General features: G+C 46.8%; 2 protein-coding genes across 2 annotated transcripts in view; one reads left to right on the plus strand and one right to left on the minus strand.

Annotated features, from left to right (window-relative positions):
* The first annotated feature begins 6871 nt into the window (after positions 1 to 6871).
* On the plus strand, positions 6872 to 59812 carry LOC115079650 (gamma-secretase subunit Aph-1b-like). Its single transcript, XM_029583372.1, has 7 exons — positions 6872 to 9846; positions 24371 to 24541; positions 26034 to 26107; positions 27778 to 27900; positions 30545 to 30672; positions 58907 to 59030; positions 59425 to 59812. Exons 1-7 carry the CDS (start codon positions 9734 to 9736, stop codon positions 59460 to 59462), a joined length of 771 nt encoding a protein of 256 aa, XP_029439232.1. The 5' UTR covers positions 6872 to 9733; the 3' UTR covers positions 59463 to 59812.
* Positions 59813 to 63513: 3701 nt separating this feature from the next.
* The window catches only part of LOC115079657 (proline-rich receptor-like protein kinase PERK8), a 110683-nt gene continuing 102107 nt past the window's right edge, over positions 63514 to 72089 (minus strand). The window contains exons 9-12 of the mRNA XM_029583384.1: positions 69312 to 69377; positions 68794 to 68829; positions 66275 to 66368; positions 63514 to 64432 (exon numbers count right to left, since the gene is read on the minus strand). Coding sequence (XP_029439244.1) covers positions 64366 to 64432; positions 66275 to 66368; positions 68794 to 68829; positions 69312 to 69377 — 263 coding nt within the window. The 3' untranslated portion in view covers positions 63514 to 64365. The remainder of the gene's footprint in view (positions 64433 to 66274; positions 66369 to 68793; positions 68830 to 69311; positions 69378 to 72089) is intronic.

Below are 72089 nucleotides of genomic sequence, written 5' to 3' on the forward strand. Positions count from 1 at the left end.
ACGCAAGCATACAGGTACTCTTTCTAATCTGCACGTATGGGGAGATACGCACGCATACAGGTACTCTTTCTAATCTGCACGTGTGGGGAGATACGCACGTATACAGGTACTCTTTCTAATCTGCACGTGTGGGGAGATACGCACGCATACAGGTACTCTTTCTAATCTGCACGTGTGGGGAGATACGCACGCATACAGGTACTCTTTCTAATCTGCACGTGTGGGGAGATACGCATGTATACAGGTACTCTTTCTAATCTGCACGTGTGGGGAGATACGCACGTATGCAGGTACTCTTTCTAATCTGCACGTATGGGGAGATACGCACCCATACAGGTACTCTTGCTAATCTGCACGTGTGGGGAGATACGCACGCATTCAGGTACTCTTTCTAATCTGCACGTGTGGGGAGATACGCACCCATACAGGTACTCTTGCTAATCTGCACGTGTGGGGAGATACGCACGCATACAGGTACTCTTTCTAATCTGCACGTGTGGGGAGATACGCATGTATACAGGTACTCTTGCTAATCTGCACGTGTGGGGAGATACACATGTATACAGGTACTCTTTCTAATCTGCGCAATGGGCTTCAGGCATTTCAAAACCAGCACTCTAAATTAATATAATTTACCTGCTCATCAATTCTTATTATTCAAATATCCTGTCATAAGCTTATTAAGTGCTGCGACATGTAAATGATATTATTTTAGAGTGCTGGTTTTGAAATGCCTGAAGCCCATTGCATGGCAAGAGACACCAGAAAAACATATGCACTTTATCACACATTTTTGACCCCCTGTTCATTTGTATTCATTGTTAAAAAAAAGATTTTTTCCATTGTTATTAAAAAGTTCATTCCACCTCTTTTTTAAATTGTATTTACAATGTTGAGGTGAGTTGTGACATATGATTTCAGTAAATACTATGTTCTCTGTGGTCCAAGAGTTAGCTGGGTGCCATCTAAGGATGAGGCGCCACCTGCTGCCTCGGATAGGCCTGGGAGGTTCTCCTGCGAATGGGATGAGGGGGTGGAAGATAACGCCTCCTCTTCTGCCCTGCCCTTGGAGGAGGAGGTCAGACCTGGAGTGCCAGTGATCTCGGCTCTGCTCTACCACATCCTTGGCCCTATCTCTCAGGAGATCCTCTCCAGGGCACAGCAGGTCTGTCTTGCCCTTCTGAGCACAGATCTGAGGCTCACAGCCAGGCCCCTACCCCACAGCAGACATTCTTGATGCTGTTTGGAAAACACTGTAGGTTGGATGGGCAGCAGGTTTTCTGCACTCCAACCTTTGTCCGCCAGTAACTGGAGGACATCCCGCTGCTTTGAGGAAGCTGCTAGGCCACCATTTGCACAGGACGGCCCCCATATATTGGCCCATGAAGAGCTGGTAGGATACTATGTGGGAAATGGGCGTAGCACCCTGAGAAACCTTTCTGCCAAAACTATCCTGAGCTTTCGACTCCCTCCCCAGTGGCACCGTGGAGTGCGCTCTAGATCTCTTGGCTGTTTTGAGAGCAGATTTGATAACCATGTACTGGTGTGCTAGCCGTCACTTGTCAAGCCCAGAAACCTTTTGGATGAAATAGATCAGGTCTGCTTTCCTATTCATGGGAGCCACACACTCACCTGTACCTCCGCAACCTTGTGTGCAAACCGTGCAATTGCCCAGAGTAGTACAACCTGGGGAGGTGGCAGGCTGGCGGGCCGGAGGCGGAGGAGATGAGCTCATATCCTCTTCTGGTGGCCGAAGAATCAGAGGGAAGGGCAGCATGGGGGGGCGGCGGTGGAGACTCTGTAGGCAGCACAGAAGCTAGCGCCGGCCCTGCTCCTGAGTGATCTGCCATGATCTCCTTAGAGGGCTTCTCAGACTGCAACGTAAACGGAATGGCTTGGAAACCGCTTAAATCATGGGATTATGTGGTATAAACCATAGAGATGGACTTTTGTCTAATCAACGGTATATAAAAACTGTTTAAATAAATAAATATAAATTTTTAAAATAAATGCATTTTCCTCACCAGTCCTGCAAAGGAGAGGTCCTCAGGTGCGTCTTCCTTCTTTTATTTATTTATTTATTTTCAATTAATAATTTTATTGGACACAGCAACAACACATGTACACACCTGAATGGTTTACATAGCTTATGTCTTACTTATCTTCCATGTTGGCATAGCTTACAATTTAACCATTCATATGTATGCTAAAGAATAAACTAACATTTTTCCTTTAATTAAGTGCCCCACTTCTGCCACCATTGGTTAGCACAAAAGCAAAATACACAAAAAAAATCCCCCCCTCCCCTCCCCCGTACTTGCCATCTTTCCCTGGCACAAGAATCGCTTTGAGAGTAGCACCAGAAAAATAGAGAATAAAAATAATTTTTCGACCCACCAAAGGTTCGCTTTCAGGCCAGGAGCAAGCAGCTTATTTTCCTGTCTTGGGTGGGGTCTTCAACCGGGACCACTGTGTGAGTGGATTCCAAATCTTTCCAAATTTCCTTAGGGTATCCCGCTTATAGTGCGCCCTCCCCAGCTGTGAAGACACCTGCTCTTCAGATGAAAGATATCAGCTTTCCTCCAACCAGGGGTCAATTCACCTCCAGCAGCAACCACTGCATTATAAGGGAATCCTGGTCAGCCATAGGGTACTCCAGAGAAAGAATATCGGATAATATCTGTCAGTCGCAAAGCTACGTTTATAATTCTTTACCATAGTTACTTCTTGGTACTTCCACCACATATGAAAGAACAGCCCTCATTTTCTCCAACATTTGTTATCTATCTTTGAATAAAATCCAGTAACCTCTCTGGTGTGAGATACTAGCGGTATAAGATTTTATATTATTGTGGATGAGAGCTTTTCCCTATCTATAAAAAACTAGATTCCCAAGTAGATTCTCCACCTGATATCCCCACTCTTTTCCAGGATATCAGCTGATTGGGTTTTTCTAGGAGATCTGCATTTATTATCACACAGAGTTTGTATGTGGGACATGCCATCTGGTCTGCTTTTCCACAGAAACCCTCAAACAAAGTTTTGCCTTTCAGCAAATCACTCATAACCTTTTTTTGTTTTATAAAGCGAGCTAACTGTAGGTATGAAAAAATATCATCAGGTAACGGAAATGTCTCCTGCAATTATCCCCTTTCTAGCCAACATAGTGAGCGCCAAGCCCCTCCATCTCAGAAGGGGCTTTGAGTAAGTTCCAGGTGAAAAGTCCATTTTATAATGGAAAGAAAATTGGAAACAATAAGACCTGCCTTCTAGAAAGAGACTTTTCCATTTATCCCAGAACTCCAAGGTAAAAGAAGGAATTGGTGGCAATAGGTCTAAAGACTGCCTAGCCTTCCCAGGTATCCAGACCAACTTTGTTCTGTCTGATGGAGGAGTGATCCATAGACATCTATTTTTCAGAGACATCTGTCGAGTCATAGCAATACCTCCACCAATTTTGAAAGTTCAGCTCATCCTGGTCTGCTCATGAGGACTATCTCAGTACTCTGTCTACAGCCAATGGGTCTGGGACTGGAGAAGCTGTTTTGGCTGGGACCCTGAGGAACTTCGGTGTCTCGGGGAAACTTCCTCTCCTGAGGCATTGGAGTTCAACAACGGGTCAGCAGCTATCGACCCAGATGCCCCTCTGGGTGTCAATGTCAGATCAGGCACCAGCACCAATGTTGATACAAATGCATTGCTGGCAAGTACCCAAAGGGAGCAGCAACTTGAGGATCAACGGTGCTGGCCTCAGTGCCTTTGATGCCCTGATACTGAGGCCCTGCAACACCTTCTTCAAAAAATGTTGGATCTTTTTATTCAATTCCCCCTTAAAGATCACTGATGCCAACATTGACTTACGAGACAGAAGGCATTACCAATGTATCCTCTTTGGAATTGAAAGGTGGATCAGTGTTGGACACCAGGACTGGTGGAGACTGTAGCAAGTTCCTTGCATGTCCTGAGGATGAGCTCTCTTCACCGCGGTACTACTTGGGGGTTCTCAGCGGATGCCGAACCGTCCCTGCTCCCAGCATCACACATCAATGGAGATCAGTGCCAATGCTTCTTCAGTTTCCCTAATGCTTGGCATGACATCTCCTTAATGCCAGAGTGGAAGAGACTGAACCTGATGCCTTCTTCAAACAGGAAGAGTTAGACAATGGCCTGTCTCTGGGTTTCCTATGGGCTGATGATTTATGCCATTTGTTTGTATATGTGTGTGCTATGTCTACACTGTGTGTGTATCTGCATACACTGTCTGAGTGTGTGTGTGTGTCCTGGTATGTGTGTACCTGTGTGCACTGTATATGTATGTGTGGGTCTGTGTGCATTGTCTGTGAGTGTGTGGTTTGGTATGTATGTACCTTGTGAGAGGAGGGCCTAGGTGAGAGGTGGGCGGAGTCTAGTCCAGGCATACCCGGACTAGACTCCGCCCTCCTCTCACCTAGGCAACCCTTTGATCTACTCCTGCTTATGATGTTGGTATGAGCCTCTGTATTTAATCTTGTATATTATCTTGTATATAATTTGTTACTAATTTCTCGCTACATTACAGCATAAGAATTGTTAGTTGCATTATATTTTTCTGCTCTGTCTGGTTTTTCGTTGCAATTACTCGCATCCCTTCCCCGCTCCTGTTTTATGTACTTTATACCTGTCAGTTCTAATGTAAACCGGTATGATGTTGCACACTAATGTCATTATATAAAAGTTTCAAATAAATAAATAAATGTATGTACCTTGTGCAATTTGTATACACCTGTATGTCCTGTCTGTCTGTGTGTGTGCTGGTATGTGTGCACTGTCTGTGAATGTGTACCGGTGTGCCCTGCCTATGTATGTGCAAGCAGGTACATGTATACATGTATGCACTGTGTGTGTGCTGGTATCTGTGTACTTGTGTGCAATGTGTGTATGTGTGCACTTTTGTGTGTGTGCTTGTATGTATATATCTGTATGCACTATCTGTGTATATGCTCATATGTATGCACTTGTGTGTGTGCTAGTATGTGTGCAGCTGTGTGTGTGTGTGTGCATGTTTCTGTGTGCACTGTCTGTGTGTGTACTGGAATGTGTGTACCTGTGTGTGCTGGTATGAGTGCAGCTGTGTGTGTGTGTGCGTGTGCTGGTATGTGTTCACCTGTATTTACTTTGTGTGTGTACCTGTGTATGTTGCTGTGTGTCTACCTGTGTGCCTTGTCTATGTGTGTGTGTGTGCGCAGCTGTGTGTACTTTATGTGTGTGCTAGTATCTGTGCATCTGTGAGTGTGTTGTGTCTGTGTGTGCTGCTATTTGTGTATCTATGTGCCCTATCTATGTGTGCGCATGTGCTGGTATGTGAGGTCTAGAATGGGTAGATGTGAATCGGTTATTTACTCTTTTGGATAGTAGAAAGACTAGGGGACACTCCATGAAGTTAGCATGGGGCACATTTAAAACTAATCGTAGAAAGTTCTTTTTTACTCAACGCACAATTAAACTCTGGAATTTGTTGCCAGAGGATGTGGTTAGTGCAGTAAGTATAGCTGTGTTTAAAAAAGGATTGGATAAGTTCTTGGAGGAGAAGTCCATTACCTGCTATTAAGTTCACTTAGAGAATAGCCACTGCCATTAACAATGGTAACATGGGATAGACTTAGTTTTTGGGTACTTGCCAGGTTCTTATGGCCTGGATTGGCCACTGTTGGAAACAGGATGCTGGGCTTGATGGACCCTTGGTCTGACCCAGTATGGCATGTTCTTATGTTCTTATGTGTGCTCCTGTGTGTGTGCGCTGCTATTTGTGTAACTGTGTGCCCTATCTATATGTGCATATGTGCTGGTATGTGTGCACCTGCGTGTTCTGTGTGTGCATTGATACGTGTGCAGCTGTGTGTGTATCTGTATGCACTATGTGTGTGTGTGTGCTGGTATATGTCTACCTGTGTGTACTATGTGTGTTTGCTGGTATGTAGGCATCTGTGTGTGTTGCTATATGCGTATCTCTGTGCCCTGCCTATGTGTGGGTTTGCTGGTATATAAGCACCTGTGTGTACTGTGTGTATATGTCTATCTCTGTCTCTCTCTCCTTGTCTTTTGTTTTCCATGTGGGGCCCACAGTTATTGCTCTTTTAAGAATTGTATTTGAGGCTGGAATGTGACGTAAGAGAGTGGGAAACCCGGAAGACACTTTGAGACTGAGAGAGAGCCAGAAAAGGGATGAAAAGAGAGAGAGCGGGGACCTGGGGGGTAAGTGCGATCCAGACAGAAAGAGAGACAGGTAGACAGGAGGACCCTGGAGGAGGGTTGGGGGAGTGCTGCTTCCTGTACCTGTCACAGGTGCAGAGAGATCCTTAAAGCCCCCTCCCCAGTGGGCAGTTAGAGGTAAAGGATTCAGGGAAGGATCTCTTTAACTCCTCTATAGAGGGCTGGGGTCACGATCTCTTCTCCACATCCACAGACAGGGAACTCAGGATCACGATCCCCTCATCTCGTCTACAGAGAGTTCAGGGACACGACGCCTTCAACTCATCTACAAACGAAGGCTGAGAGACCTCACATCCTATCTACAGTCAGAGAGGGGGCTCAGGGATACAACCCCTTCACCTTGTGTACAGAGAGAGGACTCAGGGATACAACCCCTTCACCTTGTGTACAGAGAGGGGGCTCAGGGATACAACCCCTTCACCTTGTGTACAGAGAGGGGGCTCAGGGATACAACCCCTTCACCTTGTGTACAGAGAGAGGGCTCAGGGATACAAGCCCTTCACCTTGTGTACAGAGAGGGGGCTCAGGGATACAACCCCTTCACCTTGTGTACAGAGAGGGGGCTCAGGGATACAACCCCTTCACCTTGTGTACAGAGAGGGGGCTCAGGGATACAACCCCTTCACCTTGTGTACAGAGAGAGGACTCAGGGATACAACCCCTTCACCTTGTGTACAGAGAGGGGGCTCAGGGATACAACCCCTTCACCTTGTGTACAGAGAGGGGGCTCAGGGATACAACCCCTTCACCTTGTGTACAGAGAGGGGGCTCAGGGATACAACCCCTTCACCTCTCACAGTCAGAGAGGGGGCTCAGAGTCCCTGCTTATCCTGTTAACAGACTAGGGGCTCGGGAACACGCACCCCCCCCCCCCCCCCGCACACCATCTAGAAAGGGTTCAGGGACTCAATTCATCCTGTCAAAAGACAGGGGAGCTCAGGGAAACGACCCCGTCACCTCTTCCACAGACACAACCTCCCTCATCCCAAACATAGATAGGGGCCGTAGGGATACAATCCCCCTCATCCAAACATAGATAGGGGCCTTAGGGATACAATCCCCCTCATCCAAACATAGATAGGGGGCTTAGGGATACAATCCCCCTCATCCAAACATAGATAGGGGGCTTAGGGATACAATCCCCCTCATCCCAAACATAGATAGGGGGCTTAGGGATACAATCCCCCTCATCCCAAACATAGATAGAGGGCTTAGGGATACAATCCCCCTCATCCAAACATAGATAGGGGCCTTAGGGATACAATCCCCCTCATCCCAAACATAGATAGGGGCCGTAGGGATACAATCCCCCTCATCCAATCATAGATAGGGGGCTTAGGGATACAATCCCCCTCATCCCAAACATAGATAGGGGGCTTAGGGATACAATCCCCCTCATCCCAATCATAGATAGGGGGCTTAGGGATACAATCCCCCTCATCCAAACATAGATAGGGGGCTTAGGGATACAATCCCCCTCATCCCAAACATAGATAGGGGGCTTAGGGATACAATCCCCCTCATCCCAAACATAGATAGGGGCCGTAGGGATACAATCCCCCTCATCCCAATCATAGGGGATTTAGGGATACAATCCCCCTCATCCAAACATAGATAGGGAGCTTAGGGATACAATCCCCCTCATCCCAAACATAGATAGGGGGCTTAGGGTCACAGTTTCCTCACCCTGTCAATAGAGGGCTTAGGGATACAATCCCCCTCATCCCAAACATAGATAGGGGCCATAGGGATACAATCCCCCTCATCCCAAACATAGATAGGGGCCGTAGGGATACAATCCCCCTCATCCAAACATAGATAGGGGGCTTAGGGATACAATCCCCCTCATCCCAAACATAGATAGGGGCCATAGGGATACAATCCCCCTCATCCCAAACATAGATAGGGGCCGTAGGGATACAATCCCCCTCATCCAAACATAGATAGGGGGCTTAGGGATACAATCCCCCTCATCCCAAACATAGATAGGGGCCTTAGGGATACAATCCCCCTCATCCCAATCATAGATAGGGGGCTTAGGGATACAATCCCCCCGCATCCAAACATAGATAGGGGCCTTAGGGATACAATCCCCCTCATCCCAATCATAGATAGGGGCCGTAGGGATACAATCCCCCTCATCCCAAACATAGATAGGGGGCTTAGGGATACAATCCCCCTCATCCAAACATAGATAGGGGGCTTTGGGATACAATCCCCCTCATCCCAATCATAGATAGGGGGCTTAGGGATACAATCCCCCTCATCCCAATCATAGATAGGGGGCTTTGGGATACAATCCCCCTCATCCAAACATAGATAGGGGGCTTAGGGATACAACCCCCCTCATCCAAATATAGATAGGGGGCTTAGGGATACAATCCCCCTCATCCAAACATAGATAGGGGGCTTAGGGATACAATCCCCCTCATCCAAACATAGATAGGGGGCTTAGGGATACAATCCCCCTCATCCAAACATAGATAGGGGGCTTAGGGATACAATCCCCCTCATCCCAATCATAGATAGGGGGCTTAGGGATACAATCCCCCTCATCCCAAACATAGATAGGGGGCTTAGGGATACAATCCCCCTCATCCCAAACATAGATAGGGGCCATAGGGATACAATCCCCCTCATCCCAATCATAGATAGGGGGCTTTGGGATACAATCCCCCTCATCCAAACATAGATAGGGGGCTTAGGGATACAACCCCCCTCATCCCAAACATAGATAGGGGGCTTAGGGATACAATCCCCCTCATCCCAAACATAGATAGGGGACTTAGGGATACAATCCCCCTCATCCAAACATAGATAGGGGGCTTAGGGATACAATCCCCCTCATCCCAAACATAGATAGGGGGCTTAGGCTCACAACCCCCTTAAATCTTTTTACAAACAGAAGTCTTGAGGACATAACCCCCACCACTAAAGAGAAAGCGCAGGGTAGAACCATCAACTGACAGATCAAAGCTTCTCACCCCATCGATGGGACTCTGAGAGAGCTGTAGTGAGCACTGTGCAACCTCTGAGGCCTATTTTAGGAAGAGCAGAATAAGAGACAATACTGGGAACTCAGGCTTCTGTCCAAATGCTAATCCCACTTGTACACACTATACACACAGACACATCCACACACATAAGCCTAATTAAATAGAGCGTGTATGTACACAAAGTTACTGTCTCCATTCTCCGTCAGCCTGGTCTTCTTTACATCTGTTGTCAGGGACTGGGAGTGCAGCCAGGAAAGCAGTGGCATACATCACTATTTTCACTATTTTAGTGCTTTGGGTCTCTCTGGTCTGTGTCCTGGTTCACTGGGACCTTTTCTGGAATATTCTACAGTTTCAGTTCTTTGAGATCCATGTGACCTTTTCTGGACTACTCTCCAATCCCAGCTCCTGAGGAGCCTTGCTCAGGGACTTTGAGACTTCCTCTCCCTGGCTGCATTTTTTGCTGTCAAAACACTGGAAGTCTGGAGATGACACTGCCAATCTTTTTTGGATGCACTTTCATTGCTTTTGGCCCATGCCTGGGACTTTTTCTCTTCACAGTCATCAGGGATCCCCTTCGAGTCATCATTCTCATCGCAGGGTAAGTGATTTTAGCCTCCTGATGTAATCACAGGAAGAGGTTTATGTTTATTTCTGCAGAGCAGAATCTGTCATGTTCTTGTTGTTGTGCCCTGACTCATGCTGTTCACACCCAGTCCCTGACACAGAAAGGACTCCCATGTAGTGCAATGTGCTGCAGGTTAGCTCTCCCCTTAAAGGGACATGCCAGCTTTACTGGGATATGTTCAAACACAAAGCAACACCGCATGGTTTTAGAGTGACGCCCCTAGCTATAGTCCCAGTATTATCATGAACTCATTTCTGGTTTCAGATTCGCAGTTTCTTCTCTCATTTGATTTTCAAGCTGTACAATCCATAGAGCAGGGCCTCTGCTGTTGGAGGACAACCCTGGGACATACGGTAGATGTTTGGAGGTACAATCCTGCCACTGAATAGGAGTAATGATAATAAACTCCAGCACTGGCAACTTTCCCACATAACCAGGGCTCTGGCATCTGATCAGACACCTTGTTGAGAACTGCTGCCATTTTGTTGGTAAGGATACCAGCGACTTTCATCACATCGGCCTGGTGTGTGCAGGTATGAAAACCACCCCAAACCTTTCCGTGTGGTAATGAGAGGCAGCTATGTGCATCATCTCCACGGCTCAGCCTGCCAGAGGGAAGTTCTGTGAGCCCATTTTACCAGCTCATTTAGCTTTGTGAACCTGGTTAGCCAAGTCGTCAGCAGCTCTTGAAGAGAGGAGGAAGTGATGAGGAGTGGGGGGCAGCCTATCCCTCTCTGTCCTGTGCTCTCTCTGAAGAATATATCACCACTGCCATTGGATTTCAGGTAGTGAAAGAGTGTGACAAGAGGATGGCCAGAACCAGAGGGATGCTAGCATGCATACAGAGGGGTTTAACCAGGGGTGGCTCTTCCATTAGGAAGGGTGAGCTGGCTACATCTGGTGACAAAATGTTGGGGCAGTAGCAAGTGCCCCCCAAAACACCCCTACAGTGGCCACATCACCTTGCATTCAAATCTAAGATGTGGGCAGTGTGGGGTGATAATGTAATTGCAGCCTTCATTTCATTTAATAAACTCTATTAATCATTTCACACAAAAAAGGCCAAATTGAAGTACAATAAAACATAATAAGAATTTGTACATATAACAGAAAAGCACATACATATATATAATCCATCTGCTAAGCAATAGGAATATTGCATCATCATACATTGACATCTTACCTACACTGATCAATAGAATCAATAACGTCATGCAATCTGCTGCAGGAGAAAAGGCCTTAAGACCACTTCTGAGGGTTTTACTGCAGGCAGAAAGAAGCAACAGCCTCAGATGTCCTATGGGATTCCCAGGCCCATGGGCAGGAAGATGTTGGTGATGACATCCCATGGGCCAGGAGACTCTAGCGGCCTACGGGGATCCCAGGTCCTTTCCTGCAGAGGCAAGGAAAGGTGAACTGCCCATGGGGTTCCCACAGGGTGCAGGCCAGAAAAAAAGGAAGACCTGGTTGGGAGGGAGGATGAGACTATGAGGGAAGCGAAGGAGATACTGAGTGGGAGGCAAGGGAAGAGAAGGGAGGGGGTGAATGAGAGGGAAGGGAAGGGAAGGGGTGAGTGAGAAGGGATGGAAGGGAAGGGGAGGAAAGCGACTGGTGGAGAGAGAGTGAGAGGGGATGGGAGGAATGACTGAGTGAGAAGAGAAGGGAGTAAGTGAGTGAATAGGGAGAGAAGGTGAGTTAGTGAGAGGGTATGGAAGGGAAGAGAGTGAGAAGGGAGGGGTGAGTGAATGGGAAGGAAAGAGGTGGATGTTCTTGAGAGGGGAGTGTGACAGGAGGGAAGGGAAGGTGGTGTTAGTGAGGCAGAAAAGTGGGAAGATGAGCGGGAGGGGTTGTGAGGGAGGGGTTGTGAGGGAGAGGTTGTGAGGGAGAGGTGCCGGGCCAGTGGAAGGACTAGGTTGCCTCCCAGAGAACCATCGTTTTGGGGGGTGGCACAGTAGTGGGAGGACTACAATGATTGCAACTCCTCGCTCTTCCCTCCAGCGTGGGCCTGGAAGAGGATGTGGGCCCATGCAGGTGGGGAGAAGAAGGTGCAATCACTGAGGCTGGAAGGAGTAGGAGCGGCACTGGCCTGCGTGGCAATAGGAAAGTAGCAGGAGCAGCTCTGGCCCGTGGAGGAGTCCTGTTGGCTGTGTGGGCTGAAGGTGGAGGCTGCTGCTGCTGCTTGTGAATTCCAGAGAGGGAGAAGAATCTGTGTGTGTGTTAGTGTGAGTGAGTGAATAAGCCAGAGAGAGCGTGTGAGTGGGCATGTGAGAGTGAGCAAATGTGTGTCAGTATGTGTATGTGAGGGAGAGTGGATAAAGTTTGTGTGCACTAATCCAGGGGGACTTGACATCAAAAGATTCCAGGAGAGCGGGGAATTTTTAAAATCTTGAATTATTATTATTGGGTGTTATTTAATGTGTTTGTTATTTTGAAATATTTTATTGTTTTTTGGGAACTTTTCAAAAAGATTTTATGCTTAATTATTGAATATTATTGTTTGTCAGCTGTTTTGAAATACTTATTCCTTTTATTTTTTTTATTGAGTTGCCAGTTGTGGCCAGTGTGAAAAGCTCGGGGGCTCTGCTAGACTCTAACTTGAGCAAATTAAAGTAGTGGTAAGATCTGGCTTTTATAAATTGGATCCAGTCCAGGGGCTTAAATCTCTATTAATCCTGGCAGACGTCTGATTTGTAGTACAGGGCGTGGGGTTTGCCTACAGTCAATTATGGCAATTCGTTGTACATTGGCTTAACTTCTCTTAGTCTGAAAGCTCCTCAGGCCTTACACTTTGCTGCGCCCAGCTCACTTTTCTCCTGTTTCATGCAGCTTCCATTGCTTACCAGATAATATTTCAGTTGTATCAATGGTATGCAAGTTATTGCTGCTTGATTCTCCACCCTGCATGAATTCTAAGCTTGTGATCTTGTAGAAGAGGCCTTTGGTATTTGTCCTCTGTTCACAAGGCAAGGTTTGCTGAACCACGTGAATGGGCTTTTTTTTTTATTTGTGGCTGCTCCCACTTTGTGGAATTCTCTTCTGCAAGAGCTATGTTTCCTAGCTTGTACTCATACATTTTGTGTGTTACCTAATATTCTGTTATTTATGCAGGCTTTTCAGTAAATCCTTGCTTGTTATCCTTTCTTCATAACTGAGCTGCTTATCATACCCTTAGGAAATATTTGCCACAGATTCTCCGCATTGACTCTGAAAAGGACCCCTTTATTAACAAAGTTCATTTTCTTCTCTCGGTTAATAGAGTGAGTTCTCAGCAGGTCTCAATCTGTTCAGTTTCCTAATATTGCAAATTTGACCGACCTTTCTTGAAAAGTCAGGTGCCGAGATTATTGAATGCTCTTCATTGCTGGTTTCTTTTATTTTTGAATTGGATTTAAGTGAAGTGATGACAAGATCTTTCAAGAATATTTTCTCTTTGTTTCATGGGCAGATGATTCATATTTTTCCGGATTTCTCATGTGCTTCCTAGGAGATGTTCTTGCTCTTAGATAGTGGAAGGATTCTTTTCTGTCTTTCCTTCCTGAGTAACTCAAGCTTTCATCAGTTCCAGGAGTGCTGTATTCTCTCTCCTCCTGCAGGTCTAGTCTTTTGACCCATATTGATGAACCACTGCCTGTGAAATCACATTAGGCCTGTTTCTTTGGTTTATTTAATTTTCTTACTTCGCCTATTTTTTCTGCCTCTGCTTTGATATAGTTACTTTTGGAGATTTATGATTCATGATGTGTTTACTTGTTTGGTTTTTGTATTTTCTTTTTTTTCTAGAATTGTATAATCATTGACCATTTTACTAGTATTGTGTAAGTAAATCCAACAGAACATTAAATGGGAAAAGTAAAGTAGTGAAGTATGATATAAACTTGCAGTTTTCTTATTTTAAATCAAGCAATGCAAAAATAGCACTGGGTATGGCCTGTTAGCCAGGGCAACCATCATATTCATATGGCTAATTAAAAAATAAAAATAAAAATAAGGAACACCAATAGAGAAAGGTTGGGGGGGGGGGGGGGGAATCAGTGAAGTACATCAATTTTAGGAATTTGTCTTTATTCCTGAATACTCAAATGGAGGGGGGGGGGGAACAGATGCACCCAAATGTCACCAATTTGTAAAGGGTGCACCCTGTTACAATCACAAAATTATGTGGAAATAAAACAATCAAGAAAATAAAGACATCCCACTTGATGGTGGAGCTGGTGAGATGATAAACCAAATAGATGAGCACTGTAGTGTGTGGAAGGTCTCTCTCTCCTGGGGAGCTTCCCCAAATTGTTTACTTGGTACTAATCAGAAAGCGGGCCTGGTTTCAGTGTCTTACAGAAAGACCATGGTCCATCAGCTTCTCTTTCCTTGCCCTGTCCATGAGGGTGTAGCTGCCAGCTAGGGTTTATGCTTAACTTTGACTGAAAGGCTGAAACAGTTAAGATGAGATACTGAATTTGTGACAAAAGGCAAGGAAATAAACCTTCTCCCTCCTCTGCTAAGATACTCTCTGTGAAAAGTTTAGATTACTTAATCCAATGTGATTCAGCGATGTGCTCCGTGTTCAGGTTCTCTGTTCAAATCCATAGGGTCCCTCACCTGTAACTTTCTGTGTGCACTGGTAAATCAATCTCTTGAGTCAGGCCTGTTTCTGGACAATTCAAAACAAACTTCAATTCTCCCAATAACAAAAAACAAAACGAAAGATCCTCTAGATCCCAACAATCTTAGACCTATTGCATCGCTTCCATCTTTAGTTAAACTCATAGAATCAATAGCATTTTCTCAACTCTCAGACTTTCTTTCTGAACATGACATTCTTCACCCAGGTCAACACAGTTTCCGTAAAGGTCATTCAACAGAGACGTTACTGCTTTCTTCCTTTGATACACCATTACTTCACCAGTTATCCCTGACGACCAAGCTCAATCCAGATGCTCTGAACTTGCACAATTCTTCAAAAACAAAATCCTCAAGCTAATAGCACCTCTGACTATGTGTAATACAGAACCGCCCCCTCTCTACTCCCCCCCCCTTCTGCCAGAAAGCAAACCTAGAATCCTTCGAACTCACTTCCTCACTCGAAATTGAATCGATTCTCAAAAAGATGAAACCTTCCACTCATCCGATAGACGCCATTCCATCTAAATTACTACTCACCATCCCAAACATCATTGTGAAGCCCTTAGCAGAGATCATCAACCGCTCGCTAACACAAGGACTTGTACCAGACACGCTGAAACTAGCCACTCTCAAACCTCTCCTCAAGAAACCCAACCTGAACCCTGCAGACCTGGCCAATTTCCGCCCCATCGCTAACCTACCGTTTGTCACCAAACTCATGGAGAGAATAGTTAACAAACAGTTGTCGGAATTCCTAGAAGACCACAAGATTCTCACAACAGCCCAATTCGGATTCTGCAAATCCCTCAGCACGGAATCCCTCTTAATCTCATTGACGGACAGAGTCCTCTCCAGCTTGGAGAAAAAGACCCCCTACCTCCTGGCACTTCTCGATATATCTGCAGCTTTCGACACTGTAAAGCATTCTATCCTCATCAATCGGCTCTCAGACATAGGCAGGATCAGCCCTTGAATGGTTCAGATCATTCCTTAACAATAGGACATACAAGGTCAGAATAAGCAACAAGGAATCACACCCGGTCAAGTCCACTCTTGGAGTCCCACAAGGATCCTCCCTCTCCCCAACCCTGTTTAACATTTATCTTCTCCCACAATGTCATCTGCTCTCAAGTCTAAAGATCACACACTTCATATACGCCGACGACATCCAGATCCTGTTGCCTATCTCCAACACCATCAATTTCTGGAACAACTGTCTACAGTCCATAAATTCCCTCCTCACTAGCCTTAACTTAGTTCTCAATACTGCAAAAACGGAACTTATGCTGATCACCCTGGATGACAACTGTCAGGCTGCCAACAATCTAATTACACCACTAATGATCTCCCCCACTCACGTAAGAGACCTTGGTGTTACTATCGACAATAGGCTGAATCTCAAAAAATTTGTCACAAACACTACGAAAGAATGTTTTCACAAGCTACACATACAGAAAAAGCTAAAACCTCTCCTCCACTTTCAGGACTTTAGAACAGTCCTCCAAACTATTCTATTTTCAAAAATTGACTATTGCAACTCTCTGCTAATTGGCCTCCCAGCTATCACCACCAAACCATTACAAATGCTGCAGAACTCGGCTGCCAGGATCCTAACCAACTCTAGTAGAGGAGAACACATCACACCTATTCTAAAGAACCTACACTGCTCCCTATTAAATTTAGAATCATATTCAAAGTACTAACCATAACCCACAAGACCATTCATTCCCAAACTTCGCTAAATCTAAGTGACCCACTTCGTCCCCACACATCATCGAGACCAATCAGATCCAGCTACTTAGGCACCTTATATGCACCTCCAGCCAAGTTATGGCTCAAGAAATGTGCATTCTCGACCGCCAGCCCCTCTCACTGGAATGCCCTTCCCACAGACCTGTGGCTAGAAACTTGTAGTCGGACGTTCAAAAAGAAGCTCAAAACTTGGCTTTTCACAAAAGCTGTCACTTAAAGGTCTATCCCTCAGGGTCAGATTCACGCATTTCATAACCCAATATGCGAGATGTCCGACGCCGTAACCATTTAATCTTATGTTAATCTCATTATTTCCCCGCAAGCTGTATGTTATAATGCATTCATGCTTTTCAAGTCTGCTGTAAATCCAAGTTTGTTGAATGTTTATGTTTATTTATATTTTGTACATTTATACTTGTATTTATAATAATTTAATTTTATTTTAAGTCGTTCGCTGCTTTATCTATAAGTTCATACAAAGTTAGCCCTGTTATCTGTACCCTCTTGTTTGATGTAATTTCCAACTGTGGTTCTATGTAAACCGACACGATATGTACTAGTACAGGAACATCGGTATATAAAAGCCTTAAATAAATAAATAAATAAATAAATAAATAAATAAATAAATATGACAAGGTTTTGATTCTAATACAGATTTCATTATAGTTTTCTTAGACATTTCTGTGGCCTTTGACACTCTAGATCATCAGATTCTTGTATCAGGTTTACACTCCATAGGCATTTCTGCGACAGTGTTAAATTGGTTCTCATCTTATCTATCAGACCACATGCAACAAATCAATATTGGTAGTCATTCATCTGATCGATACATGATGTCTTCTGATGTTCCACAAGGATCTTCTCTTTCCCCTATTCTTTTTAACATTTACCTGCTCCCTCTCTGTCATATTCTTTCCTCCTTAAACATTCACTTCAAAATAAATGCGGACGACATTCAGTTTTTGGTTCCCTACAGTACATCATAGTCCTCCACCTTATCTTTGGTTACATTATACATAAATACGATTAATGCCTGGCAATCGCATAACCGTTTACAATTAAACCCCTCCAAAAAGGAAATTGTTCATCTAACATGGATTTCTAATCCTACAACTGGTCCTCCATCTCATCTTTCAATAAATGGTTTATCCGTCCCTATTCTAAATCAAGCATCCAACCTGGGAATATTGATAAACTCTGATTTGTCAATGACACAACTCATCTCTGCTGTAACAAAAAAATCATTTTACAAATTACATGTTAAGGCGACTTCGTCCCCTGTTATTTTATCAAGATTTTTGTACAGTCCTTCAATCTCTCGTGTTTTCAGGACTTGATTATTGTAACGCACTCTATCTGGGTTTACCTGATTCTGCTATTCATTCTCTGCTGCCCGTATACTATCTGGTACCTCTTTAAGCCTTTCACTGGCTTCCCATAAAATTTAGAATTCAGTATAAAAATTTGACCATAATTCACTCACTTACATACAATCCATCCTCAGCTTGGTTATGCTCCATTTTATGAATTTATAAACCGACACATTTAGGATCTTTACCTAAAAACTTGCCGGATATTCCTTCAGTCCGTCTTGCAAGGCTGGACATTACAGGAAAAAGAACCTTCTTTGTTCCTGGCCCATCCATCTGGAATTCTCTGCCAAATTTTCTTTGTCAAATTTCAAATTCACAACAATTCAAGAAATTGTTAAAAATATACTTATACAGTACTACATAGCCAGCAGAAGAAGAAGACAAAGGAGTAGGGATGTGAATTGGGCTTCGGACAATTGAAAATATCGTCGATATTTTCAAAATCGTCAGAAATCGGGGGCTCCCCCAAAACGATAGGAAAACCCCACGATATTGTTCGTGGAGGTTCTCTTATCGTTTTTGGGGAGGGCGGGAAAAACGGCACACAAAAATAACCCCTAAACCCACCCCAACCCTTGAAAACTAATCCCTTAGCTTCCCCCACCCTCCCGACCCCCCAAAAAACTTTTTACAGGTACCTGGTGGTCCAGTGGGGGTCCCGGGAGCGATCTCCCTCTCCCGGGCCATCGGCATCGGCTGCCACTAATCAAAATGGCGCTGATGGCCCTTTGCCCTTACCATGTGACAGGGGCTGGCCAATGGCACGGATACCCTGTCACATGGTAAGGGCAAAGGGCCATCAGCGCCATTTTGATTAGTGGCAGCCGATGCCGATGGCCCGGGAGAGGGAGATCGCTCCCGGGACCCCCACTGGACCACCAGGTACCTGTAAAAAGTTTTTTGGGGGGTCAGGAGGGTGGGGGAAGCTAAGGGATTAGTTTTCAAGGGTTGGGGTGGGTTTAGGGGTTATTTTTGTGTGCCGTTTTTCCCGCCCTCCCCAAAAACGATAAGAGAACCTCCACGAACAATATCGTGGGGTTTTCCTATCGTTTTGGGGGAGCCCCCGATTTCTGACGATTTTGAAAATATCGACGATATTTTCAATTGTCCGAAGCCCAATTCACATCCCTACTCCTTTGTCTTCTTCTTCTGCTGGCTATGTAGTACTGTTCCCTGAGCAGACTAAACAGTGCAGCCCTTTTCCGAACCTGTAAACAGCGTGACTGCTGGATGCTGGTTCTTGCAGAACATTTGTCATTCAAAGGAGAGCACACGGGGGTTTTTGATGTATTTTTATATTCCTTCACCTTGGCTGCGGCGGCTTGAAGTCTCTGCAGGGTTGAAAACCCCTTTTTGACAGGTCCAAAAGACATCAATTATATCTAGAAGCAGCTCGGTCCACATTGTAAGGTTCCAACACATAATAAGCTCATGGGGGCAGGAATCTAGATTATAGTAGCTTGCTATATTATTCAATACTGCAGGCTGTGTGGTCTACCAGGTTCAAATGAAAAAAAACAAAACACCACTTCTCTCCCTCCAGTGTCCAAAACTGCAAGCACATTCTGCACATGCTGACCAACCCCAGTACCCTGGGCGAGAGCAAAGCCTTAGGGTTGGTCTAAAAAGTGCCAACGTTTCCCCTAGATTCTTGGAATCTAAGTTGTAAGGGAATGGAGAAACTCTTGCAATTGTAACTGTGATTCAGTTTACCTAGGGTTTTCTGAGGGCCAAGCCCAAACCCAATGGACGCTACAATCGGCCTAATAGTATATGGGTTTCCTCATTGGTACAATGTAATATGCATGTTGATCTAAGTGACCATTTTATCTCAGAAGACTGTATGGCAATGTCCGTTTTCATGTAAAATCTGTTAGTATAAATGCATAGAGGTGCATTTTCAGCTGCTGTGTGGCTTGGCTAGTTAGTCTGATAAACTAATTAGCAGGGTATATTCAGCAGAGTGGCTGTGCCACTGAATATACCCAACTATTTTAAAATTAGCTGGAGAGGTGTATCCAGCTCACTTTAGGACAGGTCAGTGGCATGAACAGTTAGATGAATAAGCTATCCAGCTGTGCTCCTCCCCGAAACGCCTCCTGCCTGCTCTCAGAATGCCCTGACATTTGTTATCCATCTAAATGGGGTTTGAATATGGACCTCATCATTTTCCATATTGTGTGCATTGGGGGAGGAGCAGTTTGTAGGAGTTTGGCAGGGTCCCCAGCTTTTCACTCCACTGAAAGGGACAGAGTCCAAGGGGGAACAACTCCTTGGCCCACTCAGTGATTTGACCTGCATTGCGTAACATCCGCAGGAATGGTGGACCCTTCCTACTGCAGTGTGCTTGGCGCAGCCTAGTGAGCAAGCCTACTAGGCTCACATCGGCCCTGCGGAGGAGCCCTGTGGTGGGACCAGCTGGAGCTTTGCCTATACCACCTGCCTTCCCCGCAGGTTGAGCCCTTGGGTTCTGGCATCTGGCAATCCAGAGACGAGAGTCCAAGGCAGCAGAGTCCAGAGGTCAGGCCAGGCAGCAGATAGCGAAGACTGGGACAGGCAGAAGGCTCAGCTAAATCAGGTCCAGCAGCAATCATGGAAGGTCAGGGTCAAAGCCAGAGTCAGAATCCAAAAGGTCAATCCGAGGGGAACAGGAAGGACGAAGGAACAAGACAAGGCACAAACAAGGCAGGAAGCAACGCACGCGGGGACTCAAGGCACACTCAGAGACCTGCTTGCTGGTTACAAAGGAGTTCCTTGTATAATGTGCAGGATGTAATGTCAGCGCCACTAGAAGACCCGGCTAGGGGAGCTATAAAGGGGGTCCAGAGTTACAGGAAGTTCTATCCCAGGCTCAAGGAACAGCATGCTGGTGGAGACCATGATGGAGTCGCTTCGAACCAGAGGTGAGGGGTGTGGGGGAGTGGTGGTCAGGAGAAGGACCAGCTCATCCCTCACCTCAGCCAACAGATTGCCATGAGCTTCCCCTGCCCAGGAGCCTTCGAAACTGCCCTGTAAACTGTTCCTGTTAACATTTCTGTGTGACATTGCAAGTAAGTGTGTACTCTCCAGTTTCTAAAATAGCATTTATGCATGTATATGCTACTTATCTGCCTATATGCTAAATTTACACATTGTAAACCCTTATATTTTTAGTTTTGATGACTGCTTGTCATTATTTATTAATTGCAGATTTTTTTATTGTGATGCTCTGTTATTTAATAATATTAATTTGATTATTAGTTGTATTATATAATTTTGTTTTGAGCTATTCTATATTTTTTATTGATTGATTTATTTTGCATAGGATTTTTTTTTTTTATTGAGTTCTGCTATTTTATCCATTGCCTGTCCCTTGCTTTGTACATTAACTTTAATGATAAGGCAGGCAATAAAACTTTAAAATTAAATTAAAAATAATAAACAAACCAAAAGGAGTCATTCTAATGGCAACAAAACATTATAGTAAGAAAATAAATATAAAGGGACTTTGTGGCTATAGCAAAGGGAAGTTAGGGAAACTCAGCAATTAAAAATGGGGGAGAGACGCTGGCAAAGCCTAGGGGGGCATACTATGAAGTTAGTAAGTAGCACATTTAAAACAAATTGGAGAAAATTATTTTTCACTCAATCTAAAATTAATCTCTAGAATTCATTGTCAGAGGATATGGTTACAGTGCTTAGTATAGCTGGGTTTAAAAAAAGTTTGGATAAGTTCCTGAAGGAGAAGTCCATAAACTGCTGTTAATAAGGAATAGCCACTGCTATTAATTGCATCAGTAGAATGGGATCTTCTTAGTGTTTGGGCACTTGCCAGGTTCTTGTGGCCTGGATTGGCCTCTGTTGGAAACAGGATGCTGGGCTTGATGGACCCTCGGTCTGACCCAGTATGGCATTTTCTTATGTTCTTAAAGCTCAGACCAGAAGAATGTCAGGACTCAAGAAGCAAAAAGAAGAGAGGACCAACAATTAGATGGCCTAAGCCCCATCATCTTATAGGCAGCCAGCTCTGTATTAAGGGGATGGGTCAAGCAGCTCTGGCATCTTCCAGGACCTCCATATGACCTGAAGTGAGCAGGAACAGCAAAAAGGCCTAGTGTGAAGCTTCAGGGAGTGATCCGATGGGAGAAATGTCCGGCTGTAGAACCCCTTCTCCAGCCCAACACGATGGCCTGTGGCTTCCAGGGCTTATCTCAGCCACTTATCCTAGAACAGGACTGCAAACCAGTGAAGAGTCTGTACTGTGAGGCTATGAGGTGAAGCAGCAAGTCTAGAGGAGGGGGGAGGTGAGTACAACACAGACCTCAGAAGTATAAATACAGCAAGGGCTAAAGAAGGACAGGATGAGGAATAACAAAAGGAACTATCTTGTCAGGTGAATCTGATCAATATTTATGACTGAGTGATCACAGAGTTGGATCAAGGCAGAGCGCTAGATGTAGTGTTCTTGGATTTTAGCAAGGCCTTTGACCCGATTCTACACAGAAGAAGGGTGAGCCTGACTTCAGTGTCGGGAAAAATTGTGGAAACCATTATAAAGAATAAAATCATAAAATATTTAGATAGATAAGGTTTAATGGAACAAAGTCAGCATGGCTTTACCCAGGGCAAGTCTTGCCTCACAAATCTGCTTCACTTTTTTGAAGGAGTTAATAAACATGTGGATAAAGGTGAACCGGTAGATGTAGTGTACTTGGATTTTCTGAAAGCGTTTGACAAATTTCCTCATGAGAGGCTTCTAGGAAAAGTAAAAAGTCATGGGATAGGTGGCGATGTCCTTTCGTTGATTGCAAACTGGCTAAAAGACAGGAAACAGAGAGTAGGATTAAATGGGCAATTTTCTCAGTGGAAGGGAGTGGACAGTGGAGTGCCTCAGGGATCTGTATTGGGACCCTTACTTTTCAATATATTTATAAATGATCTGGAAAGAAATACGAGTGAGGTAATCAAATTTGCAGATGACACAAAATTGTTCAGAGTAGTTAAATCACAAGCAGATTGTGATAAATTGCAGAAGGATCTTGTGAGACTGGAAAATTGGGCATCCAAATGACAGATGAAATTTAATGTGGATAAGTACAAGGTGTTGCATATAGGGAAAAATAACCTTTGCTGTAGTTACACAATGTTGGGTTCCATATTAGGAGCTACCACCCAGGAAAGAGATCTAGGCGTCATAGTGGATAACACATTGAAATCATCGGCTCAGTGTGCTGCGGCAGTCAAAAAAGCAAGCAGAAGATTAGGAATTATTAGGAAGGGAATGGCAATGCAAATAAAACAGAGGATATCATAATGCCTCTGTATTGCTCCATGGTGAGACCTCATCTTGAATACTATGTGCAGTTCTGGTTACTGCATCTCAAAAAAGATATAATTGCGATGAAGAAGATACAGAGAAGGGCGACCAAAATGATAAAGGGGAATGGAACAGCTCCCCTATGAGGAAAGGCTGAAGAGGTTAGGGCTGTTCAGCTTGAAGAAGAGACAGCTGAGGGGGGATATGATAGAGTTCTATAAAATCATGAAAGGACTTGAACAGGTTAATGTAAATCAGTTATTTACTCTCTCAGACAATTAAAGGAGTAGGGGGCACTCCATAAAGTTAGCATGTAGCACATTTAAAACAAATCTGAAAAAATTATTTTATACTCAACGCATAATTAAGCTCTGGAATTCATTGCCAGAAGATGTGTTTGTAGCAGTTAGTGTAACTGGGTTTAAAAAAGATTTTGGTAAGTTCCAAGAAGAAAAATCCATAAACTTCTATTAATCAATAAGGAATAGTAGCTTGAAATCTAGTTAATGTTGGGTACTTGCCAGGTACTTGTGACTTGGATTGGCCACTGTTGGACACAAGACCGTTGGTCTGACCCATGTTTTATGTTCTTAAATAAATTGTGCACCTTATGTGAGTGACTGGGTCAGAACCTGGCTGAGTGGGAGGCATGAAAGAGTAATGGGAAATGGAGTTCACAATGAAGGAAAAAGTGTTGTTAGTGGTGTGACACAGGGGTCGGCCCTAGATCTGGCTCTTTTCTTTATTCTTTAAAACTATTTCTTTATTAAATTTTATGTTTTATAAGTTCACCATCTTTAAAAGCAAAAATATAAGTTAAGAGCATGTCCAAAGATGAAAGCAATCGATTGTGAATATAACGAGTCAAGAAAATAGTGAAAACGATTCTGATAGATCAAGTGCATAAGAAAAACAAGAAGGGGAAGGAAGTGAAATGCAACAAGCACAGCCTGCCCGACTTAGCTCCAGGTCTTTTCAACATCTTCGTGAGCCACACAACAGAAGGGTTGTCGTGTTGTCAATGATCCCAACGTCTGTAACACGGTCGATACCCAGGAAGGTGTGGAAAACAGGAGGCGGGATCTAGCTAAGCTTGAGGAAGGCTCTAGGGTCTGGCAGCCAGGATTTAGTGGCGACGTGAGGCAGGTTGGGGACTGGGATATATGGAGAGTCATGGAGGTTTTCCATTCCCGAGTACAAATGAAATGGGATAATGCAGAGAATTCCTCACTGAGTTGGGATATAATGCAAGTCACAGGGTAGTGAGGGTATCTGGAGTATCCCGTGGTAATAGAGGGCTGGGGTTGAGGTACATAGAGTATCTTGGGGTAATGGAGGGTGTTTTTTGTCTGATTGGTGCACCTGTTTCATGCTGGGATGGGTTTCCTGGGAGTGGACGTGCACGCAGTCATGTCCTCGTGATCTGCTGACCTTCCTGCCTGCCTCTCTGTTTCAGGGCCTTCTTTTGGCTGGTCTCTCTGCTCTTCTCATCGCTGGTTTGGTTTATTGGAATTAAAGCCAGCGACCCCAGCAACCTCCTGCTACAGAAGGGGCTTCTCATCTTTGGTCTGTTTTTCTCAGTTTTGCTGCAGGAGCTGTTTCGGTTTATCTACTACAAAGTGCTCAGGTAACTCAATGTCCCTGCTGGGCCTACCTCATGTACATCCTGCATTCCGGATACAGAATGGGGGGGGGTGGGGGGGGGATAACCGGGAAGGGGAGGGGATAGGAAATCATCTGCAAGACCATTTCCAAAGTCAAGGCTTTCCGTTTCCAAAGCGAGTCAGCTCTGGCATGGATGACGATGGCGAATCTATTTATTTATTTATTAACTTTAGATACCACCAATCTGCAGTCCTAAAGCATTTACAAATAATGCACATAATCATAATACAAAGATCCATAACACAGGTAAAACACAATTAATAAAAGTCACATAAACTACAAAATATAAAACATAATATAAAATCACGAGATCAAAACAACTAAAAGTGTTACTAAAAACAATAAACTGAAATAAAAGCTAACATATACTAACACTAGAATGTAATTTCCTTTCTGCATTAATTAACATGTGCATAGCCTCATTATAGACTGCTTTTGGGAAAGTACTAAAAAGAAACATGTAGAAGCCTGCTGGAAAAGTTGTATTTTAACCATTTTTGTAAATTTCAGCAGATAACTCTCATCTTTAAATACTCTTGGCAACATATTCCATAAAATTGCACTCTGTACATAGAAGAGGCATTCCCAGGACTTATCTAGCCTAATTTCTCTAAAAGGTGATGCACATAACAGTCCTCATGAGTCTGACCTGTGATTCTGAGTAGGCTGATAGAGCTTAAGAATTGTATTAAAAGTAGAGGAGACTGGGCCATTAATGCCTCTAAAATCCAGTAGTAAAACCGTAGATTTGATGTCCCAGGTGACCGGCAAGCTAAGTAACTCTGCAAGTGCTGGTGTAATGTGCTTGCAAACTGATTTTCCAGTGTCCAGGTGAGCTGCCGCATTCAGCATATACCGTAGTGCATGGAGTGTGTACTTTTGGCAGTCAGGGATAAAAAGAATTGCAATAGTTGAGAGAAGAAATAACATGCAATACTGTTTTTAAATTTTCATTACTAAGAGATATGAACGCCCCCTTAGATGGATGGGATCTTCTTATTAAAAATGACTGGGCAGTCACCATTTTTACTTCAATGTATTTAGTTGCTCTTCTCTACATTTTGATTCATGAGGCCCAAACTCCACCCCATTCCCCAGATATGATCTAACAAGGGCCCTTTACAGGTTACAATGCTTTCCCTCTCCTTCCCTCTCTCCCTCCCCAGGTTTTACACACTCCAGGACATGGCCGGCCTTAGTGACTGCTGTCTGCTGCCTCTTGTAATTCCTAGGTTTTCCCAGGGAGAAGAGGGCAACCTTGACCTATTCAGTCTGTCCATTTATCAAGCTTCACCCTTGTTATTGGTGTCAAGACTTTGAGTCCTGTTGGCTGGGACATTAAGGAGGAAGGATGATGAGGGAGTTTGAGGACCCTGCCCAGAACTGAAAAGTAATGTATTGCAGTTTTCTTCTCATGTAACTGATAAAGGCTTCATTGTTTCTTGTGTTCTTAGAAAGGCTAATGAAGGCCTTGCTGCTCTCAGTGACGATGGACAATCTCCCATCTCAATTCAACAGATGGCCTATGGTAAGCATTGACTCCAACCTACTCCTCCCCCTAACCCTTCCTGCTCTTAAAGACATTGGACACTGTCTAAATCTCAGATGGACTATGGTGAGCATTGACTCCAACCCTACTCTTACTCTCCCCTAACCCTTCCTACTCTCAAAGACAATAGAAAATCTTCTATCTCAATTCAACAGATGGCCTATGGTGAGCATTGACTCCTACCTACTCCTACCTACCCCCTAACCCTTCCTGCTCTCAAAGATAATGGACAATCTTCCATCTCAATTCAACAGAGGACTATAGAGATCATTGACTTCAACTCTACTCCTATCCTCCCCCTAACCCTTCTTGCTCTCAATGACGATAGACATTCTCCCATCTCATTCCAACAGATGGCCTACAGTGAGTGTGTGTGTGTGTGTGTGTGTGTGTTTTCGTATGCATGCATGCTGTGGAGTAAATTTGAAAAGACTATAGGAGCCTTTTACATGGGTAAAACTAGAGTTCACCCATCTAAGTCATCTGTATCCTAGTAAATGGATTTTTAGCCACCTGAAAGTAAGTTTGCACTTTCAAAATGCAGGGACATTTTGGTTGCCTAGAAATAAAGCCATTTTGGGGAGGTGGGTGGAATGTTTTGGAGGCATGTCTAGAAACTACAATTTTGAGTAGCCCGCCTAGCAGCAAGGTACATGGGTATGTTTCTACCTGTAGACCTTGTAAAATTTCAAAGGAGTACGACCTGAGCATTGCCTTGAAGGTCTGAACATATAATACACCTGCAGGCCTGCCAAGTCTCCTGCATTGGGCAGGAGAATCCCGCATTCAGAGGTCATCTTCCACACTACCACTGGAGCAGCCCAAACTCCCTTATCCGGTTAACTTACTTAGGTGGATTTTTTTGAATATCGAGTCCAGAATTTTTTATTTTTGGTGCAGAATTGTCCTAGGAGTTCTGTAACACCTTTGCCCTGACTCTACCCACTCTGCCCTAGCTTGTTCCCACCACCCTATCCCTCTCAATTTATCAGTGGTCTTCAATTTAAGCATATGGCATAAACTTAAAGATCTAAATATGTATGCCTTAGAGCAGAGGTGGGCAATTCCTGTCCTTGAGGGCCGCAAACCAGTTGGGTTTTCAGGATATCCTTAATGTATATGCATGAGAGAAATTTGCATGCACTCTGCTTCGGTTGTATGCAAATCGATTTGCATATACAGTCTTCATCTGCCATCATGGGTCTGTTTCTATCCCCACCATTCTCCCCCGACTCCAGCTCATTCTTATCAGCTTCTCCAGCTCACTCCTCCACTTACATCACTCTGCCCCAGATCATCTTTAGCAGCCTAATCTCTTCCAGTTCAACCCCACCACTCTCTCCCCCTCCACTTCATCTTATCCCCACTAGTCTCCACCACTCTAGCTAGTCACACCACTCTCCTCTCCAAACCACAGCTCATCCTTAGCAGCCTATCCCAACAGCTTGATCCCATTAATCTCCCAGTCCAATGAAGCTCATCCCACCACACTTCCCCTTCATCCCAGCTTGTCCCCACCCCTCAGACCCAGTTCACCAGCCTATTGCCCTGAGCTCTTCCCCATTACCTTCCTCCATCCCAGTTTGTCCCCATCGCTCGCTCCCTGCCCCCGTGTGCTAATGCATTTATTATATCTCCTCTCTCTGCAGTGGCAGGACTGGGGTTTGGAATCATGAGTGGTGCTTTCTCCATGGTGAATATCCTCTCTGAAAGCATTGGCCCAGGAAATGTGGGGATATTTGGGGATCATTCTCTCTACTTTCTGACTTCAGGTAAGGGAGAAGCATTGCCCTCATTAAAGCTTCCAATCAAAGGTTTCAAACATTCTGATGTCATCAGAGATTATGGTTCTCCCACGAATACCGGTATAATAAAGCTTTAAATAAATAAATAAATGACATATCCCCATTGTCCCTGTGGGTGTCTGGGACACAGACTTTTCTCTTTGTATTCTGGAGACAGGAAGGTCAGGACATTCGTTAGTGCTTGCTGTCCTGGCCTGTCTTGAACCTAAGGATAGTATGTGCTTCGCTAGGTGGCCAATTCAATAAGAACGTAAGAACCTAAGAAACGCCATGCTGGTTCAGACCAATGGGCCATCGAGTCCCACATCCTGTCTCCGACAGGGACCATTCTGGGTTCCCTGGAAGCATCTGGCTAATCCCAATAGAAATTCTACTTTATGTTGTGCTCTGCAAGAATTTAGAGGTGGAGAAACCAAAGTCCATCTGGATAATAATTACTAAAGGCCTGTCCTCTAGAAATGTGTCCAAACCTTTTTTAAGCTCACTTATGCTACTAGTCTTTTCCAACTTTTCTGGCTCCAAGCTCCATAGCTTAATTATCCACTGACTGGAAAAAATATTTCCTTAAATGTCTGTTAAAACTGCTAGCAATAATAAGGGTGCCCATGAGATGCCAGTGTGGAGCATGATACAGTAGATAACTGCTCTCCAGGGCACCCAGGCTATTGTGCATATTCCTAGGGGTAGGGACATTAATGGACATGTTCATAGGCATGGTCACGTTAATGGAGAAGTTCCTGGGGATGGACGTGTTATTTATTAATTATTTAAATTTGATAGTCTCCAATCCCCTACAACATCAAAGTAGATTGCAATCTAATGCAAAAGCAATCAAATAATTTCACTTGTTCCTAGGGGAAGACACATTGATGGGAATGTTCCTAGGGTCAGGCATGCTAATGATGATGTTTGTAGGGAAGGCCATGATAATGGGGATGTTCCTGGCAGTGGCCACCTTAAGGAGGAGGTTCCTGCAGGTGCTTACATTAATGTGCATGTTCCAAGTGATGGCCATGTTCCTAGGGGCAGCCATGAATGGAGAAGCTGCTAGGGGAAGACACGTTGATGGGAATGTTCCTAGGTACAGGCATGCTGAAGATGATGTTTGTAGGGAAGGCCATGATAATGGGGATGTTCCTGCCAGTGGCCACCTTAAGGAGGAGGTTCCTATCGATGGCCATGTTCCAAGGGGCAGACTTGTTAATGAGATTGTTCCTATAGCACAGAATCTCTCTGGAGAAAAATACTGATTATGTTTCCAATGTTCTCAGCACTCAAGCATTGCTATAGAGAAATGTACCTAAATAAAATAAAGAGCATTATCAGTTTAGAGGACATTTTATTTATTTACAGTGCTTATAATCCGCCTGCATTGAGTCATGCTAAGTGGACTACATACAAATCAGACATAACAAACTTTACATCAACATAAAAATCAAACTTCATTAAACTAATACAACATAGTATTAGTTCCATGTTCCATGTAAGACACACATGTTAAGTCACCCCAATGTTATATGTAAACCGAAATGATTAGCAACATTGTTGCTAGAACTTCGGTATATAAAAATGTTAAATAAATAAATAAATAAATAGTAAAATTATAAACAAACATCAAATCAATTCAGTTGGAAAAGCTTCTTTAAACAACAAGACCTTTAACCTTTTTCAAAAAATCTTGATCAGAATTGATGTTAAGGTCCTTTGGTAGATCTTGCAAATGCACTGACAGGGTACATGGTCATGGTCCTTCAGGCTTGAATAAAAGCATGGACATAGGCTCCTGCAGCTCAGACATCCAGGGCTTCAGCCTAGCAAGACTGTAGGCATTCAGAGAGAAAAGTGAATAAGTTTATGAGGATGGGGCTGATAAAGGGATGCAGTGATGTGACCTGAGGCCTAAGAGATGCAGGAAGCTGTGAAGGAGTGACGAGACACAGGGATAGGTGGTGGGGGTCATAGCTGTGAGAGCTGGGATGAGGTGAGTGTGTGACTGGGAGTCTCTGTACTGCTGAGTTCAGGAACTGGCAGCCTGCACAGTCATGGCCAGGGGTGTGCATACGGCTGAGAGGACCTGGAAAGAGGCTGTAAATGTGCATAGCTGAGCGTCTCCATGCCCCCGGCACGTGTGGGGCTAGGATTGTCTCTGCAGGAATTGATGCTGCGGACGGTGGGAAGCAGGAATGTGTGCAGGGAGAGCAGGGGGGTGCCTGTGCTCTGACAGGATAAGTACCGGGTGTACGGGGGACCAGAGAGAGGGGGAGAGGGGAGAGTAGGAAGCATCACACTGCTTGTCACCTCCTCTTCTGCTCAGTTCTCATTCCTCAAGGTCGCAGACACCCCTAGGCCTAACCAGACCCTACAACCTCCACCCCCAATCTTCCAGCTGATACCCACGACATGCAAATGCACGGCTGCGTACAGAGCCAGAATGTGAACCGCACGGAAGGCAGACATGCATGTAAATCACATGCAGCCCACACTAAACCTGACTCTGCAGCGCAAAACAATCAGTTTTCTAGAAAGTGCAGCTTCTGTTCATCCCAAGGTGGACTCAACGCATCTTTATTCTCTGTCTCGCTGTGTGAACCTCCCTCGCCCGCCTCCGCAGCCTTCATGACGATGGTGCTGACCCTGCTACACACCTTCTGGGGAATCCTCTTCTTCCACGGCTGTGAAACGCGGAGCTGGTGGGAGATTCTTGCAGTCATTGCCACTCATCTCCTCGTCTCAGGACTGGTGAGTATGAACCTTCCACTCAGCACTCTTCAGGGGTGGCACGAGTCTCCAGATCTTCTCACTCTCACTCGCTCTGCAATCCCTCACATCCTCTCACTCTCACTCGCTCTGCAATCCCTCGGATCCTCTCACTCTTCCCCACTCGCTTTGCAATCCCTCAGATCCTCTCACTCACTCTCACTCGCTCTGCAATCCCTCGGATTCTCTCACTCTTTTTCACTTACTCTGTAATCCCTGAGATCCCTTCACTCCCTCTCCCTCTCCCTGCAATTCCTCAGATCCTCTCACTCTTTCTCATGCTCTGCAATCTCTCAGATCCCCTCAATGACTCTCCCTCTCCCTGCTATCTCTCACTCACTACTCTTTCCCCTGCACTCACTCAGATCCTCTCACTCACTCTCGCTCTCCCTGCAATCCCTCAGAACCCCTCACTCATACTTCCTTCACCCTTCATTTACTTTCCCTCTCCCTGCAATGATTCAGATCCCATCACTCACTCTCTCATCTTGCAGTCCCTCAGATCCCCATTCATGCTTCCTTCACCACTCTCTCACTCTCCCTTTTCCTGCAATCCCTGCAATCCCCTCACTCACTCTCACTCACCCTGCAATCCCTCAGATTCCCTTATTTACTCTTTCTTTACCTGTCACTCAATTGCCATGCAATCTTTCAGATCCCGTCACTCGCACTTGCTTCTCCCCTCACTCACGCTCCCTCTCCCTGCAATTGCTCAGATCCCATCACTCTTGCTTCCTTCACCCTTACATAGTCTCCCTCTCCCTGAAATCCCTTGGATTCTCTCACTCACTCTCACTCACCCTGCAATCCCTCAGATTCCCTCACTCACTCTCACTCACCCTGCAATCCCTCAGATTCGCTCACTCACTCTCACTCACCCTGCAATCCCTCAGATTCCCTTATTCACTCTTTCTTTACCTGTCACTCAATTGCCATGCAATCTTTCAGATCCTGTCACTCGCACTTGCTTCTCCCCTCACTCACGCTCCCTCTCCCTGCAATTCCTCAGATCCCATCACTCACGCTCCCCTCACCCTTACTTAGTCTCCCTCTCCCTGAAATCCCTCGGATTCTCTCACTCACTCTCATTACCCTGCAACCCCTCAGATCCCCTCACCTACTATTCCTTCACCCTTCTCCTCTCACTTCCTCTCACTTCCTCTCCTTTTCCCTGCAATCCCTCAGATCCCCTCACCTACTATTCCTTCACCCTTCTCCTCTCACTTCCTCTCCTTTTCCCTGCAGTCCCTCAGATCCCCTCACTCACTCATCCCATCCACTTCTCACTCATTCTTCCTCCACCTCACTCACTCACTCTCCCTCTCCTCCATCCTTCGTGCAGCCTTTCACTGATTTTCCCTCTAACCACAACCCCTGAGATCCCAAAGCTCATTCTTCCTTGCCCCAATTCCTTTCTCTAGTCCAGCTCCACTTTCCTTCTCGATAACCCCCTCTACTCCCTCCCTCCACAGAGACAGCAGCAGGGGAAGGAAGAAGGGCAAGAGGAGACCTTTCCTGCTGGGGTGGGCAAACTAAAGTAACATTGGAACAGAGAAAGACCGAAAGGCCTATCCCAACTGCCCAATAGCATTCGTACGTGCATCTACCCAAAGCAGAGCAAATTCCCTCATGGAAGCCAACCCCCAATGCCATCCTGTCCCCTTCTCCACGCAGTTTACCCCAACCCCCAATGCCATCGTGTCCCCTTCTCCACGCAGTTTACCCCAACCCCCAATGCCATCGTGTCCCCTTCTCCACGCAGTTTACCCCAACCCCCAATGCCATCCTGTCCCCTTCTCCACGCAGTTTACCCCAACCCCCAATGCCATCCTGTCCCCTTCTCCACGCAGTTTACCCCAACCCCCAATGCCATCATGTCCCCTTCTCCACGCGGTTTACCCCAACCCCCAATGCCATCGTGTCCCCTTCTCCACGCGGTTTACCCCAACCCCCAATGCCATCCTGTCCCCTTCTCCACGCGGTTTACCCCAACCCCCAATGCCATCGTGTCCCCTTCTCCACGCGGTTTACCCCAACCCCCAATGCCATCGTGCCCCCTTCTCCACGCGGTTTACCCCAACCCCCAATGCCATCCTGTCCCCTTCTCCACGCGGTTTACCCCAACCCCCAATGCCATCGTGCCCCCTTCTCCACGCAGTTTACCCCAACCCCCAATGCCATCCTGTCCCCTTCTCCACGCAGTTTACCCCAACCCCCAATGCCATCGTGCCCCCTTCTCCACGCAGTTTACCCCAACCCCCAATGCCATCCTGTCCCCTTCTCCACGCAGTTTACCCCAACCCCCAATGCCATCCTGTCCCCTTCTCCATGCAGTTTACCCCAACCCCCAATGCCATCGAGTCCCCTTCTCCATGCAGTTTACCCCAACCGCCAATGCCATCCGTGTCCCCCTTCTCCACGCAGTTTACCCCAACCCCCAATGCCATCGTGTCCCCTTCTCCACGCAGTTTACCCCAACCCCCAATGCCATCCTGTCCCCTTCTCCACGCAGTTTACCCCAACCCCCAATGCCATCCTGTCCCCTTCTCCATGCAGTTTACCCCAACCCCCAATGCCATCGTGTCCCCTTCTCCATGCAGTTTACCCCAACCGCCAATGCCATCGTGTCCCCCTTCTCCACACAGTTTACCCCAACCCCCAATGCCATCGTGTCCCCTTCTCCATGTAGTTTACCCCTGTGCCAAGCACAATGCAGTCAAGAATTGCTGCTTTGGGCTGTAACTGCAACTCAGTGCTTATTACCCCACTGCACTCAGTACCATTCTCTTGCCACCAGGGATCCTCTGCGTTTATTCCATGCTTTAGTCTGACCCTGTCCTCAGCATCATTACCACCTCCGGGCACCCTTTGCTCCTGCCCCTGCTATCTGTCTCTCACCCCTCCTCTCTCTCTCCCCCAGCACTGTCAGAGGTGGGAGACTGCGTGCCTGCCTCCCACCGGTGCTGCAGTCTGGGGTAGGTGCAGGGGGAGCACCGACAGCCCTGCACCCTCCCAGCACTCAGGAGGGTCAGTTCACACCTTCCTTGTATGTCACCCTGTGTTTCTCGGGGCTGAAGTCAGTATCTGGGCCTGGGGTGGCAGAGAAGGAAGGTGCAGCTTGATGCGCTGCTGCTGCTGCTCTCCTCCTGCATCTGGCGGGGGGGGGGGGGGATATCGGGGGAGGGGGAGAGGGAGTTAAGCAGCCTTTCCACCGCTTTTGTCTCCTGATTTGGCTCAGTCCTCGGTCTTCCTCGGGAAGGGCTGGATTTCGTGGCCCTTCCCATGGTTTTACAATCGCAGGAAACTGGGGGCCCTGGTTCTAACCACTCTGAAGTCTCTTTCCTGTTCTTTGTACAAAAGTAACTCACATCCATTTTCTGGGATTTCTGCACCTAAGATGCATTAAATCAGCCGAGCCCTGCATGAGCTTCACTGGATTGCATCTCAGATCATCTTCTGCCTCGGCCGGGTCCCCGCACTAGTAAATGACATCAGACTTCATTCCGATCTGGGTGGCGCTGCTATTACTTATTAATCATTGATTACTTATAAACCAATTGGTTTCTATCCTCTCTCACAGGTGAGAAATCAGGAGCCTGGCAGCAGGAGCTCCTCAGCTCTGTTCTCCCTCCCTTATCATTTAATATCTTCATTTCACCTCTGATTCAAGCCCATGGTTGTCGGCCATCATTTTATGCAGATGATATTCAGATAACATTATTTCTTAAACCTCCTTCTAAATTTAAATATTCTAAATTCCTGTTTGGATTCTGTTGCTCCTTGGCTAACAAATCATCATTTGCAAGTAAACCCGGCTGAATCTGAAGCTCTGTGGTTTAACCTCACAGCTCCTTCTTCTGCACTGATTCCGGTGACGGCTGGAACTAATATCCATCGGAAGATACTGAATGTACCCTGGGGGTGGGTTTGCACTCACATCTTACTATGAACATCTCAGATTTCATCTCTTATCCAGAAAGGGTTTTTCTATCTTAGATTTCTCCCTTGCTTGTGGCCTTTTCTGGAATTACGTGATTTAAAAGCTTTGGTGCATGTTTTCATAACATACAGAGTTGACTATTATAATTCTTTACTGCCAGCAGTGCCAAATTATCAGCTTAAAAGATTACAACTGCTTCAAAACACCTCTGCTAGACCGATCTATGATCACATTACTCCTATTTTATCAGACTTACATTGGCTTCCACTCATTTATCATATTAAATACAAAATTGTGTGTCTCACTTTTCGTGCACTACATACATGTTCCCCATAATATCTCGCTAACTTGCTATCTCTTCTAGGAAAAGTAAAAAGTCATGGGATAGGTGGCGATGTCCTTTCGTGGATTGCAAACTGGCTAAAAGACAGGAAACAGAGAGTAGGATTAAATGGACAATTTTCTCAGTGGAAGGGAGTGGGCAGTGGAGTGCCTCAGGGATCTGTATTGGGACCCTTACTGTTCAATATATTTATAAATGATCTGGAAAGAAATATGACGAGTAAGATAATCAAATTTGCAGATGACACAAAATTGTTCAGAGTAGTTAAATCACAAGCAGATTGTGATAAATTGCAGGAAGACCTTGTGAGACTGGAAAATTGGGCATCCGAATGGCAGATGAAATTTAATGTGGATAAGTGCAAGGTGATGCACATAGGGAAAAATAACCCATGCTATAATTACACAATGTTGGGTTCCATATTAGGTGCTACAACCCAAGAAAGAGATCTAGGCGTCATAGTGGATAACACATTGAAATCGTCGGCTCAGTGTGCTGCGGCAGTCAAAAAAGCAAACAGAAGGTTGGGAATTATTAGGAAGGGAATGGTGAATAAAACGTAAAATGTCATAATGCCTCTGTATCGCTCCATGGTGAGACCGCACCTTGAATACTGTGTATAATTCTGGTCGCCGCATCTCAGGAAAGATATAATTGCAATGGAGAAGGTACAGAGAAGGGCAACCAAAATGATAAGGGGAATGGAACAGCTCCCCTATGAGGAAAGACTAAAGAGGTTAGTACTTTTCAGCTTGGAGAAGAGACGACTGAGGGGGGATATGATAGAGGTGTTTAAAATCATGAGAGGTCTAGAACGGGTAGATGTGAATCAGTTATTTACTCTTTCGGATAGTAGAAAGACTAGGGGGCACTCCATGAAGTTAGCATGGGGCACATTTAAAACTAATCGGAGAAAGTTCTTTTTTACTCTACGCACAATTAAACTCTGGAATTTGTTGCCGGAGGATGTGGTTAGTGCAGTTAGTATAGCTGTGTTTAAAAAAGGATTGGATAAGTTCTTGGAGGAGAAGTCCATTACCTGCTATTAAGATCACTTAGAGAATAGCCACTGCCATTAGCAATGGTTACATGGAATAGACTTAGTTTTTGGGTACTTGCCAGGTTCTTATGGCCTGGATTGGCCACTGTTGGAAACAGGATGCTGGGCTTGATGGACCCTTGGTCTGACCCAGTATGGCATTTTCTTATGTTCTTATGTTCTTACGCTATCTTCGCTTTTCCCAGAAAGGTTTGTTAGTTCTACCCTACCATGCAGCCACGCGCATGTTATAAAATCCGGGGTTGGCGCGCGCAAGGGGGCGCACACTTGTGCACCTTGCGTATGCCGAGCCCTAGGGGAGCCCCTATGGCTTTCCCGGTTCCCTCCGAGGCCACTCCGAAATCAGAGTGGCCTCGGAGGGAACTTTCGCCCCCTCCACCTTCCCTCCCTTCCCCTACCTAACCCCCCCCCCCTAACCTTTGTTCCATAAGTTGCGCCTGCCTCCGGGCAGGCATTGGTTGTGCATGCTGGCCGAGTACCGACACGCGATGCCCCGGCACAGGCTACTTTGCTGGAGGCCTCAGTCCCACTCCCACTCCCGCCCCCACCCCACCCCTTTCACAAAGCCCCGGGCCTTACGTGCGTCCCGGGGCTTGCGCATGTTGCCGGGCCTATGCAAAATAGACTCAGAGCGCGTAGGGCTTTTAATATCTGCCCCACAGTGAAGAGACCTGATCCGGTAATCATCTTTCTTTCCAGAGAGAGTAAATTTCATTTACCACCACCTCCACCCTTTATCACTCAAGCAGTTTCTCACCCAGTCCTTAGTATCCATCCCCAGGCTGCTGGGTTTATACCTGACAGCACCTAAAGCTTCCTTGTGATCTAAATAAACCACAAACAGTGCACGCCCTTCATCTAATTCTCTGGTCAAACAGAGCATCCACGGGATTTCTCTGACTCAGTCTCCCTCTGGTGAGCCTGGGCTACCTCAGATCCTAAATGCTGCCAGATTCAAGATGCTACATATCCCATCCTTTGCGAGAGTCTCCATTAATTATCCTGTCAGTGAGGTCAGAAATACTGGCCAATAATTTCCAGCCACCTTTTATAAAGAGAGACAACGTCAACCCTTCTCCAGTGCCACAGAATCACTCCAATCTCCAAACATCTATTGAACAGGACTTCCTGTGGACCTGCCAGACCCCCTCTGAGCTCCCTTGGTATCCCATCCCGCCTCTTGACTTTGATCACTTTCAGTTTCTCCGGTTCCACATCTTCCCTCCGTGAAGGACGTGGCCTGCATCCCATTACCATGCGCACCTTCTCCAATCCCTTCTTTAGTGAATGCCGGGCAGAAACATTGATTTAGCTTTCTTGCGTGTTCCCAAGGACATGTTTGGGTTGGGGGAGAAGACTCCGTGTGTAGAGGCAAAGGACACGAGCACTTTAGCACCCGTGGACTTTGTGGGCCGTTCTCAGAGAGAGAGTGCGTGGCTAGGCCTGACTGTGGGCAGATACAAAAGTGCTGGTGTACTTCAGCGCTAATGAAAATGGTGCCAAAGCATATTTAAATCCCATGAGTGCAGGTCTCCCCCACCTCTGCTATCAGCCCCTTCCAGACATCTTCCTCTTTGCTTCTCACATGTCCACCGCCATGCCTTCCCACCAAGCTTATAGCAAACCGCGCAGTCACCAGCACGAGTGAGGCTGTGCAAACAGCAGGCCCAAATCTGCTTATATTTTGTGCGAGGAGATTCACCTGCACAAGCAGCTGAGGATCTGTGTAAAGATAGGCAGGCAAAGTTACCCAGAACTCTTAGCTGCTCCGCAGGTTTTTACTATTAACCCCATCTCATCCAGCTTGCTTACCAGTCTCCTGCATGGGACAGTGTCAAAAGCCTTCTTGAGTCCGGATAGATAACGTCTGCCCCATTCCCTGATCCACCACTTAAAGAACTGAATCAAGTTTGTGCGACAGGCCCTTCCTGCTGTCTGGGCCCTGTGCTCCACGTCTTTCAAGGGCCTGCACTCTCTTTATCTTTACCACCATTTCCCAGTCTTGCACACTGTTGAAGTTAGACCTGGACCCCAGGGCTGCCTACTCCTCTCCTGCTGTGAAACAAGGACCTCACTTCAGGGCTTCCATCCAGATGTAGTTTATTAGCAGCAGTAAAGAGCTTTGTATGCAAAGGAGACGTCGTCAGACTCGGGCTAGTTCAGAATGCGGGCAAGATTTACAATACTTATATACATTTACATACCCTTACATACAGTCCACAACAACAAAGGCTGCACATTGCAAACCCCCCACCGCCTCAGGATCACGTAGTACTCAGCAGCCTGCAGGTGCACAAGCCACACGTGCTAGGCAAGTAGTCAGAGGTGGGAGGCACCTGCCCAACCACAGAATCAAAGGTCAGCCCTATTTTCAGAGAAGATCCGTGTTGTGGGACCTTTAGGCCAAGGTGGAGTTGGCGCAACCCACATGGAGGAGCCCTGCAAGTTCCCACCATGGGCAGGCGGAGCTGCCTGGAGCAGAGGCACAACTGGAGCTTCACCAATAGCAGGTTAAACCCTCAGGTGCCAGGGACGGCTGGACTTAGGAGCAGGCCTCTCTGTGGAGGTGAAGATCCGTTGCATGGAAGATTTTGTTGGGCAGCAGAGTGAAGAAGTGGAGTCTGTATGAGCAGCAGTTGGGACAGGCGGTAGGCAACGGAGACAAATTCAGGCTGTGGTCAGGGACAAGCGGAGGTCACTCAGTGTCGTGGTTCGGGCAGTGGTCTGGGCAGGCAGAGTTTGAGCAGTAATGGAAAGCAGGCAATGATCAGAGGCAGGTGGAGGTCAAGCAGCAAAAAGGTCCAATCTGAGGTCAAGCCAGGTCCAATACAAGTCAAAGCAAAATGTCCAATCCGACGAGAAAAGGAATGAAGGAGGGAGGACGAACCAGAGGAGCAAGCCGAGACACTGAACACAGACGAAGGGAAGACTGACCACAAAGACAAGAAGTCAGAAGACAAACCATACTGCCAAGGACCCAGGAACAGACACACAGTGGAAGCAGGAACCAGGAAGCAAGGAATCAGGAATGGAGAGGCAAAGCACTTCTCCAATGGAGTCGACCTATTATGGAAGCACTGGAGAGCTCTCCGTCTCAGCCCTTTATAGGGCTGGCTAGATGAAGTCATCAGGTGGCACCTCTGGAGGTTTCCTGCTGCTAACCCTTTAAATTCAGGGCAGTCATCATGTGCACACCCTAAAGGACAGGGGCACGCCTTGAGGATCCGGTGGCATCCTGCCGCGAAGAGGTGAGCAGTCGCAACGTGGCCTCTCACCATGCTCTGAGGATGGCCCGATGCTGGGGAGTGGCCAGGAGCCTGGAGGCAGGTACAGCAATCAGCTGCATCCCCAAAAGCTGGCGCAGCTTTGGGAGGTGAAGAACGCTGGCCCAGCTTGGTGGTAAGGGTGGCGGGCCATGGGATGGGCCCACGGGTATGTCAAACACAACAGTAACCCCTCCTCTAAACCCTGAGGGTTTGGGTTTCTGGGGAGCATGGCATGAAACTGTCTCAGACGATTCTTGTCCAGTATGTTAGAGATAGGTTCCCATATATTCTCCTCTGGGCCGTATCCCTCCCAGGATATAGGGAACTCCCATCTCTTGCCGCGTACCTTGACATTGAGAAGCTCTTTTACCTGATATGTGATGTCCTCCTCCAAGGAAATGTTTGAGGTTCTGGGAGTCTCCTGGAGGGCCACAAGAGGATTAATGGTTTTAGGAGGGAAACATGGAATATGTTGTGGATTCTGAAAGAGGTAGGCAACCATAGCTGAGAGGTTACTAGACCCAACTGACATGGGGAATGGGCCAATGTCGTGGTTCGGGCAGTGGTCTGGGCAGGCAGAGTTCGAGCAGTAATGGAAAGCAGGCAATGGTCAGAGGCAGATGGAGGTCAAGCAGCTTCAAGATCTAATCCAAGTCAAAGCCAGAAGTCCACTTTGACGAGAAGAGGAACGAAGAAGAGGAGGGAGAACAAGGAACCACAGGAGCAAGATGAGACACTGAAGACAGGACAAAGGGAAGACTGACCATGAAGACAAGAACTCAGAAGACAAACCAGACTGCCAAGGAACCAGGAACAGGACACACAGTGGAAGCAAGACCAGGAAGCAAGGAATCAGGAATGGCCAAGCACTTCTCCAGTGGAGTTGACCTATTGCCGAGGCACTGGAGGGTTCTCTGTCTCAGCCCTTTTATAGGGCTGACTGGATGAAGTCATCAGGTGGCATCTCTGAAGGTTTCCTGCTGCTAACATTTTAAATTTAGGGCAGTCGTCGTCTCACACATGCCCTAAGGGAGGGGGACACACATTGAGGATCCAGTGGTGTCCTGTTGTGAAGAGAAGAGCAGTCGGGGTGCAGTCTCCCTCTGTGCTCCAAGGTGGGCCAGATGCCAGGGAGCAGACGGGAGCCTGCAGGCAGGCACGGCAGTTGCCCGCATCCCAGAAAGCCAGCGCAGCATGGGGAGGTGGTAAGGGGGTCGGGCCATGGGATAGACCTGTGATCTACCCAATGCAAGAAGCAGGACCCACAATGGGACTTTCCCCACTCGAGCAGGTACAGGAGATTAGCAGCCCACAGGCTCTGTGAGGGGCCCGTCCCTGACACCATGGACGTTTCTGCATATCTGAGCCTTCTGGTGCCTTGAATGGCACGGATTTTCCCAGGCCCCACCCACGTGTCCTGGCTGTTTCTGTATTCATGTTCATCCTAAAGCTATAGCTAATTATGAAGCCTTATCTGCATAAGCTGCTCTCCTAGAAACACTCAGAGACACAGGTCACAGCCTTAAGCATTTATATTTTATGCTATTTTCCTCCTTACTAGATTAACTCTTAGCGGTGCTCAGCATTGCACCATTAGACCAGAAGGATAACCCAGACCTTAGATTCTGTGCAAGAGACCAGTGGGTCTGTTCTTCTCGCTGCCTCCTCCTCGTCCCAGATTTGAGGGGTGGGACTCTACCTCTTCTCCTCCAATTCCTCACAACCTCTCCTGCCCACACATTTGTGAGATGTTTTAGTATCCAGGGGTGCACACCACAAGGTCCCAGGACCAGATTTCTGTATTTATTACAAACCTGATCAACGCATGTTCACTCAGCCACCAATCCATGGACTGGCACAGTCCCGGCAGCGTTTCCTCTGCTCCTCAGACTGAGGTCACTTGCAGGAGGACGAGAAGGAAGCAAGACCTGCCCTGCACCTGCACCACACCCAGCACAGAGCTTTCTTACCCCTCCCCCTTCCCACACTGCACCTGCACCACAACCAGCACAGAGCTTTCTTACCCCTCCCCCTTCCCACACTGCAGCTGCACCACACCCAGCACAGAGCTTTCTTACCCCTCCCCCTTCCCACACTGCAGCTGCACCACACCCAGCACAGAGCTTTCTTACCCCTCCCCCTTCCCACACTGCACCTGCACACACCACACCTGCACCACAACCAGCACAGACCTTTCTTACCCCTCCACCTCCCCACACTGCACCTGCACCACAATCAGCACAGACCTTTCTTACCCCTCCACCTCCCCACACTGCACCTGCACCACAATCAGCACAGACCTTTCTTACTCCTCCCCCTTCCCACACTGCACCTGCACCACAACCAGCACAGACCTTTCTTACCCCTCCCCCTTCCCACACTGCACCACAACCAGCACAGACCTTTCTTACCCCTCCACCTCCCCACACTGCACCTGCACCACAACCAGCACAGACCTTTCTTACCCCTCCCCCTTCCCACACTGCACCTGCACCACAACCAGCACAGACCTTTCTTACCCCTCCACCTCCCCACACTGCACCTGCACCACAACCAGCACAGACCTTTCTTACCCCTCCCCCTTCCCACACTGCACCTGCACCACAACCAGCACAGACCTTTCTTACCCCTTCCCCTTCCCACACTGCACCACAACCAGCACAGACCTTTCTTACCCCTCCCCCTTTCCACACTGCACCTGCACCACAACCAGCACAGAGCTTTCTTACCCCTCCCCCTTCCCACACTGCACCTGCACTCACCACACCTGCACCACAACCAGCACAGAGCTTTCTTACCCCTCCCCCTTCCGACACTGCACCTGCACCACACCCAGCACAGACCTTTCTTACCCCTCCCCCTTCCCACACTGCACCTGCACCACACCCAGCACAGACCTTTCTTACCCCTCCCCCTTCCCACACTGCACCTGCACCACACCCAGCACAGACCTTTCTTACCCCTCGTCCGAGCGCACCCTTCTTTCTTGGCCTGATAAGGAGCATTTACCCTAAGATCACTGCCCTGCTGGTTCCTTGCTCTCCTGTTTGCTGGAAACTGGTAAAGCCGACCTCACTGTCCGTTCTTTAACATTTCAGCCTCTGGTGAAGAGCAGGCACGGTTGCTCTTCAAACACTTCAGGTAGAGCTAAAATGTGCCCGTGTTTGTGTATATTTGTTCCCTCTCAGTAACGGACTTTTCTTAACCTTCCCATGTTTATAAATCCTTCCGTGAGGTCTGGTGCAATGCTGTGGGGTCTGGCATCACATTTAGTGCTTCCTGGGAGGAACGTTTGTATACAGGGAGCAGAATTCATTCACCAGAGCTCGCCCTAACTTGACTCAGTTTATTCAGCTTATGTAATGGGACTTTAGCATATGATGGAGATGAGCCATAAAACTCACCCCACTGCTGATACTGCTGCCAGGATCTTTCTGTGCAATTTATGCACATTCGGACCAATCTCTATAATAGCAATACACGGATGTGAAAAAACTCAACCCATGCTATAATTACACAATGTTGGGTTCCATATTGGGTGCTACAACCCAAGAAAGAGATCTAGGTGTCATAGTGGATAACACATTGAAATCGTCGGTTCAGTGTGCTGCGGCAGTCAAAAAAGCAAACAGAATGTTGGGAATTATTAGAAAGGGAATGATGAATAAAACGGAAAATGTCATAATGCCTCTGTATCGCTCCATGGTGAGACCACACCTTGAATATTGTGTACAATTCTGGTCGCCGCATCTCAAAAAAGATATAATTGCGATGGAGAAGGTACAGAGAAGGGCTACCAAAATGATAAAGGGAATGGAACAACTTCCCTACGAGGAAAGACTAAAGAGGTTAGGACTTTTCAGCTTGGAGAAGAGACGACTGAGGGGGGATATGATAGAGGTCTTTAAGATCATGAGAGGTCTAGAACGGGTAGATGTGAATCGGTTATTTATTCTTTCGGATAGTTGAAAGACTAGGGGGCACTCCATGAAGTTAGCATGTGGCACATTTAAAACTAATCGGAGAAAGTTCTTTTTTACTCAACGCACAATTAAACTCTGGAATTTGTTGCCAGAGGATGTGGTTAGTGCAGTTAGTATAGCTGTGTTTGAAAAAGGATTGGATAAGTTCTTGGAGGAGAAGTCCATTACCTGCTATTAAGTTCACTTAGAGAATAGCCACTGCCATTAGCAATGGTTACATGGAATAGACTTAGTTTTTGGGTACTTGCCAGGTTCTTATGGCCTGGATTGGCCACTGTTGGAAACAGGATGCTGGGCTTGATGGACCCTTGGTCTGACCCAGTATGGCATTTTCTTATGTTCTTATGTTCTTCCTTTTTTGTAATAAATCCAACTTTCATACCCTGTACTACTGTAGAATTGAAGGTTTGGGACACTGGTATTGGATCCAAGATAATGTGCGTCATTCGAAAGTTGATTTCTAGTTTCTGCTACTTATTCCTCTCTAGTTTGCAAAACTGCGGCCCGGCCTTTATCTGCTGTTTTACTACTTCCTTTTTATTGGTAGCCAAAGCAAGAATAGCTCTCTCTTCTGATTTAAAACTGAAAAATGGTCTCTTATTTTCTTCTTCCATATGCTCCAGATCCTTTAAGACCACGTTTACATAAGTTACAAAGAATATATCTATAGGGCCTGCTGGAATCTACTTAGACTTAGCTCTAACTATGGCCCCATCTCCCATAGCTGAAAGTGTGCTTGAGGCTAAAATAAACACAATTGTAATGTCTTAAAAGTACATGGGTCCACCTGAACTGAAATGGATTATGTACTTGTGGTAAAACAAATGTTAATCCCTTGTTCAAACATTCGTTCCTGAACTGGATTAAGTGACTCACTTATCACTGCAGATCCATCCTGGTGTCACAGGGACCTGGGCTTGGCAATCAGGCCACGCCGGAGGGAAGGTGCGTACCTGAGAGGCAGGAGCTGGAGAGGAGCCAGGTGAAACACACGGAACAGGAGCACTGGAACCGGACGCGAGCGAGATAGCAGAGGCTGAACTGTGAAAGAAGAATGCCGAAACTCAAATACAAAATGCAGCCATCCTGCAACAGAAAGACTACAGCAAGACTTGGAAATCAGGAAGTGGATAGCGCTTCCCTGGGGCGGACGCCAAGAGGGACCAGCACTGTGTGCCTTCTGAGCATGCCTTATATACTGCTGGGGGGACTCTCCCAGGAAACAGGAGAAATATAGCAAGACTCTCGGGAAAGCCAGCAGCCTCCGCAGCCTTGGGGCTGCTTCAAAGCTCAGAAGTCCCAGGGTCACGGGTGCAAACCCCGTTGACCCTCCCTTTGATGGGTGGACACCTCGAAAGTCCATTGGGATCTCAGAACCAGCCCAGTGTGACACAGTCTTGAGCAGCTGGCGTGGTCTCGAATGAAGTCATCAGGGGGCCTGGTTCAATCAGTCATGGCAGGAGAGACTTTCCCTGGCACCACTGAAATAATGAGGTTCTGGTGGGAGCTGGCTCAGCTCGATTTGGCCTGCTGTGGAGCACCAGCTGATGCCACCACAAGCATTGTATGCTTCACAGGCAGCTGGGACTGCTGGACATGAAGTTTTAGAATCTGTTGTCCTGTCTAGGACTTGAGCCATCACAGGAGAAGGCCAAAGTCACTATAAATGGTTTCTTCGAATCTGTGGCCAAAACAGCCTGAAGACAGATTTCTGCTACTGCTGCGAGAGAAGCGAGCTGAAGCAAGGTCTCTGGTGCTGCTGCGAGACGAGGGATCTCTACTGGGACCAGTGCTTTTCAATATATTTATAAATGATCTGAAAAGAAATACGATGAGTGAGATAATCAAATTTGCAGATGACACAAAATTGTTCAGAGTAATTAAATCACAAGCAGATTGTGATAAATTGCAGGAAGACCTTGTAAGATGGGAAAATTGGGCATCCAAATGGCAGATGAAATTTAATGTGGATGTGCAAGGTGATGCATATAGGGAAAAATAACCCATGCTATAATTACACAATGTTGGGCTCCATATTAGGTGCTACAACCCAAGAAAGAGATCTAGGTGTCATAGTGGATAACACATTGAAATCGTCGGTTCAGTGTGCTGCGGCAGTCAAAAAAGCAAACAGAATGTTGGGAATTATTAGAAAGGGAATGATGAATAAAACGGAAAATGTCATAATGCCTCTGTATCGCTCCATGGTGAGACCGCACCTTGAATACTGTGTACAATTCTGGTTGCCGCATCTCAAAAAAGGTATAATTGCGATGGAGAAGGTACAGAGAAGGGCAACCAAAATGATAAAGGGGAATGGAACAGCTCCCCTATGAGGAAAGACTAAAGAGGTTAGGACTTTTCAGCTTGGAGAAGAGACGACTGAGGGGGGATATGATAGAGGTGTTTAAAATCATGAGAGGTCTAGAACGGGTAGATGTGAATCGGTTATTTACTCTTTCGGATAGTAGAAAGTCTAGGGGGCATTCCATGAAGTTAGCATGGGGCACATTTAAAACTAATCGGAGAAAGTTCTTTTTTACTCAACGCACAATTAAACTCTGGAATTTGTTGCCAGAGGATGTGGTTAGTGCAGTTAGTGTAGCTGTGTTTAAAAAAGGTTTGGAAAAGTTCTTGGAGAAGTCCATTAATGGCTATTATCAAGTTTACTTAGGGAATAGCCACTGTTATTAATTGCATCAGTAGCATGGGATCTACTTAGTGTTTGGATACTGCCAGGTACTTATAGACTGGATTAGCCACTGTTGGAGACAGGATGCTGGGCTTGATGGTCACTCGATCTGAACCAGTTTGGCAAATTCTTATGTTCTTAAGAAGCAAGGTCTCTGCTGCTGTTATGAAAGGAGCAGCCAGAAGCAAAGTCAAGTGGTATTGCTAAGGAAGCAAGGTCATTTCACACTGCACCAGGTGGAGCCTTGTGAAGACTCTTTGAATCTGCTGTGGACACAGTCAGGGTTACAGTCTTTGAATCTTTCAGAGTCAGATTTATAGTCTGGAATCTGCTGTGAGCACAGTGTTTGAATCTGCAATGGACATAGTAAGGATTACAGCCTGTAAATCTGCTAAGAGCACAGTCAGAGTTACAGTCTTTGAGTTTTTGAGCATAGTCAGGATTATATTCTGTGAATCTGCAGTGAGCACAGTCAGCTTTACAGTCTTTGAATCTTTGAGCAGAGTCAGGGTTATATTCTGTGAATCTGCTGTGAGCACAGTCAGGGTTACAGTCTGAATCTTTGAGCAGAGTCAGGGTTATATTCTGTGAATCTGCGGTGAGCACAGTCAGGGTTACAGTCTTTGAGTCTTTGAGCAGAGTCAGGATTATATTCTGTGAATCTGCTGTGAGCACAGTCAGGGTTACAGTCTTTGAGTCTTTGAGCAGAGTCAGGGTTATATTCTGTGAATCTGCTGTGAGCACAGTCAGGGTTACAGTCTGAATCTTTGAGCAGAGTCAGGGTTATATTCTGTGAATCTGCGGTGAGCACAGTCAGGGTTACAGTCTGAATCTTTGAGCAGAGTCAGGGTTATATTCTGTGAATCTGCTGTGAGCACAGTCAGGGTTACAGTCTGAATCTTTGAGCAGAGTCAGGGTTATATTCTGTGAATCTGCTGTGAGCACAGTCAGGGTTACAGTCTTTGAGTTTTTGAGCGGAGTCAGGGTTATATTCTGTGAATCTGCAGTGAGCACAGTCAGGGTTACAGTCTGAATCTTTGAGCATAGTCAGGGATATTCTGTGAATCTGCTGTGAGCACAGTCAGCTTTACAGTCTTTGAATCTTTGAGCAGAGTCAGGGTTATATTATGTGAATCTGCTGTGAGCACAGTCAGGGTTACAGTCTGAATCTTTGAGCACAGTCAGGGTTAGAGTCTGTGAATCTGCTGTGAGCACAGTCAGGGTTACAGTCTTTGAATCTTTGTGCAGAGTCAGGGTTAGAGTCTGTGAATCTGCAGTGAGCATAGTCAGGGTTACAGTCTTTGAGTCTTTGAGCAGAGTCAGGGTTATATTCTGTGAATCTGCTGTGAGCATAGTCAGGGTTACAGTCTTTGAGTCTTTGAGCAGAGTCAGGGTTATATTCTGTGAATCTGCTGTGAGCACAGTCAGGGTTACAGTCTTTGAATCTTTGAGCAGAGTCAGGGTTAGAGTCTGTGAATCTGCAGTGAGCATAGTCAGGGTTACAGTCTTTGAGTCTTTGAGCAGAGTCAGGGTTATATTCTGTGAATCTGCTGTGAGCACAGTCAGCGTTACAGTCTTTGAGTCTTTGAGCAGAGTCAGGGTTATATTCTGTGAATCTGCAGTGAGCACAGTCAGGGTTACAGTCTTTGAATATTTGAGCGGAGTTAGGGTTAGAGTCTGTGAATCTGCTGTGAGGATACTCAGGGTCAGAGCCTGAGAATTTGCTATGGACACTCACTATAATAGAGTCTGTGGAGACGTTGCAGTGGTCCTTCTCAATGGTCTTCTTTGGTGAACACTGATCTGAAGTATTTATTTAATATGTTATTTATTTCCCGTACCTCTAAGCACAACAAGAACTCAAACAGGAAAGGGAAAATCCTACCTAACTTTCCAGATCCAAGATCTATTATTTCATGAGTCTGTAGGATGGTGGAGACTAAGTGGCAGACAATGTGGCCTGGCCGATTGGTATAGACCTATGGTGGAGGGCCGAGAAAGCAGGAGCCAGAACAACGGCTGAACCACGGCAAAGGGATGCCCAAGGTAAGGGCTAACACAGTCCTGGTACCTTTCTTTGTTGGGTTAATGTGCACTTAGTGCAGTGGCAGCTGTTTTTCCGTCTTCCAGTCTCTTTATATAGGTGTAGTTTGTATAGCGTGTGAGGTCAGCCATAAAGGCTATTTCTGGGAAAGGGCAGTAGCTGTAATAGCAATTCTGTTCCTAGTGCAACAAGCTCCTCCTCCGCTAGTGCAACAAGCCCCTCCTCTGCTAGTGCAACAAGCCCCTCCTCCACTAGTGCAACAAGCTCCTGCTCCACTAATGCAACAAGCTCCTCCTCCACTAGTGCAACAAGCTCCTGCTCCACTAGTACAATAAGCCCTTCATCCACTAGTACAACAAGCTCCTTCTCCACTAGTGCAACAAACTCCTCTCCCGCTAGTGCAACAAGCTCCTGCTCCACAAGTAAAATAAATACCTCCTCCTCCACTAGTGCAATAAATTCCCACTCCAATAGTGCAACAAGCCATTCCTCCACTAGTGCAACAAGCTCCTGCTCCACTAGTGCAACAAGGTCCTCCTCCACTAGTGCAACAAGCTCCTGCTCCACTAGTGCAACAAGGTCCTCCTCCACTAGTGCAACAAGCTGCTGCTACCATAGAGGAACAAGTTCCTCTTCCACTAGTGCAACAACCTCTTGCTTCAATAGTTTTTAGTAACCTCCATAAGCATATTAATGTTAAAATCAAACTGCCTAATTTGTTCCTAACAATCAGGTTTAATTTACACACCTAGTTTATTATTTCACATTGTTACCGTACTATGATGGCACATGCGTAATTTGTAATCTATACCACCCATATTTCACTTTATCGTGCCCTTCTGTAAACCGTTGTGATGGTATTTAACTTAATGACGGTATAGAAAAATTTTTAAATAAAAAAATAAAAAAATAAATAGTGCACAAGCTCCTGCTCCACTAGTGCAACAAGTTCCTCTTCCACTAGTGCAACAAGCCCCTCCTCCACTAGTGCGACGTTCCTGCCCCAATAGTACAACAAGCCCCTCCTCCACTAGTGCAACAACCTCCTGCTTCAATAGTGCAACAAACCCCTCTTCCATTAGTGCAACAACCTCCTGCTCCACTCTTTCCTTTATTATGTCTCCTTATCAATGGCCATTCCTGTGCCTAACGTAACCAGCAGGAGGCAGCAACCACGGGCGCCTGCCACTGAGGAATCCATCCAGTCCTTACCAATGGCCATTCCGGTGCCTAACGTAACCAGCAGGAGGCAGCAACCATGGGCACCTGCCACTCAGGAATCCACCCAGTCCTTACCAATGGCCATTTCTGTGCCTAACGTAACCAGCAGGAAGCAGCAACCACGGGCACCTGCCACTGAGGAATCCATCCAGTCCTTACCAATGGCCATTATTGTGCCTAATATAACCAGCAGGAGGCAGAAACCACGGGCACCTGCCAATCAGGAATCCATCCAGTCCTTACCAATGGCCATTCCTGTGCCTAACGTAACCAGCAGGAGGCAGAGACCACGGGCACCTGCCACTGAGGAATCCATCCAGTCCTTACCAATGGCCATTCCTGTGCCTTTATGTAACCAGCAGGAGGCAGCAACCACGGGCACCTGCCACTGAGGAATCCATCCTGTCCTTACCAATGGCCATTCCTGTGCCTAACGTAACCAGCAGGAGGCAGCAACCACGGGCACCTGCCACTCAGGAATCCACCGTCCTTACCAATGGCCATTCCTGTGCCTAACGTAACCAGCAGGAGGCAGCAACCACGGGCACCTGCCACTGAGGAATCCACCCAGTCCTTACCAATGGCCAATCCTGTGCCTAATGTAACCAGCAGGAGGCAGAAACCACGGGCACCTGCCACTGAGGAATCCACCCAGTCCTTACCAATGGCCATTCCTGTGCCTAACGTAACCAGCAGGAGGCAGCAACCACGGGCACCTGCCACTGAGGAATCCACCCAGTCCTTACCAATGGCCAATCCTGTGCCTAATGTAACCAGCAGGAGGCAGAAACCAAAGGTATCTGCCACTCAGGAATCCATCTAGTCCTTACCAATGGCCATTCCTGTGCCTTTATGTGGCCAGCAGGAGGCAGAAACCACGGGCACCTGCCACTCAGGAACATCCAGTCCTTACCAATGGCCATTCCTGTGCCTAATGTACCCAGCAGGAGGCAGAAACCACAGTCACCTGCCACTGAGGAATCCATCCAGTCCGTACCAATGTCCATTCCTGTGCCTAACGTAACCAGCAGGAGGCAGCAACCACGGGCACCTGCCACTGAGGAATCCATCCAGTCCTTACCAATCGCCATTCCTGTGCCTAATGTAACAAGCAGGAGGCAGCAACCACGGGCACCTGCCACTGAGGAATCCATCCAGTCCTTACCAATGGCCATTCCTGTGCCTTTATGTGGCCAGCAGGAGGAGGAAACCACGGGCACCTGCCACTCAGGAATCCATCCAGTCCTTACCAATGGCCATTCCTGTGCCTAACGTAACCAGCAGGAGGCAGCAACCACGGGCACCTGCCACTGAGGAATCCATCCAGTCCTTACCAATGGCCATTCCTGTGCCTTTATGTGGCCAGCAGGAGGCAGAAACCACGGGCACCTGCCACTCAGGAATCCATCCAGTCCTTACCAATGGCCATTCCTGTGCCTAACGTAACCAGCAGGAGGCAGAGACCACGGGCACCTGCCACTGAGGAATCCATCCAGTCCTTACCAATGGCCATTCCTGTGCCTTTATGTGGCCAGCAGGAGGCAGAAACCACGGTCACCTGCCACTGAGGAATCCATCCAGTCCTTACCAATGTCCATTCCTGTGCCTAACGTAACCAGCAGGAGGCAGCAACCACGGGCACCTGCCACTGAGGAATCCATCCAGTCCTTACCAATCGCCATTCCTGTGCCTAATGTAACCAGCAGGAGGCAGCAACCACGGGCACCTGCCACTGAGGAATCCATCCAGTCCTTACCAATGGCCATTCCTGTGCCTTTATGTGGCCAGCAGGAGGCAGAAACCACGGGCACCTGCCACTCAGGAATCCATCCAGTCCTTACCAATGGCCATTCCTGTGCCTAACGTATCCAGCAGGAGGCAGCAACCATGGGCACCTGCCACTGAGGAATCCATCCAGTCCTTACCAATGGCCATTCCTGTGCCTTTATGTGGCCAGCAGGAGGCAGCAACCACGGGCACCTGCCACTCAGGAATCCACCCAGCCCTTACCAATGGCCATTCCTGTGCCTAATGTAACCAGCAGGAGGCAGCAACCACGGGCACCTGCCACTGAGGAATCCATCCAGTCCTTACCAATGGCCATTCCTGTGCCTAATGTAACCAGCAGGAGGCAGAAACCAAGGGTATCTGCCACTCAGGAATCCATCCAGTCCTTACCAATGGCCATTCCTGTGTCTAATGTAACCAGCAGGAGGCAGAAACCAAGGGTATCTGCCACTCAGGAATCCATCCAGTCCTTACCAATGGCCATTCCTGTGCCTAATGTAACCAGCAGGAGGCAGCAACCACGGGCACCTGCCACTGAGGAATCCATCCAGTCCTTACCAATGGCCATTCCTGTGTCTTTATGTGGCCAGCAGGAGGCAGCAAGCACATATAATCCTACAACTGGTAAGATCTGTCTTGATCAGTGAATGGCAGCCGTATGTGGCTCACTACATAACATTTTGTGCTAATTTTATTATGTGTTTCCCTTTGGTTGGTTCTAGTCATGTTTTCCAACTCTTATTTGCTTGCTTCCATTTTGCATTTTGTCTAATATAGGGAAATCCTTCTATCTACTGAGCTATTACAGATTTTTGGAATTAAATAGGAGCACCCGTAATTGTGTCTTGTTAAATTTCTCCCACGCAGTGGGCTACAAACCATGGAGTCCAGGGTTCAAATCCCACTGCTGCCCCTTGTGACCTCAAGCAAGTCACTTCAGCCTCCATTGCCTCACGTGCAAACTTAGATTGTGAGCCCTTTGGCGACAGGGAAGGAGCTGCTGTGCCTGGATTTAATCCACTCTGAAGTGGCCAAAAAGCCGAATATAAATGAAGTACATAATTAAATGCGCTCTTATTGTGTTCTTTATTCTGGTTTCTTGTTGCTAGTCCTTTTCTCACTGTAAAGAGATGGGAAGACTGCAGGCCTCCAGGGGATTTAAGCTGCTAATGACCTGCTGTGAATTTCCAGCACAGAGGAGGTTGATAGATGAGATTTGTCCGAACATGCCACGGCATTCTTCCCTGCATGCGGTATCTACTTACCACCCCTTAATGTACAGATTCTAGTGAAGGTGCAATGACATTGATTTGTATTCTCACACAGACAAGGCACCATGCATATACCCGATACATTTATTTAATTTATTTATTTGTGTTTTTGTATACCGACATTCGATCGAGATATCACATCGGTTCACATATAACTGAACATAAATAAGACATTGGCTGCTTATTTTCACATTGCAACTTATAGAATAAATTAGACAGGTTAACTTACATAATAACTTCGAAATGTTAACATTTTAGCATGTGACTTGGTGGGAAAAAAATAAAAATGACAGAGATTTAACGATTTACAGTGAGTTTTTACAATTGGAGCATCTGGGGAAGTTGACTGGGGAATGGGTGTTATCGGGATGTCAGGGAAACGGAGGTGTTTTTGGATAAAGGTAAAAGAGTGACAGGGTGATGTGCATTTTACAATATGGTATGGATTTACAGGGAAGTTTGGGGAAATGGTTGACATATTTGTGCTGGTAGTGTTCAAGGTTTGGTGGGAGATGCATTTATCGGGGTGCAATCATGGCGGGAAAAGATGATTCATTTCAGTTTCATTCAGAGGGTGGGGGCCTGGACGAGGGGGGCTAAGTTTCTGGTGGGAAGGCTTTCAGGAAGAGCCTTGTTTTGAGGTGTTTTTTTTAAGATTTGAGTTGAGGGTTCCGTTCTGAGGTGGGGTGGGAGGGAGTTCCATAGCGAGGGGCCAGCTACTGATATTGCGCGTTTTCGGGTAGAGGAGATGTGCGCTGTTTTGGAGGTGGGGACGGTGAGGAGCCCAGAGTCTGTGGAACTGAGCTTTCTATGTGGGGTATATGAGAGTATCGCAGAGTTTAACCCGTCCATTTTGTTGATGATCATTTTTTTTATGTATGAGGGTTAGGGTTTTGTATTGGATTCTGTGGCTGATGGGTAGCCAGTGTAGTTCTATGAGGGTGGGGGTTATGTGGTCGCATTTTTTGATGTTTGTGATGGATCTGGTGGCGGTGTTTTGTAGTACCTGTAGTGGTCTGATGGTGGAGTCAGGGAACATAAGAACATGCCATACTGGGTCAGAGCAAGGGTCCATCAAGCCCAGCATCCTGTTTCCAACAGTGGCCAGTCCAGGCCATAAGAACCTGGCAAGTACCCAAAAACTAAGTCTATTCCATGTAACCGTTGCTAATGGCAGTGGCTATTCTCTAAGTGAACTTAATAGCAGGTAATGGACTTCTCCTCCAAGAACTTACCCAATCCTTTTTTATACACAGCTATACTAACTGCACTAACCACATCCTCTGGCAACAAATTCCACAGTTTAATTGTGCGTTGAGTGAAAAAGAATTTTCTCCGATTAGTTTTAAATGTGCCACATGTTAACTTCATGGAGTGTCCCCTAGTCTTTCTACTATCCGAAAGAGTAAATAACCGATTCACATCTACCCGTTCTAGACCTCTCATGCTCTTAAAGACCTCTATCCTATCCCCCCTCAGCCATCTCTTCTTCAAGCTGAATAGTCCTAACCTCTTTAGTCTTTCCTGATTGGGGAGCTGTTCCATTCCCCTTATCATTTTGGTCGCCCTTCTCTGTACCTTCTCCATCACAATTATATCTTTTTTGAGATGCAGCCAAGGAGAAGTGTGTTGCAGTAGTCGAGCTTGAAAAAGAGTATTGTTTGGAGGACAGTTCGATAGTCTTGGGCATGAAGGAGGGGTTTGAGCTTTTTCAGGTTTTGTAGTTTAAAGAATCTGTCCTTGATCACTGTGGAGATGTGATGTTTGAAGTTTAGCTCGTTGTCAATAGTTACTCCAAGTTTTTTTGTGGCATGTGTAAGTTGTGTCCCCATGTGGTTGGCTGTGTAGATGCTGGGGAGGGGTGTGGTGTAATTGTTAGATATGTGCAGGATTTCGGTCTTATTTTGGTTGAGACAGAGTGATAGTTGTGAGTTATTTTCATGAGGAGAAGGTTCATTTTTAGAGTATTTTTGATGGTTTTGTTTATGGGGAGCAAAATTTGTATGTCATCAGCGAATACATAGTGTGTGAGGTCTGATTCCGAGAGGAGCTTGCATAGTGGGAGGAGGGTGTTAAAAAGGGTGGAGGAGAGGGATGAACCCTGCGGGATGTTAAAAAGGGTGGAGCTGAGAGATGATCCCTGCGGGACGCCATGTGGAAGAGGTATCTGGGAGTATTCTGTTGCATTTTTCCTTATATTGAAAGTTCTGTTTGTGAGGTATGACTCGAACCATTTGATTGTAGTGTCTCGTAGTCCAATTTCTTTGAGTCTGATTAGTAGTGTTTTGTGATTGATGGTGTCGAAGGCTGCAGATATGTCGAGGAGTATCAAGAGGTAGGATTGGCCATGGTCGAGTCCTCTAAGGATGGTATCAGTGAGGGTGAGAAGGAGCATTTTGGTGCTGAATAGTTTCCTGAAACCATGTTGTGCTGGTAGTAGGATGTTGTGGTTTTCGAGGTGATCCGTGAGTTGATTGTTGACTGTTTTTTCAAGGATCTTGGCTATGAATGGGAGGTTGGAGACTGGTCTGTAGTTTGCTGGGTCAGATTTGTTGAGTTATGGGTTTGACTACTGCATTTTTGAGTTTGTTGGGGAAGATGCCTTGCTCGAGGGAAAGGTTGATTATGTCGGCTATGGGTCTGGTGATGAGCTTGGTGATGAGTTTTAAGGTTTTGATGGGTATGGGGTCCAGTGGGTGGATGGCGGGCTTTGTCTTTTGAATGATGGTTTCAATTTCAGTGGATAAGAACATAAGAACATAAGAAATTGCCATGCTGGGTCAGACCAAGGGTCCATCAAGCCCAGCATCCTGTTTCCAACAGAGGCCAAACCAGGCCACAAGAACCTGGCAATTACCCAAACACTAAGAAGATCCCATGCTACTGATGCAATTAATAGCAGTGGCTATTCCCTAAGTAAACTTGATTAATAGCAGTTAATGGACTTCTCCTCCAAGAACTTATCCAAACCTTTTTTGAACCCAACTACACTAACTGCACTAATCACATCCTCTGGCAACAAATTCCAGAGCTTTATTGTGCGTTGAGTGAAAAATAATTTTCTCCGATTAGTCTTAAATGTGCTACTTGCTAACTTCATGGAATATGCCCCCTAGTCCTTCTATTATTCAAAAGTGTAAATAATCAATTCACATCTACTCGCTCAAAACCTCTCATGATCTTAAAGACCTCTATCATGTCCCCCCTCAGCTGTCTCCTCTCCAAGCTGAACAGCCTCAACCTTTCCCTCGAGCAAGGCATCTTCCCCAACAAACTCAAAAATGCAGTAGTCAAACCCATAACTCAACAAATCTGACCCAGCAAACTACAGACCAGTCTCCAACCTCCCATTCATAGCCAAGATCCTCTAAAAAACAGTCAACAATCAACTCACGGATCACCTCGAAAACCACAACATCCTACTCTCCTCATAGGGGAGCTGTTCCATCCCTTTTATCATTTTGGTTGCCCTTCTCTGTACCTTCTCCATGCGACAGGTTCAAATTGTGACCACGTGGTGTTGTGTGAGGGTGGTTCTGGTAGGTCAATGTTGACTGGGGGGATCTTGGCGATGATGTTGGCGACTTTGTCTTTGAAGAAGTGCGCTAGGTTTTTGCTGGAGATGGTGGGGGTGTCATGGGGTGTAGCATTCTGGTTTGGGTTGGTTAGGTCTGTGACATATGAGAAAAGTGTCCTAGGGTTGAATTGATATTCATGGATTTTTTTTGTATAGAAATCTCGTTTTGCTGTGTTGAGGTCAGTTGAGTAGCTGTGAAGTATTGTTCTGTATTTGTCTTTCAGCTCTGGGGTTGGGGTTCTTCTCCATTTTTTTTCTGTTTGTCTCAGGATTCGCTTTGTGTTTTTTAGTTCAGGGGTGTACCAGGGGGGCTTGTGCTTGGCTGATGTTTTGAATACTTTTCTTATGGTAGGGCATTTTGATTTGGCTATATCTGAGTTGATGGATATCCATGAGTTGGTAGCGGAGGCGTCGTTCTTGTTGAGGGTTTTTAAGACTTCGGGTAGCAGTTCGGTGAGGTTGTCACTGGAGCAGGGTTTGATGAATTTGATGATGTTGGTGTGACTGTCAGGCTTCATGAGAGGGCATTGTAGTTGGAGCTTGGTTTGGATGAGTTTGTGCTAAGAAAAAGGTATTGCGGTAGTTGTGGGTGGGTGTACGTTGGCTATTTTGTTGTTGATGAAGATTAGGTCACGGGTATGACTGGATTTTTTGGGGGGATGTTGATGATTTGGTTGAATCCAATAGTGGACATGGTGGAGAGGAGAAGTTTGCAGGTTGGAGAAAGAGGGGTTGAGTCGATGTGGAGATTGAAGTCCCCCAGTATGATGGCGGGATCTTGCATGTTGATGTTGGTGGTTACAGTTTCGATCAGGGGGGATAGGTTGTGTTGGGGAAGACCTGGGGCTGCATAGATGAGGAGGATTTGGGTTTTTTTGGATTTAAATAGGTTGGTCTTGAAAGGTGGGGGGAGGTTGAGTGTAAGGGATGAGAATTTGTGTTTTTTATATGCTATGAAATAGTAGGCCGCCACCTTTTCTTTTTGGTCAAGGGATGGAAAATATGTTGTAGATGTCTTTGGGGAGTTGGTTCAGTAGTACGGTGTCAGTGCTTTTTAGCCAGGATTCGGTGATGCAGAAGATGTCGGGTAGGGTGTCTAGGAGTAGGTCATGGAGGATGGGGATCTTCTTGGTGATGGACTGGGCGTTCATGAGGAATACGGTAAGGACGGTGAGCATGGACCAGAGGACTCTGGGGTTGAAGGTGATGTTGGTGATGTTGGTGAGGCATCTGACTTGGTAGGTGGGGTGTGTGGGGGTTTTGTTGGGATTGTGGGAGTGGCTGGGGTTGGGGTTTTGGCGGTGGATGAGTTTGGGAATGGTGAGGTGCTGCCATGTCGGGTTAATGGGGTGGGCTAGTGCAGGCATTGTTTGCTTGGAGCTTGGAGTGGAGGATTTGTGTGGTTTTTCAGGGGTGGAAGGGAGGGTGGTTAGATAAGTGGTCACAATGAGAGATCACAAAAGGTGGCACAAATGGGCGCACTAAGGGGCAGGCCCCTTAGTTACGCTCCTTCGGTGTATGGCGCATGGCACCTGAGGCCTTCAGGAGGCTTTAAGCCTGTTCCTGCTCTCCGCCTCCGGTGTCGTGGAGCTTGCTCGGGGGGCGGAGCGTCAGGGGGAGGAGCGTCAGGGGGAGGAGCGTCGACGATCGGGGCCTAGGGAGGCTGGGTCGAGGTAGGCCCTTACCCCGATGGGTGCGTGCCGATCACGCTAGCCTGGCGGTCCTCTTCGGATGTTCAGGTCGGGATAGTCCTCTGTAGGCCGCGGTCGAGTCGGGCATCTCGGGTCGGGTCAGGCATCCCTCGGATTGGGTCGTGCAGGCCGCGGTTGGGTCAGGCAGACCATGTGTCGGGTCCGGCAGGCCGTGGGTCGGGTCCGGCAGGTCGCAGGTCCGTGGAGCATCCGGCGTTGGTTTGCTGGGTGTCTGGTGGTGGATTGTTGTGCGAGGCGCAGCAGTTGCAGTCCGAGAGGCGGCGCCTGAGGCCTGCACCTGCTCTCTGCCTCCGGTGATGTGGAGCTTGCTCGGGGGGGGGGGGGGGGGGGGAGCTTTGACGATCGGGGCCTGGGAAGGCTGGGTCGAGGTAGGCCCTTATCCCGATGGGTGCGTGCCGATCCAGCTAGCCTGGTGGTCCTCTTCAGGTGTTCAGGTCGGTTCATCCTCTGTAGGCCGCGGTCGAGTCCGGCATCTCGGGTCGGGTCCGGCATCCCTCGGATCGGGTTGTGCAGGCCTTCTCCACTCCATAGACTGGGAGAGCTCTCACCCATGCCTTCTCCACTCCATAGACTGGGAGAGCCCTCACCCATGCCTTCTCCACTCCATAGACTGGGAGAGCCCTCACCCATGCCATCTTTACTCCATAGACTGTGAGAGCCCTCACCCATGCCTTCTCTACTCCATAGACTGGGAAAGCCTTCAACTATGCCTTCTCTACTCCATTGACTGGGAGAGCCCTCAAACATGCCTTCTCTACTCCATAGACTGGGAGAGCTCTCACCCATGCCTTCTCCACTCCATAGACTGGGAGAGCCCTCACCCATGCCATCTTTACTCCATAGACTGTGAGAGCCCTCACCCATGCCTTCTCTACTCCATAGACTGGGAAAGACTTCAACTATGCCTTCTCTACTCCATTGACTGGGAGAGCCCTCAAACATGCCTTCTCTACTCCATAGACTGGGAGAGCTCTCACCCATGCTTTCTCTACTCCATAGACTGGGAGAGCCCTCAACCATGCCATCTTTACTCCATAGACTGGGAGAGCCCTCACCCATGCCTTCTCTACTTCATTGACTGGGAGAGCCCTCAACCATGCCATCTTTACTCCATTGACTGGGAGAGCCCTCACCCATGCCTTCTCTACTCCATAGGCTGGGAGAGCCCTCAACCATGCCATCTTTACTCCATAGACTGTGAGAGCCCTCACCCATGCCTTCTCTACTCCATAGACTGGGAAAGCCTTCAATTATGCCATCTTTACTCCATAGACTGGGAGAGACCTCAGTGATTTTTTCATCTTTCCTTCTCTCTACAGACACTTTTAAATCCCAAGTACATTGGTAGCCTGGTTCCTGCCTACATTCTAATGATGGCCACTGCAGCCTGGAGCTACCTTCTTGCCGGTGGCTCTGGACAGAACATCTGCCGTTTCCTGCTCTGTGAGTTATGCTCCTCCTTTCTCTTATTGTCTTAAATATAATATGTAATCCCTATTTATACTTGGGACATGTCTAACCAGTCCAATGTTATGAAATGTAGATTTACCTATCTGTGAGGAGTTAGACCCATCCTAATAGGCCTAAAGATGGCACACAGATTAATTACAATATGAAAAATAGATTCTCTCATTGCTGGAGAAAAGTTATCTAGCCTCAGATCTGGGGCCTCTTTAGAAAGCTGGATTATTATGGCTAGGCTGGGATTTGCTAGTGGGAGGGTTCTTTGTAAGCTACTTTTATTCCCTCATCTGATGTCAAGTGATGAGAAATGTCCCAATATGGGGTGCATAATCAATGATATTTGAAGGTATCAATGACTTTTATTATCTTGCAGGCATGAGAAAAGAAACAAGTCCTACTGTTGGATCCTGATCCTTTTGATGGAGGTGTCCATCCAGAGCATTCCCTGATCCTCCTCATATAGATACTGTATATCCAGAACATTGTTGATCCACCTGAGACATTCCTCCAGAACTTTCTACTGATTCTGAAGAGACATCTTTCTTAAATATTGCCTAATTCTCTTAAGATAATCATGCAGAATGTTCTTCTCTGACATCAAGTAAGACCTTCTCATAGAGATATCCAACTGGACCAATCTGCTCAGTGAGACATTCATCTATAACTCTTTCTTTGATTCTCTTTGCTGGGACAGCTATTTTTATACCTTAATTTCAAACATTTATCATGTATTCTTTATTAAGATTTTCTTCTGGAACATCTCTGAGTCTCTTTATTCAGAATATTTTTCTAATACTGTTCATTGAGACACCTAGAACATTGGTTTGATTAAGATGCTAACCTTGAATTTGTCTCTGATCCTTTTGAAAAGCCAAATATCAGCTGGGGTCTATGGCATTGTAAAAGAAAGCAAACTGGACATCTTAGAGGTGTCTTACGGTCCTTATAGTTGTGTGAAAAAGTTTAGGCATCCCTGATCAGATCGTATGTTTCAATGAATTTCCAAGTGAACAGAAGCTGACACAACCTCTACATGGTACAAAGTTAAAAATAAGGGCAATATTCAAAGCCATTTAGCTGGAAAAACAACAAGTTATGCTAAGTGGTGAGTTTTGAATATCCTCCATACATCTGTGGCTAACTTTTAACTGGATACGTCATTATCTGGATAAGATTGAGCCAAATAAGAAAGGGATGTGTTGGGGGTGTCCTGGGGTGGGGATGAGTTAGCCGAATAACTTATAAAGCTAACACCGAAATTTGGAGCAGGTCTTCTCCATACAGCCCCTAGCACCTATGTCACAGAATGCCTGCCTCTCTCCATACAGCAGATAGCACCCCTGACCTCATGTCCACACAGCCCCTCACAGAATCCCCACCTCTCCTCCACACAGCACCTAGGGTCCCATATTGGAGGACAAAGAATCAGGGAAGCCAGGGTTCAAATCCGACTGACCCTCTTTGTGACCTTGGGCAAGTCACTTCACCCATCCATTACCTCTAGGACAGATTTAGATGCCTGCAGCTATCTGCATCCCCATCACGTCCACTTTCATATAGTGCCAAAACCACTTCCACACAGCCCTGAGGTCACAGTGCTCTCCATTTCCTGGGGAGAGACACCGTGCAGCCTCTCCCTTTTCCTTAGGAGATATTTATCACCTGAGGTCACTGTACTCTCTATGTCCTGGGGAGTCACCGTGCAGCCTCTCCCTTTTCCTTAGGGGATATTTATCACCTGAGGTCACTACTCTCTATCTCCTGGGGAGTCACCGTGCAGTCTCTTCCTTTTCCTTAGGAGATATTTATCACCTGAGGTCACTGTACTCTCTATCTCCTGGGGAGTCACTGTGCAGCCTCTCCCTTTTCCTTAGGGGATATTTATCACCTGAGGTCGCTGTACTCTCTATCTCCTGGGGAGTCACTGTGCAGCCTCTCCCTTTTCCTTAGGGGATATTTATCACCCTGAGGTCACTGTACTCTCTATCTCCTGGGGAGTCACTGTGCAGCCTCTCCCTTTTCCTTAGGGGATATTTATCACCCTGAGGTCGCTGTACTCTCTATCTCCTGGGGAATCACCGTGCAGCCACTCCCTTTTCCTTAGGGGATATTTATCACCCTTACCTCAGTGTCTTTGCTTCTGTAGAGGTACTCAAAAAGTTTTATTCAGGTTAATAGAATCAGATTTGGTCTGTGGTTGGACAGAGCATGAGCCAAACCATGATGTCCCTGCTTATATAACAAAGAAGCTAGTTGCACTTTATATACAAACCAGTTTATGGAAGCATGAGCTTTCAAGGATGAGAGTCCTGTTTGTTAGATACATTGATTTGTCTATGGTGCCAGCAGCCTCTTTTGCTGCTGCAGACTAACGAAGCTCCCCTCAGCTTCCCTGGTTCTCAGTCCACTCCTCTAACCACTAGGGCACTCCTCCACCATGTATTATCTGACTTACCCATTGGGAAGTAATCCAGAATTAGATCTTTGGTCCCTGTTCCCCAGTACACACAGCGGACTGGTGAGTATTTTAGTGATGTATAACAAATGTACAGGTTCATATTCAAAGGGGTTTGCTGACTAAGTTTGGACTTAGCTGGAGAAACCTCACTGACTGGGAGAGTTTTAGTCGGGTAAGTCATTCTCCAGCTGGAAATTCCCTGTTTGTTGTGGTGGAGAACAGGCCTTGAGTTACCCGGGAAACTTAGCCAGAAAACGGGATTTTATCTTGTCTTATAGGTTTATTATATTTTATATTGTTGCTTTTACTTGCATTGGTTTGTAATAGATTTTATTGATGGTATTCATTTAATTTTAAATTGCTTTATTGAGAGGTGATATAACTGGAAATATATATAGATAAATAATAAAAGGAAAATACTGTTAAACTTATTCAGCAGGAAACACGGCTTCCTGAATACCTCGGCTACCTTTATTGAGTGACCTGTTGCTCACTGCTCCACTCAGTACTCACCTGTCTTTATTCCTTTGAAATACTGAGATAGGTAATGCCACAAACCCTGAAATTGTAATTTCCAGCATTCACGAGTTCCAACCATACGCTGGCATCAGTGATCAATTCTACTCCCCAGATGTGTCAGAGATACCATGAATGTAACCAATAACTTGTACAGATCAATTCTCCTAGTTATTCCCCCTTCCTACAAGTCCATTTCCTGATCCCGGAAAGGGACCAGGAGGGGGTGACCATGACAGAGGTGAAGCCCCCTATCCCTGCAGCCTGAGTGCAGAGCCCTTTTAATTAAAAGGATAAATCTTAAATCAAGTTTCCTATTTCTACTTCATTCTAGAAGTGAGACCCAGAGCTCTTGCTCTTGTATTTCCTCCTGGAAATGGCTTCCTCGTGCAATCATGCCAATCTCCAGCCACTGCATGTTCCCTCACGTCCTGGACGCTTCCTCCCGTACCTCACATTTCCTTCCACCAGACATCAGAAAGGCGCCGAATCCCTGTTACTCCTCAGTAATCCCCCTGTTACTTCTCAGTAATCCCTGTTACTCCTCAGTAATCCACGTTACTCCTCAGTAATCCACGTTACTCCTCAGTAATCCCTGTTGTTCCTCAGTAATCCCCATTACTTCTCAGTAATCCCCATTATTCCTCAGTAATCCCTGTTACTCTTCAGTAATCCCTGTTGCTCCTCAGTAAACTCCCAGTTACTCCTCAGTAAACACCCCGTTAATCCTCAGAAATCCCTGTTACTCCTCAGCAAACTCCGTTACTCCGCAGTAATTCGTTACTCCTCAGTAAACTCCCTGTTACTCCTTAGTAAACTCCCTGTTACTCCTTAGTAAACTCCCCGTTACTCCTCAGTAAACTCCCTGCCTGCTGTAATGGGGTGAGCAGCAGACCTGGTGCAAGGTTTGATGCCAGATGGAGGAATAAACGGCAAAACGTCAGCTCTACAATCCCTAAACCTAATTCCACCTTTCTTTTGGTTTCTGACTGAGATTTAACTTATTGCATTAACCTTTCCCAATTGTGGGTACCGTGACCCTTCCTAACAGACAGTGTATGAACTGAATTTTTCTTCCCTTTTCCAATGATATCAACTTGTCTGAGGGTATTCAAGAGCAAATGTGAGTATTATTAATCAGTATTTGGATGACTCTAGGCCAGGCTCAGAGCAGGTCTAAAGTTATCCAGTCTTGTCTGCCTCGATAGCGTAAGACTTAACCCACGATATTACAAATATATCCCTAATACAGCCAGATGAGTGGTAAAAATAAAAGTGGCCTGATTCTCACCCCCTTCCAATATTTCACAAATGGCCCTGCCGGGCCGGGAACCTCCCATCCCCCCAAACCCTTCCAAAAGTGCATTAAATCCTTAGGTTGCTTTCCCCTCCGGTCCCAGGTTTCTTTTAATATTAATCTGGCTCCTTGTCCCCCTCTCCAATCCCTAATATTCCAAGATTAAGTGGCATAAGAAGGACACACTCCTATCTAGAAAGATCTGTTTCCGTGTTTATTATAAATTTTACACTTACGTACGTAATAAAATATTTGAAGATAGATATTTTGTTTTAGAATTCTAAACCTTTCCCCTGATAGAAGGCTCCTCTCACAGGGACTCTGCTGTAAGGCAAGATTCGATGCTTCCCCGCTGGGGGAATGAGGTAAAGTCCTGAGACCTGGGAGACGTAAGACACTGCGGTAAAAGGGAAGCCACGCACACTCTCTACGGCTCTCAAAATAGGGACAAAGTCCGTAGCTGCCTTTCCTCGAGGACTTTGTACCAATTCTGAACGGCAGAGATCTGCAGCTGCTCTGCCCCGTGGGTGCACTCGTTCTGGATCCCCTGCTCCTGCTCTTACCCACGTGCAGGGCGGGCAATTCTCGAGACAACCCCCTGCTGAGAGGCTGGGGGCATGGAGACTCTGCGAGCTTAGAATAATCCATGCAACTGGGAGTTAGCGGGACGGGCCAGGCAGAGTCTGCATTACCCATTGGGCAGAGTTAGCATCGTCCATGTAGCTGAGGAGATCCTGGTGGCATGGTGCTTGTGCCAGGCAGCTGGAGGTGCTATGCCTGGCAGGCAGGAGATCGGGGGGTCACAGCCACAGCTGGGCAGAAGGGAGTGGAGTGGAGGCTTCACTGGGTGACACTGGTTAGAGAAAGGGGCTTCTCTCTAGCTCCCACGTCTCACAACGGAGATGAAATGCTTATGGTATATCCTGCTTTTACATTCAAGATGTAGGACACCGGATGCCCTGATGGCACGGGAGGTGCTTCTGGCATCTCTTCAGCTTTTGCACTGCTTAAGGCTCAGTTGGCTGGGCTGGGATGGGTGTCTGTCAAGCAATGTTCTCTTCCAGCGTCGCTGCTTTGTAGATGACATTTGGTTTATTTTCAGTGTTCAGCCTGAGAAAAGGGATAGAGACAAGAAAACAATATGAGAGATCCAGAGGAGGAGAGACACATTGGTAGTGCAGAATGAAAAAAGAAACAATGAGAAAAGGGTGGAGGGGAAAGAAAGACTGAGCTGAGAAACACAGAAGAGACAAAACTGACCCTTCTAATGTACGGCATGATCCAGCTGCAAACCCCCAGCGCGATCCAGCTGCAACCCCCAGCACGATTCATCTGCAACCCCCCCAGCGCGATTCAGCTGCAAACCCCAGCACGATCCAGCTGCAACCCCCAGCGCGATTCAGCTGCAACCCCCAGCGCGATTCAGCTGCAAACCCCAGCGCGATTCAGCTGCAACCTCCAGCGCGATTCAGCTGCAACCCCCAGCGCGATTCAGCTGCAACCCCCAGCGCGATTCAGCTGCAAACCCCAGCGCGATTCAGCTGCAACCTCCAACGCGATTCAGCTGCAACCCCCCAGCGCGATTCAGCTGCAACCTCCAGCGCGATTCAGCTGCAACCCCCAGCGCGATTCAGCTGCAACCCCCAGCGCGATTCAGCTGCAACCCCCAGCGCGATTCAGCTGCAAACCCCAGCACGATCCAGCTGCAACCCCCAGTGCGATTCAGCTGCAACCCCCAGTGCGATTCAGCTGCAAACCCCAGCGCGATTCAGCTGCAACCTCCAGCGCGATTCAGCTGCAACCCCCAGCGCGATTCAGCTGCAACCCCCAGCGCGATTCAGCTGCAAACCCCAGCGCGATTCAGCTGCAACCTCCAGCGCGATTCAGCTGCAACCCCCAGCGCGATTCAGCTGCAACCTCCAGCGCGATTCAGCTGCAACCCCCAGCGCGATTCAGCTGCAACCTCCAGCGCGATTCAGCTGCAAACCCCAGCGCGATTCAGCTGCAACCCCCAGCGCGATCCAGCTGCAACCCCAGCATGATTGAGCTGCTCTATGGAGCTAACGTTTACCCTGTGATCAGTGAGGCTGTTTGCTTCTTTGCTGCAGTATGAAGCGCAGCTGTCCAGGGCCTTTATCTTGGCACCGTGTTTGAGTCCTAGGCTTGGTGGCACTCGCATTATATGAAAGCCTTGTTCATGTGGAGTTCTGTATCCCCCCCTTGGGTCAGTTTTTAAATCCATATCTGAGCCCTGCATGCACACTGGGGGTGCTGAATCTAAGCATGAATATTGGGGGGCTCTATCTAAGCCCAGGGTAATTGTTGGGGTGCTGTGTCTGAGTTGTGTCCATTCTTCAGATAGGACAACCAAGCTGTAAGGCAGATACAAATATATTTAATGAGCTGAGCCAAGCCATGAGGTTCATGAATGATTAGGGGAGCCGTCCTGACGAGCCGTTACAATAACTCCTTCCCCTGACCACAATTCTCCTGACAGCTCCACAGACTAAACTGCTGATTGTACTCATGCACTCACCACAGGGCAGCTCTTCACATCCCTGCCCTGCAAGACCTTATTATTAATACGAAACCCTTTACTGCTCGCGCTCTCCGCTGTGCGCGAGGTGATTTTTACAGAAGCACACGCAGATAAAGTCTTAGGCCTGCGGTATCTGCTTCCTTCCCGCAGCCCCTGCGGCGCATGCGAAGGAGACGTGAACGTGTTGTAATAAAAGGAATGAGATCCCGCAGAGGATGTGACCTGATTCCTAGCACTCGACCCCGCAGTGGACGCTAGGAGGATGCGGCTGCTCGGCCGCTCTAATCTCCAAACCTTGACCCGGGACAGTGCCGGACCTTCCCTTCCATCCATTACTCGCTAGGACCTTGGATTGCCACGGTGTTTGCTTCGAGTTAACGTTGGCTGTGCGTCCAGCATTTTTCCCCTCTTACCGTCTGCTTCTGCTCTTCTGCCTTCTGGCGTAGATGAAGAAGGCCAGAGCAGTGACCCCAAAGAGGATTCCGAAGATAATCGCCAACATGTCACCTACGGAGAGAGAAGGGAATGAGCAGATAATAGGACCCTACATCAGCCCTTAGGCAGAGAGATGACCAGCGAGAGGCAGACACGTGGAAACAGGAGCAGAGAAAAAGACCACTTGCTCCATCCAGTTTGCCTCGTTTTGCCTGCCGACGGTGCTCCCACAGGTCCTGCTGCATCTGGGATGTCTCTCCCTCCCTCCAACATTAAGGTCCCCTTGCGTCTATCCCTTGCTTGCCTGAATTCTGGCACCGTTTTGGTCCCTAGGACCTCTGTAGGAGTCTACTCCAGTTGTCCACCGCCTTCTCAGTGGTGAAGTATTTTCTCACCTGCCTTTGGAGCTTCTCTCCCTTCACCTTTATATGATGACCCCTTGTCTCTGAGCTTCTTGTCTCTGTACAAAAAGCTAACTTGGGCAACGCTACTGATATTTCAAGCTCTATATTCAAATGTTTGTGTCATATTTCCTCTTTACCTTCTTTAGCTCTCGCAGTCGCTCTGTGTATGGTTTACAGTGCACTCGTGCACAAATCTGGTGGCCCTCCCTTGAATTGCCTGTGCCTTATCAATGTCCTTTGTATTCAAAGTGGTGTCTGGACAGAGTCCTGTACAGAGGTAGCATCACTTCTCTCCCTACCAGCAATACCTCCCCTTATGCCCACAAGTGTACTATTGTCTTCCCCAAACGCTTTCTCACATTGAGTGGTCATCTTGAGTTAACCAGAGATGACCCCCAGGCTGCTAGGACTTCCCATCCAAAATGGAATTTGACCCTTGAACTTCTGTACCTCAAATCATAATTTTGCATCCCTTTGTGTTAAAGCATAGTTGCCAAACCCCTGACCATTCTCTATGATATCTTTCTGTTTACAGATCCCCTTTGGCAGGTCTGCTCTGCTGCACTCCTCCTTCCGGTCCTTCTATAATGTCAATTACAAGACACAGAAGACAACTTCAGCCCTATGGCAGCCTCCTGCTCATTTTCCGGTCACCAAAGAAGACCCCACTGCCCATCACATTGAGTCCTGTTACTCAACCGGTTCATTTCCAGTTTATAATTATTTTCCCAAACTGGCTACCTTGTTCACTGGTCTTATATACAGAAGAGTGTCAAAGGTTTAATTGAAATGCAAACAGGTCACATCTATTTCCTCTGATCTTCTATTTAAGCCACCTCAAAGAAATCAATCGAGCTTGCTTGGCAAGATTTCCCTCTTGTGAAAATCATATAAATGAATACAATAATAAATAAACAAATATAGCCTAGGATACTCTAATCCATTGGCTTCAAGGTATTGCACTATCCCATCCTCGGTAATGTTTCCATAACTTTGCCCACCACTGATGTCTCGCACATAGATTTACAGTTTTCCATTTATTGTTTGCTCCTAGATAAATGAACAGACAGACAGATGGATGACTAGACAAGTAACAGAGAAACATCACAGACATCTCAAATGATAATAAACAAGGTTACCAGTTGTAGGCAGAAGCATAATTAGGCAGATGGACAGAAAGAAAGATGGAAGTCATACTGCTATTTAACAGTGTGATTAGTAAGAAACAAGTGGATAGTGATGTACTGGGAATGAAAGAGAGACAGATGGATAGAGTTGATAGTTGAACTGAGCGAGAAATAGAAAGATAGAGCTGGTATAGGAAGTCAGAGAGAGATAGAGGGATAGAGTTGGTACAGGGAGTGAGTAAGACAGCTGGATAGAGTGAGAAAAGGATGGATAGAGTTGGATATAGGGCATGAGCAAGAGACAGAATGAGAAATTGATGGATAGAGTTCATATAGGGAGTGAGCAAGAGATGGATAGAGTGAGGGAAGGATGGATGGTAATGGAAGTGAGTGAGAGATGGATGGATTGAGTGAGACATGGAAGGATAAAGTTATTAGAATGAACAAGAGATGGACGAATACAGTTGGTACAGGGAGTGATTGAGGGACAGATGGATAGAGTGAGAGAAGGATGGATGGAGTTGGTAATGGAAGTGAGTGAGAGATGGATGGATTGAGTGAGACATGGAATGATAAAGTTGTAAGAGTGAGCAAGAGATGGATGGATAGAGTTGGTACAGGGAGTGATTGAGGGATGGATGGATAGAGTGAGAGAAGGACAGACAGAATTGATATAGGGAGAGATTGAGTGATGGACGGATGAGAAAGGGGGATGGGTAGCATTAGTATAGGGCAGAAGTGGTCAATTCTGGTCTCCGAGAGCCACAAACAGGACAGATTTTCAGAATATCCGCAATGAATGTGCATGAGATAGACTTGCATGCAATGTTTTCATTGTATGCAAATCTGTCTCATGAATATTAATTATGGGCATCCTGAAAACCAGGTCTTTTTGTGGCTCTTGCGGACCAGCATTGGCCACCCCTGTTGTAGGGAGTGAGTGATTGATGATGGCGTGTACTATACCTGTTCCGAGAGTGGATGCATGGTGCTGTTCTGTAACTAAACAAGAAATTGAAACACTGATTATTGATCCAGTAATGCTATCTGCAGGGGCTGAGTTCTTCCAGCTAGATAATACCTTCCTGGAGGAGCTGAGGAGGGAGGGGGGATTGGGCACTGCTTTAGTCAGGAGGGGAAGGGATCCGGGTACCACTGCCCCATTACTAGTTCCTTTTCTTCTATTTACCCGAGTAACCTCGGGATGGGTATTTGGCTGATCAGAGTAACCAAGAATCTTTTGTGCTGAATATCAGAGAAAGTGAAATAGCTCCCCAGGAACGCCTGTAATTCCGCCTCTCTGTACCTGCCTAACTCTTCTACTGTGATGAGTTCCCCGGGCAAAATTTAGCCAGGGAAATCTTTAAATCTTGACAAACCTTTTGCACAGTTTAGTAAAAGCCATGGGAAATAACTTTTGCTAAAATGCAGCTTAGGGGGACATGGTCTGCAATCCCTGCTCTTCCATCACAGATTTTCCCCACCTCCATTGTCCGGGATGTTGTTCCTGGGCTGCGAGGCGTCTGCTCCTCTGCTTTCACCGTCTGCATCTGGAAGGAAGAATGTATTTGTTAGCTGGTCCCATCTCCGTCTGGGAGATGCCAAGGCCTCTCTTCTGACCCTAAGCAGAGGCATTAGAACAGAATTAACTTCTCTTAGGGCTTCCACAATCGACAATTCGGCCTTTAGGAGTACTTCAAACTACCGCAACACGGATACTGAGCAACACAAAAAAATATGATCACATCACACCGGTCTTGATTTCATTACATTGGCTTACGATAAAATATCGCATAGAACACAAAGCTCTCTGCATCCTACACAGAACAATCTTTGGGGAAGGAACAGAATGGTTTAATGCATCTATAAGATTACACATCCCCCAAAGAAACCTCAGATCCAGCAACAAGGGCCTTCTCGCTATACTGAGAGTAAAATCAGGGCATCTAACGCAGGTCAGAAACAGGGCCATCTCTCTGTACCGAGAGTAAAATCAGCACATCTAACGCAGGTCAGAAACAGGGCCATCTCTCTGTACCGAGAGTAAAATCAGCGCATCTAACGCAGGTCAGAAACAGGGCCATCTCTCTGTACCGAGAGTAAAATCAGGGCATCTAACGCAGGTCAGAAACAGGGCCATCTCTCTGTACCGAGAGTAAAATCAGCGCATCTAACGCAGGTCAGAAACAGGGCCATCTCTCTGTACCGAGAGTAAAATCAGCGCATCTAACGCAGGTCAGAAACAGGGCCATCTCTCTGTACCGAGAGTAAAATCAGCACATCTAACGCAGGTCAGAAACAGGGCCTTCTCTCTGTACCGAGAGTAAAATCAGGGCATCTAACGCAGGTCAGAAACAGGGCCATCTCTCTGTACCGAGAGTAAAATCAGCACATCTAACGCAGGTCAGAAACAGGGCCATCTCTCTGTACCGAGAGTAAAATCAGCGCATCTAACGCAGGTCAGAAACAGGGCCATCTCTCTGTACCGAGAGTAAAATCAGCACATCTAACGCAGGTCAGAAACAGGGCCATCTCTCTGTACCGAGAGTAAAATCAGCGCATCTAACGCAGGTCAGAAACAGGGCCATCTCTCTGTACCGAGAGTAAAATCAGGGCATCTAACGCAGGTCAGAAACAGGGCCATCTCTCTGTACCGAGAGTAAAATCAGGGCATCTAACGCAGGTCAGAAACAGGGCCTTCTCTCTGTACCGAGAGTAAAATCAGGGCATCTAACGCAGGTCAGAAACAGGGCCATCTCTCTGTACCGAGAGTAAAATCAGGGCATCTAACGCAGGTCAGAAACAGGGCCTTCTCTCTGTACCGAGAGTAAAATCAGGGCATCTAACGCAGGTCAGAAACAGGGCCATCTCTCTGTACCGAGAGTAAAATCAGGGCATCTAACGCAGGTCAGAAACAGGGCCTTCTCTCTGTACCGAGAGTAAAATCAGGGCATCTAACGCAGGTCAGAAACAGGGCCATCTCTCTGTACCGAGAGTAAAATCAGGGCATCTAACGCAGGTCAGAAACAGGGCCTTCTCTCTGTACCGAGAGTAAAATCAGGGCATCTAACGCAGGTCAGAAACAGGGCCATCTCTCTGTACCGAGAGTAAAATCAGGGCATCTAACGCAGGTCAGAAACAGGGCCATCTCTCTGTACCGAGAGTAAAATCAGGGCATCTAACGCAGGTCAGAAACAGGGCCATCTCTCTGTACCGAGAGTAAAATCAGGGCATCTAACGCAGGTCAGAAACAGGGCCATCTCTCTGTACCGAGAGTAAAATCAGGGCATCTAACGCAGGTCAGAAACAGGGCCATCTCTCTGTACCGAGAGTAAAATCAGGGCATCTAACGCAGGTCAGAAACAGGGCCATCTCTCTGTACCGAGAGTAAAATCAGCGCATCTAACGCAGGTCAGAAACAGGGCCATCTCTCTGTACCGAGAGTAAAATCAGCGCATCTAACGCAGGTCAGAAACAGGGCCTTCTCTCTGTACCGAGAGTAAAATCAGGGCATCTAACGCAGGTCAGAAACAGGGCCATCTCTCTGTACCGAGAGTAAAATCAGGGCATCTAACGCAGGTCAGAAACAGGGCCTTCTCTCTGTACCGAGAGTAAAATCAGGGCATCTAACGCAGGTCAGAAACAGGGCCATCTCTCTGTACCGAGAGTAAAATCAGGGCATCTAACGCAGGTCAGAAACAGGGCCATCTCTCTGTACCGAGAGTAAAATCAGGGCATCTAACGCAGGTCAGAAACAGGGCCATCTCTCTGTACCGAGAGTAAAATCAGGGCATCTAACGCAGGTCAGAAACAGGGCCATCTCTCTGTACCGAGAGTAAAATCAGGGCATCTAACGCAGGTCAGAAACAGGGCCTTCTCTCTGTACCGAGAGTAAAATCAGGGCATCTAACGCAGGTCAGAAACAGGGCCTTCTCTCTGTACCGAGAGTAAAATCAGGGCATCTAACGCAGGTCAGAAACAGGGCCATCTCTCTGTACCGAGAGTAAAATCAGCACATCTAACGCAGGTCAGAAACAGGGCCTTCTCTCTGTACCGAGAGTAAAATCAGGGCATCTAACGCAGGTCAGAAACAGGGCCATCTCTCTGTACCGAGAGTAAAATCAGGGCATCTAACGCAGGTCAGAAACAGGGCCATCTCTCTGTACCGAGAGTAAAATCAGCACATCTAACGCAGGTCAGAAACAGGGCCTTCTCTCTGTACCGAGAGTAAAATCAGGGCATCTAACGCAGGTCAGAAACAG

This window comes from Rhinatrema bivittatum, chromosome 1 (genome assembly GCF_901001135.1).
Source record: "Rhinatrema bivittatum chromosome 1, aRhiBiv1.1, whole genome shotgun sequence".
NCBI classification, from domain to species: Eukaryota; Metazoa; Chordata; class Amphibia; order Gymnophiona; family Rhinatrematidae; genus Rhinatrema; species Rhinatrema bivittatum.

Excerpts from the sequence above, each read along its gene's own strand:
- LOC115079650 (XM_029583372.1), top strand. The coding sequence starts at position 9,734 with ATGACACTGCCAATCTTTTTTGGATGCACTTTCATTGCTTTTGGCCCA. Across the intron at positions 30,673-58,906 it reads ATCTCCTCGTCTCAGGACTG|ACACTTTTAAATCCCAAGTA; the intron begins GTGAGTATGAAC and ends TTCTCTCTACAG. Across the intron at positions 59,031-59,424 it reads CATCTGCCGTTTCCTGCTCT|GCATGAGAAAAGAAACAAGT; the intron begins GTGAGTTATGCT and ends ATTATCTTGCAG.